This window comes from Ranitomeya variabilis, chromosome 4, assembly GCF_051348905.1.
Source record: "Ranitomeya variabilis isolate aRanVar5 chromosome 4, aRanVar5.hap1, whole genome shotgun sequence".
In the NCBI taxonomy this organism is placed as follows: Eukaryota; Metazoa; Chordata; class Amphibia; order Anura; family Dendrobatidae; genus Ranitomeya; species Ranitomeya variabilis.
Window position 1 is genome coordinate 664,018,769 of NC_135235.1, and position 72,089 is coordinate 664,090,857.

Consider the following 72,089-nt stretch of genomic DNA (forward strand, 5'->3'; position numbering starts at 1 on the left):
GGACTCCGCAAAGGCTGTAAGGGAAAACCACAACGTCTCGCAAATTCTAAGTCCATCAAATTTAAAGCGGCGCCTGAATCCACAAATGCCATGACAGAGAATGACGATAATGAGCATATCAGGGTCACAGATAACAGAAATTTAGGTTGTACAGTACTGATGGTAACGGAATTAGCGATTCTCTTGGCACGCTTAGGGCAATCAGAAATAACATGAGCAGAATCGCCACAGTAAAAGCACAACCTATTCTGACGTCTGAATCCTTGGCGTTCAGCTCTAGACACAATCCTATCACACTGCATTGGCTCAGGACTCCACTCGGAAGACAATGCCATAGTGTGCACAACTCTGCGCTCACGCAAGCGCCGATCAATTTGTATGGCCAGAGACATAGAATCACTCAGACCTGCAGGCGTGGGGAAGCCCACCATAACATCTTTAACAGATTCAGAAAGACCCTTTCTGAAAATTGCCGCCAAAGCATCCTCATTCCACTTAGTAAGCACAGACCATTTTCTAAATTTCTGGCAATATGATTCTGCCGCTTCTTGACCCTGACACAGGGCCAACAAGGTTTTCTCAGCATGATCCACAGAATTAGGTTCATCATACAATAACCCAAGCGCCTGAAAAAAGGTGTCTACATTAAGCAAGGCCGGATTCCCAGATTCCAGGGAAAATGCCCAATCCTGCGGGTCGCCACGCAACAGAGAAATGACAATTTATACCTGCTGGATGGGATCACCAGAGGAACGGGGCTTCAGAGCAAAAAACAGTTTACAGTTATTTTTAAAGCTCAAAAATTTGGACCTGTCCCCAAAAAACAGATCAGGGGTAGGAATTCTAGGCTCTAAAACAGGAGTCTGCACGATATAATCAGAAATACCCTGTACTCTAGCAGCAAGTTGATCCACCCGAGAAGCAAGTCCCTGAACATCCATGTTAGCGCCTAACTCTTGAGCCACCCAGAGGTGAAGAGGGAAAAAAAAAACACAACAGAGTACAGAAAAAAAAATGGCTCAGCACTTTCTTTCCCTTCTTTTGAGATGCGGTTAACTCATTGTTGGCCAGTTGTACTGTTATGATCTGGTGGCCTAGGAGCAGCATGGACGAGCTCTGGAGTAGGTGGCCTCTATACTGACCGCAGACCCTGAACTTAACACCGCAACTATAAGTAGCCGTGGGATGTTCCTGTCACTCCCTCGACACCTCGTCACAGCCGGAGGACTAATTACCCCTAAAGAAAGAAACAGGAAAACTATCTTGCCTCAGAGAAAATCCCCAAAGGAAAGACAGCCCCCCACAAATATTGACTGTGAGAGGAGAGGGAAATTACAAACGCAGACTGAAAACAGAATTTAGCAAAGGAGGCCACGCTACCTAGAAAGAAAAGACAGGACAGAGTACTGTGCGGTCAGTATTAAAATACTACAAAAATCCACCACAGACAATACAAAAATCTCCACACCTAACTAAAGGCATGGAGGGTAACTCTGCGACTCCAGAGCTTCCAGCTTGGCTGAATAAATAAAAAAATAATTACAATATCTACAATAAGTATTAATGTGATCTCTTGCTTAAAGGGAATCTGTCACCAGATTTGTGCCACCTAACCTGAGTGCACATAACCATCATATATAGTTACATAGTTATTAAGGTTGAAGGAAGACTTTAAGTCCATCTAGTTCAACCCATAGCCTAGCATGCCCTAACATGTTAAATACTTACACAGACAAAGCTGGACAAGAAAAAACATAGAAATTCACTGAACTATAAAGTCCACCGCATGTGGACTGCAAAAACAAAGCCAGGACTTATCTTTGATGATTTGGACAATCCAGCAGGAGAAACCAAGCAGAGATGTGAATCCCCCAGAAAAACAATGGACAACTGGCACTCACTAAAGGGTGAAGCCAGACTAAATAGTCCCGTCCAAAGTGGAAGCACCTGATGACTGCAGTGAAGGACAAACAGCAGCACTACCACTTATAACCACCGGAGGGAGCCCAAGAGCAGAACCCACAACAGAATTCACAACAAGACCCCCAAAGGATAGGCAGCCCCCCACGAATAATGACTGTGAGTAGGAGAAGAATAGACACACGCAGGTAGAAAACAGGATTTAGCAAAAGAGGCCACTCTAGCTAAATAGGAAAGGATAGGACAGATTACTAGGCGGTCAGTATTAAAACCCTTCCAAAAATATCCACAGCAGATAATACTAAAAGTTCCACAATCTAACTAAAGACATGGAATGTATATCTGCCACTCCAGAGAATCCAACAAGACTGAGAAAATACTGACACAATCTAAGCTGGACAAGAAAACACAAAGAATAGCACTGAATTGTGAAGCACACAACATGTGTGCCACAGGAAAAAAAAAAAACAGACACTTATCTTTGCTGATTTGGCAGAAAGGCAGGAGGAACCAGGCAGAGGTCCTACACCTCCCAACAGCAATTGACAACTGGCAAGGACTAATGAATCCTGCACGCCTAAATACCCCAGTCAGAACTGCAATCAGCAGATACACCTGACCAGGACTGCAACTCAGGGGCAACTGCATTACCACCTACAACCACCGGAGGGAGCCCAAAAGCAGAATTCACAACACACTCCTCACACTTTGGTAAAACTGGGGGTTGGATAGGAAGTTAGGGAGAAGCTGACTGGTTTTTGCCCAGGTAACATCTAGTGAGAGAGAGAGTTGATTGGGAAGACTCCGGGAGGTCCCTGTCAGGGGTGGGATCCTGACAGTGGCCTAGCGCGAGACAGATCGTTACGGAGCCGTGCCTGCACCTCATTACGGCTGCATCCTAAGAAAGGACAAGAAGCGAAGTGTATTGTGGAGAAGTGAGAAGCGAGATCACAGCACAAAGGAGATAGAACCAGGAGGAGTTGTACCCCAAGATCGGCAACATCCTTTTGAGGCGTGTAGCCGGCGGCCGGAACGCCGAGGAAGTAATAGGCTCTACGCATTACTTTGAACTATGGCAGGGCAGTTAACTCTAGGTTGGCTGTCTCACCTTTACACCTAATGAAGACAACGGAGGCAATTGTGGGAGAGGGGCGTCTCTAGGGTCCCTATAAAATAACTCCAGGCCTACCCCGTCATACGGGTGCATCCTATCCATATCATCTGGGGGACGGAGAGAGAGAACAGAAACATACACGACAGTTGTGAGGACTATCCCGTGGTGCTCAGCAGGGAAGTACTACAACACCCAGGCGCTAGTAGGAAGGCTACTGATTTCCACCTGCAAAGGGAACTCTGGATGTGCCTTCGGACCGGCCAGTCTCAGCCAGCCCTGTTAGCAGTGCTCTGGATTGTGGATGCCGAAGCCTTCAGTAAAAAGGTGAAGAGACTGCAACCCTGTGTCCTCGTCATTTACTGTGACCTACACCATCACCATCTACCCATCAAGGGAAGCCCTGGGGACATACTTCACCTGTGGGAAGTTACACCATCTAGCTGCCATTCCATCACCCCAGCGGACCCCTAGCAGCATCGGTCACCCTGACCGAATACCACAGGTGGCGTCACGAACACTTGACAAACTTTCACCATCACCTTTAATTGGGCCCCCTTAGCAGGGCCACGGACCGGGTCGGGCCACCGTGACATCCCCAGAACCGAGACCGAGGGACCCGGTGCCGAGTGTTGTGAATTCCGTTCTCGGGCTCCCTCCTGTGGTCATGAATGGTACTTTGGTGAGTTCTGTCCTTGGACACCCTCTGGTGGCTTTGAGTGGAACTGCTGATCATTGAGGTTGGCTTTCTCAGCTGCCCTCGTTTATTGCTTCTGCTTGCTTCCCTATTTAACTCTGCCCAGGTCATTAGTACATGCCAGCTGTCAATGTCTCAGTACTGGTTCAGATCTCTCTTTGGATTTCTCAGATGACCTGTCTACTCCAGCAGAAGCTAAGTCCTTGCTAGTCATTTTGCTGTTCATCGGTTTTTGAATATATTTTCAGTACATGCTATGTTTCAGTCCAGCCTGCTATTATGATATTTCCTTGCTAGCTGGAAGCTCTGGGGGTGCAGAGCGGCACCTCCACACCGTGAGTCGGTGTGGAGGTCTTTTTGCACACTCTGCTTGGTTTTTGTAGTTTTTAATACTGACCGCATAGTTCCCTTTCCTATCCTCTGTCTGTTTAGAGAAGATTCGGCCTCTTTTGCTAAAATCTGTTTCATTCCTGTGTTTGTTACTTCCCTCTTAACTCACAGTCAATATTTGTGGGGGGCTACCTTACTTTGGGGAATTTCTCTGAGGCAATGTAGGCTGCTATTTCTATCTTTAGGGGTAGTTAGCTCTTAGGCTGTGAAGAGGCGTCTAGGGAGAGTTAGGTACGCTCCACGGCTATTTCTAGTGTGTGTGATAGGATTAGGGATTGCGGTCAGTAGAGTTACCACTTCCTCAGAGCTTGTCCCAGGTTTTCCATTTTAACCATCAGGTCATTTCGGGTGCTCCTAACCACCAGGTCCATAACAGCCGAGTACCCCGCTGCCCTGCGTTTGGGGGCCGCTCCAAACTGTCCTCTATTTAAAATGGGCAAGGTGCCTGGCAAGGGACAGGGAACTGGATGTGATGGTGATGGTGCATGCAGAGGCCAAGGCCGTGGGCAAGCAGAAATTGTGCCACAACAAACAACCACATCTTCTCGCTCGACCTTCCTGTCCCAATTATTAGGGAACCTCAGCACACCACTATTGAATCCAGAGCAGTGTGAAAAGGTTGTTGGTTGGATAGCGGATAATGCTTCCAGTCACTTTGCTACCACCCTGTCTTCCACACGGACAAGTCTCAGTAGCCGTGAGTCTGGACCGCATATTCCTCACCCCGATTCTCCTTCCTATCATGCCGAGTGCCCAGAGACAAGTGATCCCACACTTGGACACTCCGAAGAGCTGTTCACTTTTCCATTTACAGATTTCGACCAGCATAGTGATTCTGATGATGGCATCATCAAACCTACCCATCTTATTAGCCATTTTTAAACTGTGCATAAGGGTGTAGAGGTCCTTCTTCTGTGCCCACTCCGCAAGCATGATTTGCATCAAGACCGTGCTGCTTTGGCACAGGCTATGCAAAAGGACATACTGCACGAGGGCTCATCGCTGCTGCCACAGTCACTGCAACATGTGCATAGTGGAATTCCACCATGTCGGAACTTCGCATAACAAACGGTTAACTTGTAGCCCGAAAAACCTCTGTAGCGATGCAAGTCGATGACCTGCAGGGTGCGGTCGGCGGAAGTGAGCACACAACTTTCTGCAGCATCGCATCCAGGCTGATATAGTGGAGAAATTGCTGTACCACCAGGTTGAGAACTTGAGCCATGCAAGGCACGTGTGTGAGATTGCCCCAGTGTAGGGCTGCCACTAGGTTTGCACCGTTATCGCACACGCCGTTCCCTGGCTGCGAGTTCAGTGGAGACAGCCTTTGCTCTAACTCTGCCTGGATAGCTGTCCAAAACTTTTGAGCTGTGTGACTGTGATCTCCAAGGCATATTAATTTGAACACCGTCTGATTGCGGCGAGCCATGGCTGCGCAGTACCAAGGTAGGGTTGATTATATCTGAACTGTTGGAATGCGTGTCCCATTAAGGGAGAGGTTGAGGGCAGAGGTGGAGGCCCTAGAGGAGGCGGAGGAGCCAGTAACAGTGGAGGAACTGTTAGATACAGAGGTTTGTCCCACAAGCCTTGGGGACTCAAAGACTTGTGGAGCAGCCCCTTGACCACCTGCCCCCACAGCGACCAGAGTCACCCCATGCCTAGTAAGAGAGATGTAACACCTCTGCCCTTGTTTGCTCATCCAGGTGGCAGTGGTGAAATGCTCCATGGCAGACAGGTTTTTTCTGGGTTGTGTTATCTGCGATATTCTGGTGTCACCCAGGCACAGCTTTCTTATAGAAATAATGGCGACTGGGCAACTGGTACTGGTGGACTGCGACGGCCATCAACTTTCTGAAATGGGCTGTATCCCACCAGGCGGAAAGGCAGTATTTCCTTTGCCAACAGATTGGAGATTGTGGAGTTCAAGCTATCAGCTTTGGCATGTGTAGGAGGAAACATTGTTTTACATGACAACTACGGATCTGAGGGCTGACTGTTGTGCTGAAAGAGGGTGGAGTACAGAGAACAGGACAAACTGTTGGACTGTGAGTGAGGTGCAGGCGGAGACTTTATGGTGGATTGAAAAAGATATGTTTGTGCTAGGTGACACAAAAACAGCAGTCATGTCCACTTCCCTAACAGCTGATGGACTGTCACTCACCCCGACTGTAGGGGGTAAACAAGTGGAGTTTCTGCGGCCTGTGTGAGAAGACACTTGGCATGGTGATGGAGGAAGAAGAAGCAGCAGATCGGGTTGATGGGATGGCCAGTGGTTGGCAAGGCCTGCTAGTTTTCATTTTAGCACAGTGAGATTCCCACACTAAGGCATGTTGATCATGCATGTGCCGGTTCATGCATGTAGTTGTCAAATTACTACAATTTTTGCCTCTACTGAGTTGTCTTTTTGCAAATTTGTCAGAAAATGTGTGTTGGGTCATCCTTTGCAATCTCAAAAAAGGTCCAGACCAGGCAACCCTTGCCACCCCTGCCAACTGCACTCATGACCGATGCTGACCACAGCCAGAGTTGGGATTGAGGATGCAGTGCTTGTCATGTGAGAAGCTGCAACGTAACCTCATCTTCCTCCTTCTCCACCAAGTGGTATCTAGAACCTCATCGTCATCCTCTCTTTTTCACACTCCTCACCCTGAGAGTCAGCCTCCTCCTCTACCTGCTCTGACACCACAGTACAGTCCGCATTATTCCTCTGGTATCTGAGTCTCATCAGGATTACCTCAACCCTTGGTGGTTAACGTCTGGTGACGAGGGTCTGGATTCTGCTCTGACCCTACTTCGTTCGATGCTTTCATCCTTTGGATTCTGTGATTCTTCGGAGCAGACCTCTGATACCCATAGAATAGAACGTGTGAACAGCTCTGCAGAATGACTCATCTGTGGTTCCCCACAGTCAGTTGGGCGTTTGGAAACTTTTGACCAGGGGGAAACAAGGGTGATGGGGTGCCACCTCAGAGGATTGTACTGTGTGTGATGTTAAAGGGAATCTGTCACCCAAAAATTTGCCTACAAACTGCGGCCACCGCCATCAGGGGCTTATCTACAGCATTCTGTAATACTGTAGATAAGCCCCGATGTAACCTGCAAGATAAGAAAAACAAGTTATATTATACTCACCCAAGGGCAGTCCCAGTTCAGTTCGGGTCCGATGGGTGTCGCTGTCCAGGTCTGGCACCTCCCATCTTCATACAATGACGCCCTCTTCTTTTCTTCCTGCTGGGCCACTCTGACCTTTCCCGGCGCCTGCGCACTGCAGTACATTGCTCTGCTCTCAACAGGGCAGGCAAAGTACGCCTGCACCGGAGCCACGACAGGAAGAAAATGAAGAGGGTTTGGCCTAGGTGTAGCATGCCATTTGGCCACACACGGTGAATATCATTTATCCACGTAATATGTATTTACAAGTTTCCGTTATTTAATTTCTGTGCGGTGCAATAGGTATTTTCAGGAACGCGGCTGTCACAGTGTGACTCATTGCATGATTCCAATATAGCTCTTAATATTGGTATGATAGCGTCATCTATCATGCTATAAGCTTGTTTTGTAATAGTGCTTATCTAGCGATATCTATTGTTAGGAAGGTGGCTGTCACAGGGTGACTCATTGTATGATTTAGGGTACTGTCACACAGTGGCAATTTTGTCGCTACGACGGTACGATCCGTGACGTTCCAGCGATATCCATACGATATCGCTGTGTCTGACACGCAGCAGCGATCAGGGACCCTGCTGAGAATCGTACGTCGTAGCAGATCGTTTGAAACTTTATTTCGTTGCTGGATCTCCCGCTGTCATCGTTGGATCGGTGTGTGTGACACCGATCCAACGATGCGTTCGCTTGTAACCAGGGTAAACATCGGGTTACTAAGTGCAGGGCCGCGCTTAGTAACCCGATGTTTACCCTGGTTACCATCGTAAAAGTAAAAAAAAACAAACACTACATACTCACATTCCGGTGTCCGTCAGGTCCCTTGCAGTCTGCTTCCCGCTCTGACTGACTGCCGGCCGGAATGTAAGAGCAGAGCACAGCGGTGACGTCACCGCTGTGATCTGCTTTCACTTTACGGCGGCACTCAGTCAGAGCGGGAAGCAGACTGCAAGGGACCTGACGGACACCGGAATGTGAGTATGTACTGTTTGTTTTTTTTTACTTTTACGATGGTAACCAGGGTAAACATCGGGTTACTAAGCGCGGCCCTGCGCTTAGTAACCCGATGTTTACCCTGGTTACCCGGGGCCTTCGGCATCGTTGGTCGCTGGAGAGCGGTCTGTGTGACAGCTCTCCAGCAACCACACAACGGCTTTCCAACAATCACGGCCAGGTCGTATCGCTGGTCGTGATCGTTGGGAAGTTGCAGAGTGTGACAGTACACTTAGACACAGCTACTAATGCTGCTACTATAGCTTTATTTACCACTTTACAGGCTTGATTAGTAACACTATTTATCTAGCTATATTCATTGTCAGGAACGTGGCTGCCACAGGGTGACTCATTGTACTATTTAGATATAGCTATTAAGGCTGCTATTATAGAGCTAATTACCATGCTACAAGCTTGTTTAGTAACATTGCTTATCTAGCCATATCTATTGTCAGGAACGTGGCTGTCACCGGGTGAGTAATTGTGTGGTTTACACATAGTTACTGATGCGGCTACTATAGTGTTAAGGCTGAGTCACACTTAACGATATCGTTAACGATATCGTTGCAACGTCACGCTTTTGGTGACGTAGCAACGATCCCGCTAACGATCTCGTTATGTGTGACAGCGACCAACGATCAGGCCCCTGCTGGGAGATCGTTGGTCAATGGGAATGATCAGGACCATTTTTTGGTCGCTGATCACCCGCTGTCATTGCTGGATCGGCATGTGTGATGCCGATCCAGCGATGTGTTCACTTGTATCCAGGGTAAATATCGGGTTACTAAGCGCAGGGCCGCACTTAGTAACCCAATATTTACCCATTGTAAAAGTTAAAAAAAACAGTACATACTCACATTCTGATGTCTGTCACGTCCCCCGGCGTCCACAGGGTTAAAACTGTGTCAGCGCCGGCCGTAAAGCAGAGCACAGCGGTGATGTCACCGCTGTTACTGCCAGCGCTGACACATTCAGTGCAGGGAAGCTCTCAGCAGCAGCGCGTGCATTAGCAGCGCTCTTGCCGAAAGCAGTTTTAACCCTGTGGATGCCGGCAGCGGACGTGACAGACATCAGAATGTGAGTATGCAGTGTTTTTTTTTTTTTTTACTTTTACAATAGTAACCAGGGTAAATATCGGGTTACTAAGCGCGGCCCTGCACTTAGTAACCCGATGTTTACCCTGGTTACCCGGGTGCTGCAGGGGGACTTCGGCATCGTTGAAGACAGTATCAACGATGCCGAAGTCGTTCCCCTGATCGTTGGTCGCTGGCAGGGCCGGCGTCAGCACCCGGCGTACCCGGGCAAGTGCCGGGGCCCTGGCGAGACGGGGGGGCCCACTCACGCTGTCTGAGATCAGGGCCGCCATCCATCAGGGCATTACTGCCCTGACTGGCGTATGGGGCCCGATGAGCAGAGGGGGCCCGCATCGGGCCCCCTCTGCTCATCGGGCCCCAGCGGCAGGATTCAGTTAAACACTACAGTAAAAGCTGAAGAAGGAACCCGGCGTTGGAAAGTGGTTTGGTCCTCATCACATCCTGTACATGCTGTGGTGTGGTCACATGGGCATCATGTGCTGACTGAGGTCACGCAGGTCCTACACTTGCTCTCAGGACGCTGCACTTACACACCGTGACCGGCTCACTGCGGACCACTGGAGCGAGGCACACGGAGTAGCTGTCACCAGCGGGACAGTGCGCCCATCCATCAGTCTTATCTAGACTGCAACATCTTCTTACTATGTCAGGAATACCATTTACAGAACACAGGGGATTTTGCTACAAAGACAAAGGTACTGCCCCTCTTCCAACTTTTTATTGCCTTGCTAATAGTGGTTAGAGATAACCCTGACCTCTTCTTTGCTGTATACAGCTATCTATTTTTTGGAGTCTGCACCAGTGCACTTTAGAAGTGGATCTCTCATGCTAATTGCACCATCTATGGGACACTAACCCTAATGTACTGTGGTCTGTGGCCGATTACTGCCTGCTACTAGCCATCTCTCTACCTGACCGCCAATCTAACCTACATTTTAATTTATTTAAGCTACTGACTGGTATCTGCCGTAACCTACATATGGTCTTATATGTTTTAACCCTATTTGCATTAAATCGTTTTAATTCCATAGGAGGATAAGCGCAAACACTCCTCATTGAATGGTTAAAAGCCGTCAGCCAATCAGCGGCTGGCAGGTGACGTCTGTGCGCACATCGCCAGTGTATGACATCATTGTCATCCGCCAGCAAGTACGCACTTGAATTGCGTGGAGGGATCATCGCCGCAGGAGCGCGGCCATGTAAGTAGACAGTTGTTTTTTTTTCATTGAAAGCAACAGGGGGCAGGATGGGAGACACAGGGGGAAGAATAGAGACACAAGGGGCAAGAATCCTGTATATATACACTGATGCAATGCAAGGCTCGCGCATCGCTCTCGCATAATTGGCATATAGGGGGTTCACTTATATAAAGCCCCTCTGCTGTATGATATTGTAGAATTTACAATAGCTATCACTCATGTAAGAGGTGAAATCTGGCATTGGACTATACCTATATTTCTCTGCTATATCTGTGCATCATGAATCGTGGTATGTGTTAAAGGGGCCCACTGGGATTCTTTCGCCCGGGGCCCTCAAAAACCTGGAGACGGCCCTGGTCGCTGGAGAGAGCTGTCTGCGTGACAGCTCCCCAGCGACCACACAACGACTTACCAACGATCACGGCCAGGTCGTATCGCTGGTCGTGATCGTTGGTAAGTCGTTTAGTGTAACTCCAGCTTTACTTACCGTGCTACAAGCTTGATTGGCAACATTGTTCATTTAGCTATATTCATTGTCAGGAACGTGGCTGCCACAAGGTGACTCATTGTGTGATTTAGATACAGCTATTAATGCTATTATAGCGCTATTTATTATGTTACAAGCTTGTTTAGTAACACTGCTTATTTAACGGCATTTAGGACTTCTTACAGCTTGACACTGTGATTTATTACCAGCCCGCCAACCTGCATATTGCTATGCCGGCTTTCGCTTGATTGTTATCTTAAGGTATTTTCACAGGCAGTATATATTTACAAGTTATTCAGTAGTTTAGAAACCCTTTCTATCGGATAATCTGAATTGTCAGTAGGGTTGCAGTCATATTGTGATTTATTGTGTTATTTAACTCTTTTATCTAATACGGCTATTATAGCGTTAAACACTGCTAATCCAGCGTGATTTATGATTTTTCCTTGATCTGTTGGTTGGGCTTCTTTGAAAAAGTTGGTTTACCATATAGCCATTCAAACCTGCATATTTTGATGCTTGTTTTTTTGCTTGTACATGGTCTTCAGATATTATTATTGATAAATCTAGCTGCCACCTTCATGCTTTAAGCTTTACACTAGCACTTTAACAATTATAGATAATATTTTTTTTATTTATTTACAAAGAATTGGAAACTGATACAATTTATTTTTTTCCCTGGATTTATGTATTCCTTACGCTTACCTATTAATACAGCATTTTAGCGGTTTTGAGGCACTATTTTAACTGTATGTTTTGTTTGTTGGCATATATGTTAATAAAATTGTAATTTAAAAAAAAAAACTACAACACTTTTTGATTTAACGCGGTTTAATAACATGATCGTTGGTCAGTATGTGTATGTATATATTTTGAGTGTTTCCCATCCCTAGTGTGTGGAAATGGGGCTGGGTTATATGTTTACACAAGAAATATAAATTGGCTGATTAAACAAAAGTTTTGGCACCTTTGGAGATGTGTGTGCTCAGATAACTTTGACCAAGGTTTCAGACCTTAATAAGCCTGATATGGTTATAGCTTGTTCACTATCATTAGGAAGGGTCAGGTGATGCAAATTTCCAAGCTTTATAAAAATTCAGCCTCCTCTAACCTTGTGCCAAAAAAACAGCAGCCATGGGTTCTTCTAAGCAGCTGCCTAGCACTCTGAAAATGAAAATGTTGGAAGCACAAAAAGCAGAAGGCTATAAGAAGATAGCAAAGTGTTTTCAAGTTTCCCTTTCCTCAGTTCGAAATGCAATTAAGAAATGACAGTTAACAGAAACAGGGGAGGTCAAGATAAGGTCTGGAAGACCAAATAAAATTTTAGTGAGAGCTGCTCATAGGATAGCAAGAGTGGCAAGTCAGAACCCATTTGACTGCAAAGGACCTTCAGAAAGATTTTAGCAGATGCTGGAGTTGTGGTACATTGTTTTACTATTCAGAGACACCTGCACCTGCCTGCATGGAAGAGTCATCAGTAGTGTTGAGCGATACCGTCCGATACTTGAAAGTATCGGTATCGGAAAGTATCGGCCGATACCGGCAAAGTATCGGATCCAATCCGATACCGATACCCGATACCAATACAAGTCAATGGGACTCAAGTATCGGACGGTATTCCTGATGGTTCCCAGGGTCTGAAGGAGAGGAAACTCTCCTTCAGGCCCTGGGAACCATATTAATGTGTAAAAGAAAGAATTAAAATAAAAAATATTGCTATACTCACCTCTCCGAGGGAACCGGCAGCGTTGTTTGCTTAAAATTCACGCTTTTCTTTCCTTACGTGAAGTCCCGGCTTTGTGATTGGTTGCGTCGCAGTCACATGGGCGACGCAACCAATCACAGCAAGCCGTGACGTAATTTCAGGCCCTTAAGGATTTTAAAATTACGTCCCGGCTTTGTGATTGGTTGCGTCGCAGTCACATGGGCGACGCAACCAATAACAAGCCGTGACGTCACGGGAGGCTGGACACGCGCGCATTTTAAAATGCGCGCTTGTCCAGCCTCCCGTGACGTCCCGGCTTGTGATTGGTTGCATCGCGGTCAACCAATCACAAGCCGGGAGGCTGGACACGCGCGCATTTTAAAATTTTAAAATGCGCGCGTGTCCAGCCTCCCGGCTTGTGATTGGTTGACCGCGATGCAACCAATCACAAGCCGGGACGTCACGGGAGGCTGGACAAGCGCGCATTTTAAAATGCGCGCGTGTCCAGCCTCCCGGCTTGTGATTGGTTGACCGCGATGCAACCAATCACAAGCCGGGACGTCACGGGAGGCTGGACAAGCGCGCATTTTAAAATGCGCGCGTGTCCAGCCTCCCGTGACGTCACGGCTTGTGATTGGTTGCGTCGCCCATGTGACTGCGACGCAACCAATCACAAAGCCGGGATGTAATTTTAAAATCCTTAAGGGCCTGAAATTACGTCACGGCTTGCTGTGATTGGTTGCGTCGCCCATGTGACTGCGACGCAACCAATCACAAAGCCGGGACGTAATTTTAAAATCCTTAAGGACCTGAAATTACGTCACGGCTTGCTGTGATTGGTTGCGTCGCCCATGTGACTGCGACGCAACCAATCACAAGCCGGGACTTCACGTAAAGGAAAGAAAAGCGCGAATTTTAAACAAAGAACGCTGCCGCTTCCCTCGGTAAGGTGCAGGCTGCGTCGGAGAGGTGAGTATAGCAATATTTTTTATTTTAATTCTTTCTTTTACACATTTTTACATTAATGTTGTTTCGATACCGATACCCGATACCACAAAAGTATCGGATCTCGGTATCGGAATTCCGATACCCGCAAGTATCGGCCGATACCCGATACTTGCGGTATCGGAATGCTCAACACTAGTCATCAGGAAAAAACATCTCCAGCATCCTCACCAAAAAATTCAGCATCAGAAGTATGCAAAATAACATCTAAACAAGTCTGATGGACCGATGAGGTTAAAATAGAACTCTTTGGCCACAAAGATCAATGGTAAGTGTGGAGAAAGAAAGGGCACAGAATTTCAGGAAAAGAACATCTTGGCAACCATTAAGCATGGGGCTCGATCAATCATGGTTTGGGGTTGTGTTGCAGCCAATAGCACAGGGAATATTTCACAGGTAAAGGGAAGAATGAATTCAATTACATTTCAACAACTTATTGATGCAAACATAACACCATCTGTAAAAAAGCTGAAGATGAAAAGAGGATGGCTTCTACAAATGGATAATGATGCTAAACACACATCAAGATTTACAATAGACTACCTCAAAAGGTGAAAGCTGAAGGTTTTACAATAACCCTCACAATCCCCTGATCTGAACATCATTGAAAATCTGTAATTAGACCTCAAAATAGCAGTGCATGCAAAACAACCCAAGAATCTCAGAGAACTGGAAGCATTTTTCAAAGAAAAATGGATAAAAATAACTCAAACAAGAATTGAAAGGCTACTAAAGCATTTAAAAGCTGTGATACTTTCACTAGGTATTTCTACTAGGTATTTGCCACGCGTGGTGCCTAGGGTCAGTTTTAGACTACGTGTGGCCCCGGGCAAAAGTTTAAAGTGGGGCCCCAACTGCTAACATGTTGCACCATCACACAGAAACATTTTGTTTGTATATACATGCGCTGAGCTGACAATATTGACGTTGTTCAACCCTCTTTACGCTGGCTGAGGAACAATGATCAGGACAGAACAATCACTAATACATCATTCTGTCCACATACATTATCATGATACCAGCAGCATATCTGCAGTTTTCACAGGGTGATGTGCTGCTGAGAACAATGATTTTTGTTCTGACATAAACAATCACTTGATGAATAGGCAGCATTTTGCTTGTTAGGTAAAATAAACCCCATAGTATAATACACTCCCCACAGTCCTCAATATAGTATAATGCATCTCATAGTCCTTCATATAGTATAATGCACCCCCCATAGAGTATAATGCAGCCCCCTCATAGAGAATAATGCAGCCCCCCAGAGAGTATAATGCAGCCCCATAGTCCTGCAGTAGTATGGCCACCACATACTCACTGATTTTATATATATATATATATATATATATATATATATATATATATATATATATATATATAAAAATTAAAAAAATACAATACCTCTCCCCATTCCCTCGCTGCTCCAGTATCTGCAGTGCGTCTTTTCAGAAGCTCCACTGCCCTGCATAGCATGGTGTGCGATTAAGTGACGTAATCGCACACGTCCACTGTGTGAGAGGCAGAATGATGAGAGAGGGAGAGTCATCTGATGCTTTCTTCTCCATCATTGCTTTCAACTGTATCGGCATCATGGGCCCCATAGTGGCCGTGTGGTGTGCTGCTATTAGCAGCACATAATTGGCTGGGGAGCCCCTGATGGAGATGAGGCACTAGTCTGCCTGCCCCTAATGCCGACTCTGGGGGAGGCCCAAATTTTTGCATCTGCTCATTTTCCTTTTTGTAATTTTTAAAATGTAAAATGAAATGTGTAATCTTTAACTTTAACCCTTTTAGATATAATTTCATATTCGACTTGCTTAACTGTGCATAATAACAGTAATTTTAACCAGGGGTGCCCAATCCTTTACCTGCCACTGTACATACACACAGCTCTGCTACATCTATACATTTACATACACATACACTTCTGATACATAGGCACATTTATATGTTCACTGACCTCTGCTACATATACACATTTGCATACACATACACTGTGCAGTACATTTTGCAGTTCTTTCAAGGTCATGTGAAAGGTCCTGGAGCTAGTCAGGTAGAAGGTTCTTCAGATGCTCATTCAGGAAGTGCAGCCTCTGTGCAGGTGCCGGTATCTTTCTCTCCTGCTCTGCACAGATCAGTGTGGGGCAAGAGGAGAGCAGTTCTCTCAGTGATCGGGAAGGACACTGTCTCAGCATTCTCCTCTGTCACAGGAAGCTGCTTCCAGACTATAAGAGGTACTCACTTATTAGCAAGATTTTTGGTGTTAAAAATGTATCTTGTAGTCCAAAAATACAGTAAGTTCTAAAGTAATTTCTATTTCTCGTTTAATGATGACGGTCTGTTATATAGATTTTGTACAATTTGTCAACAGCATATATAGTTTCTCCCTGTCTGCAATAGTTGTGATGGTCAGCAAAATATACATTTTCCAGTAATTCTTTTTCACATTTTAGGTATTATAATGACTTTTCCCCATGTGGTATTTTTGATGTTTAAGGAGGTACAATTTTTTGGTAAAACATTTCCCACATTCTGAACATGAAAAAGGCTTCTCTCCTGTGTGAGCTCTCTGGTGCTTAACAAGATATGATTTATACAAAAAACATTTCCCACATGCTGAACATGAATACGGATTCTCCCCTTTGTGGATTCTTTGATGCGCAACAAACAATGATTCATCTTTAAAACATTTCCCACATTCTGAACATGAAAACGGCTTCTCCATTGTGTGTGTTCTCTGGTGTTTAACAAGATATGAGTTATATAAAAAACATTTCCCACATACTGAACAGGAATATGGATAATCCCCTGTGTGAATTCTTTGATGTTCAACAAGAAATGATTTACGTGCAAAACATTTCCCACATTCTGAACATGAAAAAGGCTTCTCTCCTGTGTGAGTTATCTGGTGTCTAACAAGGTGCGACTTCTGTACAAAACATTTTCCACATTCTGAACATGAAAAATGCTTTTCCACTTTGTGAGTTCTCTGGTGTGTAACAAGACATGATTTATGTCCAAAACATTTTCCACATTCTGAACATGAATATGGCTTCTCCCCTGTGTGAGTTCTCTGGTGACTAACAAGCATCGATTTCCAGTTAAAACATTTTCCACATTCTGAACATGAATGTGGTTTCTCCCCTGTGTGAGTTCTCTGGTGAGTAATAAGCATTGATTTCCGTATAAAACATTTTCCACATTCTGAACATGAAAATGGCTTCTCCCCTATGTGAATTTTCTGGTGTGTAACAAGATATGATTTCTGGTTAAAATATTTTCCACAGTCTAAACAAGAAAAAGGCTTTTCCCCTGTGTGAATTCTCTGGTGTATAACAAGATATGATTTCTGGTTAAAACATTTCCCACATTCTGAACATGAAAAAGGCTTCTCCCCTGTGTGAATTCTCTGGTGACTAACAAGCATCGATTTTCGGGTAAAACATTTTCCACATTCTGAACATGAATGTGGCTTTTCCCCAGTGTGAATTCTCTCATGCCTATCCATATCTGATTTCCGTTTAAAACATCTCCCACAATTGGAACAAGTGAATTTCTTTTCTGTGTGAATATTTTGATGTTTGACAAAACATGTTTTTAGGGGAAAACTATTTTCATATTCTGAATGTGAAAATTCCTTCTTTGCTTTAACAGCAGTTTGTTTTTTAAAGCTTCTTTTGTGATTTTTATTTTTCTTAGTCTGTAGTGAATCCGAAAATAGGACCTCCTTCAGAGGATCAGGTGATTGATCTTTGCTGTGAAGGGATGATGGTATATCTAGAGTAATGACATTCACTTCAATTGTATCCTGTGTGATCTCAAGGTCATCTGATATAAAAATTGAAGATGTCAGTTGTCCCTCTGATCTCCTGGTACAGTCATCTGCCAAGAATTAAACCAATTATTATTTTTGAATAAAATATTCTTGAAATGTATATTTTTGAACATTTCTACACAAAATCTCTATAGAAATGGAAAGTTATGTAGTACAATTGAATTATTCACTAAGACAATGACAGATCACAGAATAATAGAAAACCTCATAGCATGAACCAGTGGAGCGTAGTGTTGAACAATTTGTTCATTTTGTCTCCAATATATTGGAATAAAAAGCTACCAAAAATTGTTATGTAAGCAAAAATTATGCCAAAAACTTTTAGTCATCCTGCAAAAAAAAGAAGCCCCCACTAATCTGGCAAAAAAATGCACTATTCCTATATATTCTCTGATGGTTATAATTTCCAAAATAGAGTCACTTTATGGGGTTTTCTTCTACTCTGGTTTCCTGCCATTTTGTAACATTAGGGCTTTTGTAAATGGTGTGTCACATCTCCTCTAGGATCTGTTCCTGCGACGTCTGCTTCTATCACCAGTCACCACCATCATTCATTATGCAAGCAGCATTGGTGATGGAGGAAACACTGTAACCAGAAGCTCTGGCAGTGAAGGCTCTGTCCAGCCACTAAAAATATGGTGGCTGGGACCTGTAGTACATCCAGTGTGGCAATATGGGTGTGTTTGCTGTCCAGCTAGAAAAATTGGCTCTTTGCTTCAGGTAATTGGAAAGCACCACACCCTACTAAATCTCAAAGCCTATTGCCGTAAGCTGCCAGATACAGCCTTGTTCTCCTTTTGTTCAGCCCTGTGTGCTCACCCCCTGCTCATGTATTTGATCCTGTTGTGATCATGGCTCATTTACTGACTTCTCTTGCGTCTCCTGATTTTGTATTTTCGATGCCTTCCTGGATTTATCTAAACTCTAGGCCCTTCAAAGTATTTTCAAATGTGATTTCTTAACCCAAACAAATAGGTTTTGCAAATTTAATTGAACAAATAAAAACTTGTTGATAACCTTGTAATCCCTCTATTATCCCGAAGAAAAAAAAAATGGTGAAAAAATAAAATGAGTTGTTGGAAAAATGCTGCTGACCTAAAGTAGAAATACGGTAAATGTTATTTAACTAGTTTGTCTCACGTCACTATCTGATTAAGGAGCATACAAATTTAAAGATTTAAAATTACAAATCTTTGTAAATTATTTGGTAGTTTTCAGGTGTTTTCAAAAATAAACACAAAATATATTAACCTAAAATTACCAGAAACAAAGTACAATGTGTCACAGAAAAAATATTTCAGAATCACTGGAATCAGATGAAGCATCCAAAGTTCTTACTAAATAAAGTGACACATGTCAGATTTAAAAAAAATGGGGCCAAGTTAGGTACACAAAACTGGCTGCAGGAAGTGGTCAATTCATAGTATTTTGGACACTAACTACCGTAGTCAGAAACTGTGAATATAGACAATAACACATATACTGAAACAATCAAACACAACGGTCTTCATCAGCAAAAAAAGTAATAACTAGTGGTGAAAACTCTTTGGTGTAATTAGAGCATGTGGCTCGGTAGCTCTTGGCAATCTAAACTATCTTAGAGCCAATATTTTCTGTCAGATAAGTTTCTTGAATAAATATTATACATTTAAAGGGAACCTGTCACCCCCCTCAGGTGTTTGTAACTAAAAGAGCCATCTTGTGCAGCACTAATGCTGCATTCTGACAAGGTGGCTTTTTAGTTACAAATGCCTGCGCACGCTGAAATAAACACATAAAATGTGCCCCCACATACCCTGAAATCGTCCCGGGGCGGGACTTTCCTTCCTAATTAGACGCAGCACAGCCGTCACTCCGGAGCTGTGTGCGCCGGGCGCCGCCTCCTCTTGCTGCATTATCGTCCCGGCGACTGCGCTGTAAGTACGTAGGTGTCAGGACTCTGAACATTTTTATTACCTTTTTGTGCATTACTGCCCTTTTCCAAGATGGCGTCTTTGGTTTCATGTGCCCTGTGCCTTCCTGCTATAAAACTCCACCCCAGCCTTCAGTCTGTGCTAGAGTATTCTGCCTTGCATCCAGCTCCTGACCTCTGGTGACTCCCTGGCTATATACCTGCTCCTGTGAACCTGTGGGGTTATCCTGCTACTCTGCTCTGAGTTCCTGCTGCATACACCAGTTTCCAGCAATCCTCCTTCATCTGCTGCTTGTGTTTACTTCCATCTGCATTTGCTGGACACGTAAGCTGTTGCTGCTCTGCATAAACCTGAGACTATTACCCAGGCCTCCCTGGTTGAGCTAAGATATTATTTGAACTGCCTTATAAGCATATCTATCTGTGTTTGGACTTAAACAAGGACTTATTCGTGTCAAGTATCCTCAAGAATAATTGTGCTTCGTAGACTTTCTGCGTGATTGCATTTTCCTCTGAAGTTCCCTATAGACTGTTAAGCTGCATTTAATATTTACACCAAGTGTTGTGGACTTGAGTTTCTCTCTGCACCTGTTTGAATCACCGTGTGATAATATAGACTAGGGTTGAGCGACCTTTAGTTTTTTAGGGTCGAGTCGGGTTTTGTGAAACCCGACTGTCTTAAAAGTCGAGTCGAGTGAAATCGGCCGACCACCGTGAAAAGTCGGGTTTCGGCCGAAGCACGAAACTCAATGAAGGAATTAAATTTTTTTTTTTTTTCTCTCTTCTCTTCTCTTTCTCTCTCTCTCCCCTCCGTCCCAGCACAGAAAATTTCGTATTGCACATTCCAAATCCCTACTGCGCACAAGCGATAACATGACGATAGGCGTTCACTCCCCTAAGACCTATGTCATCACTCTGCCCACACTCATTCATTGGCTGAAAAAATGGCGCTAAACGCGTCATACGAAACGCGACTTTGGCGCCAAGATCGCGTACCGCATGGCCGACCCCGCACAGGGATCGGGTCGGGTTTCATGAGACGCCGACTTTGCCAAAAGTCGGCGACTTATGAAAATGCACGACCCGTTTCGCTCAACCCTAATATAGACTTTACCACTTATAAAACTGTGTCCTGTAGTTGTCATGTTCCACGCAAAGAGTCTCCTGAGTTATACCCTATAATTATTACAGTAGGGCAGCGCAACTGCGCATGCCCGGAAAAAAACCTTACAGCGCAGGCGCCGGGGACGATAATGCAGCAAGAGGAGGCGGCGCCCGGCCCACACAGCTCCGGAGTGACGGCTGTACTGCGTCTAATTAGGTAGGAAAGTCCCGCCCCGGGATGATTTCAGGGTATGTGGGGGCACATTTTATAAGTGTTTATTTCAGCGTGTGCAGGCGTTTGTAACTAAAAAGCCACCTTGTCAGAATGCAGAATTAGTGCTGCACAAGGTGGCTCTTTTAGTTACAAACGCCTGAGGGGGGTGACAGGTTCCCTTTAAAGAAAACTTTTTAAAACAGTGCAAAGCTGAGGTGTTGTAAATTTAGTCAGTTTTAAAAGAAATTTAAATGTCAGGATAAAGGAAAACGGTTATTGTAGAAAAATTCATACTTGGCCCTCAATGAACATTTAATGTTGTCGACCATAAAAGCGAAGTTTGTTCAAAGACTGGACCTGGTCTTGCAGAGACCATATGAGCACATTCAGCAGCACAGAAGGGAGAGCAGGTAGATTCTTCAAATAAGAGATCAAGATTCTAGGAAGCCAACAGCATCATTACCCTCCCCTTTCTTGTAGAAGCCCATCATAATATTTTTCTTCAAGTGATTTTATACCTTGTCAGCACATTCTACATACGCTGTCATTTGGATTTGTAGTTTACAAATCTGGGAAGGTAAGGGTCAGCGGTTTCTAATTTCAGGAGGTATGGGGAACCTCCAGGTTGTAAGCTCTATAGAAGAAGGACATTCGATGCCCAAAGAACACTTTGTGTGAAGGAGAATGTTGACTTCAAGCGGCAAAATGGTGATCACGATTGTGATATGTCTGGTCTAAACCAAATACCTATACCGATTAAAGCACAGATCAACTGACTGAGAAGAATCTGTGACTTCTCTGTATTTAGTGGTTACTACTCACCTGGGTAGTCATACGTAGGAATCTCATATTTACACCCTTCATCACCCCTCACATATGTCTCTGTATCATTAATATGGGTCAGATCTTCACCCTGAAACAAATATTGTAAAAGTCACAAACAGATGGAAAAGTCACATATATGATCAGCTTTAATCCTGCCATCTCCACTGTTCTCATTACACAAGTATAAAACCTTCATAGCTGTCTCATGGGGAGATCTCATAACACCTCTCCATCTACCTGATGATCCTGAGGAACATCGGGATCTTCTTGTTTACAGTCCTGTGGAAGAAGAGCATGGAGACATCTCTCTGGTGCTGTCCTGTTACTGGATAGAACTGGAGGAAACATATTTAGGGACAACTGAATTAATTCTTTTCAGACAGATAATTATAAATGTGTGTATTTAGCCCTGTCTATTACCTGGTGATGTGAGGGGCTGGGGAACCTCCATCATGATGTCCTTGTACAGATCTTTGTGTATTTCTAAATAATCCCACTCCTCCATGGAGAAATAGATGGCAACATCCTGACACCTTATAGGAACCTGACACGACACATACAATAATACCATCATCCCCCGATCCCATCATAGTGTTACTGTATAAAGTCCCACCATTTCAAGCAGTGTCACCTCTCCAGTCAGCAGCTCAATTATCTTGTAGGTGAGTTCTAGGATTTTCTGGTCATTGATGTCCTCATGGATCAGGGGTTGAGGTGGAGGCCCCATGATTGGGCTCAGGGGTCTTCCCCATCCCTCAGACACAGGGTCCTGACAGCACTCACTAGAGGTCTTCTTCATTACAGTGTAATCCTGATTATGGAGAGACACATTAATAAATCTCACTACAGACATTTCCAGAGTCCTCACCCTTCCAGTTCTGTCTATCTGTGAATGCCATAGATAAGAATTATACAATTTGACGTCATCAGAATCTCTCACCTCTCCAGTAAGCTTGAAGAGGATGTCTAGGGTGAGATGTAATATCCTCTCCACCATCTTGTCTCTGTCCATATCCATCATGGCCGGATCAATTAGGAATATTCTATTTTATAGAAGATCTCCACTGAGAGGATCCGATATTGTACGAACCTGAACGGGAAGAAAATGAGCCAATGTAATATCATAAGGAATCCCATGTAATAATATATAAAGAGGAAGCATGTATGTATTCTCTATCTCGCATATACTGGAAAATAAGTTGAGTTGCTGTATAAGGCTACGTTCACATTTGCGTTGTGCGCCGCAGCGTCGGCGACGCAACGCACAACGCAAATGTAAACGCATGCACAACGCAGCGTTTTGTGACGCATGCGTCCACTTTTGCATGGTTTTGGGCGCAGAAAAAACTGCAACTTGCTGTGTCCTCTGCGCCCTGACGCATGCACCACAGTGACGCATGCGTCACAAAACGCAAGTGCAACGCATGTCCATGCGCCCCCATGTTAAATATAGGGGCGCATGACGCATGCAGCGACGCTGCGGCGCAGAACGCGAATGTAAACGTAGCCTAAGACACCTCCTCCAGGCTCCCAATCACTGGTTATGTCAGTCCCTGCTTCGGCTACAGATTGGCTGTAGTGATGACTTGTTCGTCGAGGCTGACCAGGGAATACAGAAACTGGAGGAGGACCAAAGAAGTGGTGTCATAGGAGTAGTGGAAAATTATTAAAGGGAACCTGTCACCCCCCCCCAGGCGTATGAAACTAAAAGAGCCACCTTGTGTAGCAGTAATGCTGCATTCTGACAAGGTGGCTCTTTTAGTTCTGGGTGCTGTAACTAGAGAAATAATCAGTTTTATAATTTGTCCAAAATACCTTGTCTTCAGACCTGGAGGCAGGGCTTTCCCCCCTGGTTTCCACGCCACACAGCTGTCACTCACATCTTCTTGGCGCCGTGCGCCGCCTCCTCACCGCTGTTTTGAAAATAGCCGGCGCCTGCGCTCTTTTCTCCTGCCTGCCGCAGGCGCAGTGAGCGCTGGCCGTCTGTCCTCTGTGCGTACGTAATGTATGTCACAAAGTATCAAGATATCCCTGGGCTAGGGGCTCCTTCTCCATGGCTAAAGATAGGAGCGCTCTAATTATCCCTGCTCCCCGGATTACTTCTGATGGTGAAAATGCTGGGGCCACGTGCCTTACTGAGCTCTTAAAGCAGCCCTCATCAGTCCCCTCCACCTCCCAATGATCTGGGGAGTTGTTGTGTTTGTAAATGAACAAACTAGACTATCAAGGGAAGAATTACAGGTATAAACTAAAATACCAATCATACAAAAAAGCACTCACAAACAACAGAGAGCAACACCTGGAAGTAAAGGGAAGAAAAAACAAATAGGAGAGGATCAGGGTATTCACACAGACAAATCACCAAGCAACAGTCTTCCAAAACACTGAACAGCTGAGACCATCAAAGCAGGAAAGCTCCAGGTCTCCAATGAACAGATTAATCCATGCACTGCTAGCAGAAACTTGCACTGTTTAATATGAAGGTAAAGTGCTTCTAATCAGTGAAGGAGTACAATAAATCAGATAGCATGGTCTTCTGGCTCCTCTCTGTAACGGTAACACCAGCAACAGCAGAAGCAGATTGAGTTGCTTACAGAGGCGGTTTGTGGAAAACCGGCAGCTCCTACCCCAAGTCCAGGTGACAACACGTACGTCCGGAAGGTGGCAGGGCTGGTTTTAGGCAAAGTGGGTCCCTAGGCAAAAGTTTAAAATGGGGCTCCAAATGCTAACATATTGCACATCACAAAGAAGCATTTCTGTTGTATTTACGTGGGCTGTGTTCAGGCTGCTAAAAGAGTGTGATCGACAATATTGAAGTCGTTTGCTTGTTTCCCGGACTCTTTACACCAACTGAGAAACAATGATGGGAACAGAACAATCACTATTAGATCAATCTATCCCCATACAGTATCATGTTATCAGCAGCACATATACAGTTTTACATTGGGCGATGTCCTGCGGAGAACAATGATTTTAGTTCCCGAATAAACAATCCAATCACTTGATGAATATGCAGCATTTTGCTTGTTTAGTATAATACACCCCATAGTCCTCCACATAGTATAATGTGCACCAAAGTCCTCCATATTGTAGAAACCACACCCCATAGCCCTCCATATAATAGAATACACTACCCATATTCCTCCATATAGTATAATACACTCCCCATAGTCCTCCATATAGTATAATACAGTTATGTGAAAAAGTTTGGGCACCCCTATTAATCTTAAGCTTAATGTTTTATAAAAATTGTTTTTTTTTGCAACAGCTATTTCAGTTTCATATATCTAATAACTGGTGGACACAGTAATGTTTCTGCCTTGAAATGAGGTTTATTGTACTAACAGAAAATGTGCAATCTGCATTCAAACAAAATTTGACAGGTGCATAAATATGGGCACCTCACCAGAAAAGTGACATTAATATTTAGTAGATCCTCCTTTTGCAAAAATAATAGCCTCTAGTCGCTTCCTGTAGCTTTTAATGAGTTCCTGGATCCTGGATGAAGGTATTTGTGACCATTCCTCTTTACAAAACAATTCCAGTTCAGTTAAGTTTGATGGTCGCCGAGCATGGACAGCCCTCTTCAAATGATCCCACAGATGTTCAATGTTATTCAGGTCTGGGGACTGGGATGGCCATTCCAGAACAGTGTAATTGTTCCTCTGCATGAATGCCTGAGTGGATTTGGACAGGTGTTTTGGATCATTGTCTTGCTGAAAGATCCATCCCCTGCGTAACTTCAACTTTGTCACTGATTCATGAACATTATTGTCAATAATCTGCTGATACTGAGAGGAATCCATGCGTCCCTCAACTTTAACAAGATTCCCGGTGCCGGCAATGGCCACACAGCCCCAAAGCATGATGGAACCTCCACCAAATTTTACTGTGTTTTTCTTGGAATGCTGTTTTTTTGCCGCCATACATAATGCCTTTTTGTATGACCAAACAACTCAATCTTGGTTTCATCAGTCCACAGGACCTTCTTGCAAAAAGAAATTGGATTCTCCAAATGTGCTTTTGCATACCTCAGCCGACTCTGTGGCGTGCTTGCAGAAACGGCTTCTTTCGCATCACTCTCCCATACAGCTTCTCCTTGTGCAAAGTGCGTTGTATAGTTGACCGATGCACAGTGACACCATCTGCAGCAAGTTGATGCTGCAGCTCTCTGGAGGTGGGCTGAGGATTGTCCTTGACTGATCTCATCATTCTTCTTCTCTGCCTTTCTGATGTTTTTCTTCATCTGCCACTTCTGGCCTTAACAAGAACTGTACCTGTGTTCTTCCATTTCCTTACTATGTTCCTCACAGTGGAAATTGACAGGATAAATCACTGAGACAGCTTTTTGTATCCTTCCCCTGAACAACTATGTTGAATAATCTTTGTTTTCAGATCATTTGACAGTTATTTTGAGGAGCCCATGATGGCACTCTTCAGAGGAGATTCAAACAGGAGAACAACTTGCAAGTGGCCACTTTAAGTAGCTTTTCTTATGTTTGCATACACCTGGCTATAAAGTTCAAAGCTCAATGAGGTTACAAAACAAAAAAAAAATGCTTTAGTAAGTCAGTAAAAAGTAGGTTGGAGTATTTAAAAGAAGAAAATGATAAGGATGCCTGTTATGATCCTAGTGGCTGAGGATCACAAAACGGACTAGCTAAGTTTATGAACATAGACACGAGCTCTAAGGAGGTGGTAATTGGACTGACCGCAAACCTGATCCTAACCAACACACTAAAGGAAGCCGGTGAACGTGCCTAAAATCCTGGACGTCTCGACGCAGCCTGAGAAACTATCTACTCCTGGAGGGAAAGTAAGACCTCACTTGCCTCAAGAGAAATCACCCCAAAGATATAGGAAGCCCCCAACAAATAATAACGGTGAGGTAAGGGGAAAACACAAACGTAGAAATGAAAACAGATTAAGCAAATGAGGCCCGCTAATACTAGATAGCAGAAGACAGATAGGGAACTGTGCGGTCAGTAAAAAACCCTATGCAAAATATCCACGCTGAGAATACAAGAACCCCCACACCAACTAACGGTGTGAGGGGAGAAACTCAGCCCCCCTAGAGCTACCAGCAAGCAAGGAAATCACATATTAGCAAGCTGGACAAAAATAAACCAAGAAACATGTGATCACTGATGGTCAAAAAATTAACCAAGCAAAACTTAGCTTCTCTTGAAGAGACTGATAACGAAGGACTGCAGGAGAGCTCCAAAATAGCACTGAAGACATTGACAGCAGGCAACAACTGAGAGTCCAGGTGAACTAAATAGGAAACCAGCTAAGAGATAACGAGACAGCTGATCCTGCCTCAGACCTGCAGAATGACACAAAGAACCACCAGAGGGAGCCCAAAGACAGCACTCACACAGTACCAGTTGTGACCACAAGAGGGAGCCCAAAAACAGAGTTCACAACAGTACCCCCCCCTTGAGGAGGGGTCACCGAACCCTTATCAAAACTCCCAGGGCGATCAGGATGAGCCACATGGAAGGCATGAACCAAATCGGCCGCATGAACATCAGAGGCGACAACCCAGGAATTATCCTCCTGACCATAGCCCTTCCACTTAACCAAATACTGAAGCCTCCGTCTAGAAATACGAGAATCCAAGATCTTCTCCACCACGTACTCCAATTCGCCCTCAACCAGCACCGGAGCAGGGGGTTCAACAGAAGGAACCACAGGCACCACATACCTCCGCAACAAAGACCTATGGAACACGTTATGAATGGCAAACGACGCTGGGAGGTCCAAACGAAATGACACCGGGTTAAGGATTACCAAAATCTTATCAGGACCGATGAAGCGAGGCTTGAATTTAGGAGAGGAAACCTTCATAGGAACATACCGAGAAGACAGCCATACCAAATCCCCAACAAGAAGTCGGGGACCCACACCGCGATGGCGGTTGGCAAAGCGCTGAGCCTTCTCCTGTGACAACTTCAAATTGTCCACCACATGGTTCCAAATCTGCTGCAACCTATCCACCACAGAATCCACCCCAGGACAGTCAGAAGGCTCAACCTGACCCGAGGAAAAACGAGGATGAAAACCAGAATTGCAGAAAAAAGGCGAAACCAAAGTAGCAGAACTAGTCCGATTATTAAGGGCAAACTCGGCCAATGGCAAAAAAGTCACCCAATCATCCTGATGAGCAGAAACAAAACATCTTAAATAAGTTTCCAAGGTCTGATTAGTTCGCTCGGTTTGACCATTCGTCTGAGGATGGAAGGCCGACGAAAAAGACAAATCAATGCCCATCTTAGCACAAAAGATCCGCCAAAATCTGGACACAAACTGGGATCCTCTGTCAGACATAATATTCTCAGGGATGCCATTCTGAAAAAATAGAGGAACCAAATCGGAGGAGGAAGGCAACTTAGGCAAGGGCACCAAATGGACCATTTTGGAAAAACGATCACACACCACCCAGATGACAGACATTCTCTGAGAGACTGGAAGATCTGAAATAAAATCCATGGAAATGTGCGTCCAAGGCCTCTTCGGGACAGGCACAAATCCCACAGGACTGCACAAAGGAACGCACATCCCGCGACAAGGAAGGCCACCAGAAGGACATAGCCTCCAAATATCTGGTACCAAAAATCCCAGGATGTCCTGCCAACACCGAAGAATGAACCTCGGAAATAACTCTGCTGGTCCATCTATCTGGGACAAACAGTCTCTCTGGTGGGCAACGGTCCGGTCTATCCTCCTGAAATTTCTACAGCACTCGTCGCAAATCTGGGGAAATGGCAGACAAAATCACTCCCTCTCTGAGGATACCAGCCGGCTCTGAAACTCCCGGAGAATCAGGCACAAAACTCCTAGAAAGAGCATCAGCTTTCATGTTCTTCGAACCAGGCAGGTACGAGACCACGAAATCGAAACGGGAGAAAAACAACGACCAACGAGCCTGTCTAGGATTCAGCCACTTGGCAGACTCGAGATAAATCAGATTTTTGTGATCAGTTAAGACCACTACACGATGCTTAGCTCCCTCAAGCCAATGTCGCCACTCCTCAAATGCCCACTTCATAGCCAACAACTCCCGATTACCAACATCATAATTTCGCTCGGCAGGCGAAAACTTTCTTGAAAAGAAAGCACAAGGCTTCATCACAGAGCAATCAGAGCTTCTCTGCGACAAAACAGCCCCTGCTCCAATCTCAGAAGCATCAACCTCGACCTGAAAAGGAAGAGAGACATCAGGCTGACACAAAACTGGAGCCGAAGAAAACCGGCGCTTCAGCTCCCGAAAGGCTTCCACGGCCGCAGGAGACCAATTAGTCACATCAGAACCCTTCTTGGTCAAATCCGTCAAGAGTTTAACCACGCCAGAAAAATTAGCAATGAAGCGACGGTAAAAATTAGCAAAACCCAAGAACTTCTGAAGACTCTTAACAGATGTAGGCTGAGTCCAGTCATGAATAGCCTGGACCTTGACTGGGTCCATCTCAATAGTAGAAGGAGAAAAAATAAAACCCAAAAAGGAAACCTTCTGTACTCCGAAGAGACATTTAGAGCCCTTCACAAATAAGGCATTAGCACGCAGGACCTGAAATACCATCCTGACCTGCTTCACATGGGACTCCCAGTCCTCAGAAAAGACCAAAATGTCATCCAGATACACAATCATAAATTTATCCAGATATTCTCGGAAGATGTCATGCATGAAGGACTGGAACACAGAAGGAGCATTAGAGAGTCCAAAAGGCATCACCAAGTACTCAAAATGGCCTTCGGGCGTATTAAATGCTGTTTTCCATTCATCCCCCTGCTTAATGCGCACAAGGTTATATGCACCACGAAGATCTATCTTGGTGAACCAACTGGACCCCTTAATCCGAGCAAACAGATCAGACAACAATGGCAAAGGATACTGAAATATGACCGTGATTTTATTTAGAAGACGATAATCTATACAAGGTCTCAGAGAACCATCCTTCTTGGCCACAAAAAAGAATCCTGCACTAAGAGGGGAGGAGGACGGGCGAATATGTCCCTTCTCTAAAGACTCCTTTATATAGCTCCGCATTGCGGCATGTTCTGGTACAGACAAATTAAAAAGTCGTCCCTTAGGGAACTTACTACCAGGAATCAAATTTATAGCACAATCACAATCCCTGTGAGGAGGCAAGGCACCGGATCTGGGCTCATCAAATACATCCTGGTAGTCCGACAAAAACTCAGGGACCTCAGATGGAGTGGAAGAAGCAATTGATACCAAAGGAGCATCGCCATGAATCCCCTGGCAACCCCAACTTGACACAGACATAGCTTTCCAATCCAGAACTGGATTATGGGCCTGCAGCCATGGCAGACCCAACACGACAACATCATGCAAATTATGCAGCACAAGAAAGTGAATCACCTCCTGATGTACAGGAGTCATGCACATGGTCACTTGAGTCCAATATTGAGGCTTATTCTCAGCCAATGGTGTAGCATCAATTCCCCTCAGTGGAATAGGGAATTCCAAAGGCTCCAGGACAAAACCACAGCGCCTGGCAAACGACAAATCCATCAGATTCAGGGCAGCACCTGAATCCACAAAAGCCATAACCGAGTAGGATGACAAAGAACAAATTAAAGTAACTGACAAAATGAATTTAGGCTGTATAGTACCAATGGTGACAGGTTTAGCGATTTTTTTAACGCGCTTAGAGCATGCTGAGATAACATGAGTTGAATCACCACAGTAAAAGCACAACCCATTTTGACGTCTATGATTTTGCCGCTCAATTCTGGTCAGAACTCGGTCACATTGCATAGACTCAGGTCTCTGTTCAGAAAACACCGCCAGATGGTGCGCAGATTTGCGCTCCCGCAAACGCCAATCAATCTGAATGGCCAAAGCCATTGAGTCATTCAGATTTGCAGGAGTGGGGAACCCCACCATAACATTCTTAATGGCTTCAGAAAGACCTTCTCTGAAATTTGCAGCCAGGGCACACTCATTCCATTGAGTAAGCACCGACCATTTCCGAAATTTTTGACAATACACCTCAGCTTCATCCTGGCCCTGAGAAAGAGCCAGCAAGGCCTTTTCTGCCTGGTTCTCAAGATTAGGTTCCTCATAAAGCAGTCCAAGCGCCAGAAAAAACGCATCCACATTCAGCAATGCTCCTGGCACCAGAGAGAAGGCCCAATCTTGAGGGTCGCCATGTAACAAGGAGATAACAATTTTAACTTGCTGAGCGGAATCACCAGAGGAACGAGGTCTCAAAGATAGAAATAATTTACAATTATTCTTAAAATTCAGAAACCTAGATCTATCTCCAGAAAACAACTCAGGAATAGGTATTTTTGGCTCTGACATAGGGCTATGAACAACAAAATCCTGAATGCTTTGCACCCTTGCAGCAAGATGATCCACACTAGAAGTCAGACTCTGAATATCCATGTCTGCAGCTGAACACAAAACCACCCAGAGATTAAGGGGATGAGAGAAGCTGGACAGACTGCAGCAAAGATAGAGAGGAAAAAAAAATTGTACTCAGGGCTTCTCTTATCCCACTTCTGCGATGCATTAAACACTTTTTTGGCCTGCTGTACTGTTATGATCCTAGTGGCTGAGGATCACAAAACGGACTAGCTAAGTTTATGAACATAGACACGAGCTCTAGGGAGGTGGTAACTGGACTGACCACAAACCTGATCCTAACCAACACACTAAAGGAAGCCGGTGAACGTGCCTAAAATCCTGGACGTCTCGACGCAGCCTGAGAAACTATCTACTCCTGGAGGGAAAGTAAGACCTCACTTGCCTCAAGAGAAATCACCCCAAAGATATAGGAAGCCCCCAACAAATAATAACGGTGAGGTAAGGGGAAAACACAAACGTAGAAATGAAAACAGATTAAGCAAATGAGGCCCGCTAATACTAGATAGCAGAAGACAGATAGGGAACTGTGCGGTCAGTAAAAAACCCTATGTAAAATATCCACGCTGAGAATACAAGAACCCCCACACCAACTAACGGTGTGAGGGGAGAAACTCAGCCCCCCTAGAGCTACCAGCAAGCAAGGAAATCACATATTAGCAAGCTGGACAAAAATAAACCAAGAAACATGTGACCACTGATGGTCAAAAAATGAACCAAGCAAAACTTAGCTTCTCTTGAAGAGACTGATAACGAAGGACTGCAGGAGAGCTCCAAAATAGCACTGAAGACATTGACAGCAGGCAACAACTGAGAGTCCAGGTGAACTAAATAGGAAACCAGCTAAGAGATAACGAGACAGCTGATCCTGCCTCAGACCTGCAGAATGACACAAAGAACCACCAGAGGGAGCCCAAAGACAGCACTCACACAGTACCAGTTGTGACCACAAGAGGGAGCCCAAAAACAGAGTTCACAACAGATGCCCATACTTTTGCACCTGTCAAATTTTGTTTGAATGCAGATTGCACATTTTCTGTTAGTACAATAAACCTCATTTCAAGGCAGAAACATTACTGTGTCCAACAGTTATTAGATATATGAAACTGAAATAGCTGTTGCAAAAAAAAACAATTTTTATAAAACATTAAGCTTAAGATTAATAGGGGTGCCCAAACTTTTTCATATAACTGTACACTCAAAATAGCCCTCCATATATTAAAATACACTCCTCAGTCCTCCAAATAGAATTATACACTTCCCATAGTCCTCCGTATAATACACTCCTCATAGTCTGTATATTAAAATACACTCCTCAGTCCTCCATACAGTATAACACACTCCTCACAGTCCTCCATATATTAACATACACTGCTCAGTCCTCCATATAGTATAATATACTCCTCATAGTGCTTCATATAGTATTATACAATCCCCATAGTCCTCCATATAGTATAATACACTCCTCAGTCCTCCATATAGTATAATACACTCCTCAGTCCTCCATATAGTATAATACCCTCCTCATAGTGTTCCATATAGTATAATGCACCTCCATAGTAATCTATGTAGTACAGTTCACTTCCCGTAGTATAATGCACCCCATAGTTCTTCATATAGTATAATGTGTTCCCCGTAGTCCTCGATACAGTATAATGCAGCCCACATATAGTATAATGCAGCCACCCCACAGAATATAATGTAGCCTCCTGATTATAATGCAGCCCCGACATACAATAATTTAACCCCCAATAGAAAATAATGGAGCCCCCTCATATATAGTAATGCAGCCCCTCCATAGAATATATGGTAGCCCCCTCAGAGTACAATGAAGTCCCCCATAGAATATAATGCAGCCCCCATAGAATAAAATGTAGCCCCTCCATACAATATATTGTAGCCCTCCTCATATAGTATAATGCAGCCCCTCATAGAATATAATGTAGCCTTCTCATAGAGTAGAATGAAGCCCCCATACAATATAATCTAGCCCCATAGAATATAATGCAGCCCCCCCATAAAATACAATGTAGCGCCCTCATAGAGTATGATGCAATCACCCCTCATAGAATATAATAAATTTAATACATAGAATAAATTTAATACATAGAATATAATGTAGCTACCCATAGAATATAATACAGCCCACCTCCCCATAGAATATAGTGTAGCCCCATAAAAGAGTATCATGCAGTCCTCCCTCATAGAATATAATACAGCCCCCCATAGAATAGAATGTAGCCCCCAGAGTATAATACAGCCCCCATAGAATATAATGTAGCCCCTCCCCCTGAGAATATAATACAGCCCACCTCCCCATAGAATATAATGTAGCCCCATAAAAGAGTATGATGCAATCCTCCCCCATAGAATATAATACAGCCCCCATAGAATATAATACAGCCCCCCCCATAGAATATAATGTAGGCCCCCATAGAATATAATACAGCTCTCCCCCATATAATATAATAGAGCCCTCCCCATAGAATATAATAATACAGCTCTCCCCCATAGAATATAATACAGCAGTTTGTAGAATATAATACAGCCCCCATAGAATATAATGTAGCCCCCCAGAGAGTATAATACAACCCACCCCCATAGAATATAATACAGCCCTCCCCAATAGAATATAATACAGACCTCCACCATAGAATCTAATACAGCCCTCACCCATAGAATATAATACAGTCCCCCATAGAATATAATATAGCCCTCCCCATAGAATATAATACAGCCCTCCACAGAATATAATACAGCCCTCCCCATAGGATCTAATACAGCCCTCCCCCATAGAATACAATGTAGCCTCCCTCCTCTCCCCTGGAGAATGGCCCCACAGTCTAGTAATCACTTATTGATATATTAAAAAAACACACACAATCCTCACCTCTCCTCGTGCCCTGCGCTGCTCCCGGCTCTGGTCTCAACGTCTGCAGTCTGCCCGGCACACAGCAAATGATGCCATCGCGCACCTGCAGTGTCAGAGGCAAAGGGGAATGATGGGAGAGGGAGCGTCAGCTGATGCTCTCTCCTCCATCATTGCTTTGAACTGTACCGGTGTCATAGGCGCCGGTATAGTTCAATGCGGTGACGACAGTTGGCGCTGGTGGGGGAAGTCGGCGCTGACAGCAGGCGACTGGCTGGGGGCCCCTGGGGGAGCAGGGGCCCTAGTCAGTTGCCTGGTCTGCCTGCCCCTAACGCCTGCTCTGGAAGGTGGTAAGAAGAGCGATGCAAAAAATGACCCCGGGTGATGATGTGGAGGCATTTTTGACTGTATTCAAGCAGGTAGCAGAGCGTGAGAAGCTACCACCAGAGCAGTGGCACCAATCAGACAAACAATAACACAGGTTTAAATGAAAAATTAACCCCTGTGCCCGTAAGGAGATGTTACAGCCAAAAACCGGTCCCGTACAAAAAATATGTATAAACCTATAAATAATGTGTACAAGAGCAGTGGGCAGAGGTGCTAGCCCCCCATTTGACTGGTGAGCCCAAGAAGGCCTATTATGATCTGACATTACAGAATGCGAGTATGTCAAGTTAAAAACTGAAATTTTGGCACGTGTGGGAATGACTATGTCAGTGAGAGCACAAAGGGATCACCACTGGACATATTGTGGGGATAAATGCAAAATGATTGATCCATAGCATCTGATGCAAAAATGGCTGCAGCCAGAATCCTCCACTACAGCCCAGATGGCTGCGCGGGTTGTCATGGACAGATTTGTGCACTCCTTTTCTAGGCCGGTGCAGACCTGGCTTGCCCAGGGACATCCCCGAAATGCGGACGAACTAGTGGGCGTTGTGGAACGGTTCCAGGTGACTGAAAGGTCCCTAATGAAACCAGGGGGTGGTACATCCCCATACTGAGGTTCCCAGCGAGAACCTGAGCCCCAAAAGAGGGGTAGTAGAGCCACCACTGAGGGGAGTTCTAGATCCAAAGGGGTTGCTGAGGGGTTGCCAAAGGCCACAGGGAGAGACTTGATTTGCTGGAGATGCCACGGTCCAGGACATAGAGCTGCCCATTGTCCCTTGACCCCCAAAATGGTGGACACCAGCCTAGGAAGGCGCTGCTCCGACTATGCATATCCCACCTGCAGTGTGAACTATCAGCCAGGAGTCATGTCTTGTGACTAGTGATGAGCGAGTATACTCGTTACTCGGGTTTCTCCGAGCATGCTCAGGTGGTCTCCGAGTATTTGGATGTGCTCGGAGATTTAGTTTTTGTCGCCGCAGCTGCATGATTTGCGACTGCTAGACAGCTTGAATACATGTGGGGGTTGCCTGTTTATTAGGGAATTCCCACATGTGTTCAAGCAGTCTAGCAGTCGCAAATCATGCAGCTGCCGCAACGAAAACTAAATCTCCGAGAACATCCACATACTTGGAGATCACCCGAGTATGCTCGGAGAAACCCGAGTGATAAGTATACTTGATCATCACTACTTGTAACCATAAATGGAGTGCTGGTCTCAGGACTGTTAGACTCAAGTGTCATGCTGCTGCAGTGCAGTACAGCACAACCTCCACCAGGGGGAGCTTGAGAGGGAAGTGAGACTGCACACACAGAGCAGCAGCACAGACACCACCAAGTGGCGAGAGGGTGGTCAGACAAGCCGAGTCAAAAAAACGTTACGTTTTTTAGTCGTGTTGTTTCTGTGTTTGGTCATTGGTTTTTGCGACTGTTCTCAGCCTTACGTCCTCAGCTATATTTATCACAGTACTATTATGATTGCATCTATTGTTAAAAACATCCTGTGATATTTTACTTCATGAAGTGTGTTGACAAAAAAACGTTACAAGCAGATGTAACAATAGTAGCAGCAGTATACGTGGTCAAGAACAAGCCAGGGGGTTTAACAATGGACAGAAGCGGATAAGACAAAGACAGAAGGCAGAAGCGACATTGGTATGTACACTTTCCACGTGGTCCAGTGGGGTTAGGACTTGCATCACCATATCTGATGTGCTGTCAGCATTTCTTTAAAGAAGGCAGAAGAGAGTCTCAATACGAGCCAAGTCCAAAACCAGAGAATCAAGCCAAAACACAGGGAAACACTGAGAAAAGGGCAGACAGAGGGAGTCAAGACACGGGGCAAGTCAGGGATTACAGCAGGACAGATCAAGAGCTACCAGAGTCAGGTTCACACGCCAAAGGCAGAACTATAGCTGACACTGCCAGCAGGATTCATGGGAGCTAAATAGCAAACCTGAACCCAGAATGAGGCAGAGCAAAGTTAACCCTTGATATGATCTGCCTGGAAAAAGGACAGACAGGATTAAACCCTGGAACGGATCATGACAGTACCCTCCTCTCAAGGGGGCCACCGGACCACCAGGTTTCCCAGGATAACATGCACGAAATGCCTGGACCAATCGATCAGCATGGACAGATCACGCCGGGACCCAAGATCGATCCTCGGGACCGTAACCCCTCCAATAGGCCAAATATTAAGAGGTGAACTATGGACCATGCGAGAATCCACAATCCGTTCCACTTCATATTTGGTCTGACCATCCACAGACACAGGAGGCGGAGGGGATGGAGGCCCAGCAGAGGATGGTACAAATGACTTAAGAAGGGACTTATGGAACACATTGGGGATCCGAAGCGACGGAGGAAGCCGTAAGCGAAAGGCAACTGGATTGACCACCTCAATGATCTCGTATGGACCAATAAACCTGGGACCTAGCTTAGCAGAAGGAACCTTAAGACGAATGTTCCTGGTAGACAACCACACTTTATCATCTACCAGGAATATAGGTCCTACAGACCGTCGCTTATCCGCAAAAGGTTTTTGTTTGCCCTGAGCCACCCCAATGTTCTTCTGGACCTCCCTCTACACCTCCCCAATCGTGGCACTGCCATATGAGCCCCTGGACATCATGAATCCAGCCTAGAAAATTTGCCAAAATAGGGGTGAAAACCATAGTTACAGAGGAATGGAGAGGTGCCCGTGGACTGGTTAATCCGAGTGTTAAATGCAAACTCAGCCACGGGCAATGAAGAACACCAATCATCCTGCTGAGACGGAGCAAGACACCTCAAAATCTGTTCAAGAGACTGATTGGTCCTCTCCATCTGACCGTTGGTCTCAGGATGGTAAGCAGAGAAGGTCAAACGAATACCCAATCTTTTACAAAATGCCCTCCAAAATTTGGACACAAATTGTACCCCTCTATCAGAAACCACATTCAAAGGTATGCCATGCAGCCGTACAACGTGCTCAAGAACCAGCTTAGATAATGTTTCAGTATTAGGCAATCCTGCCAGAGGTACAAAATGCACCTGTTTACTGAATCTGTCAACCACTACCCAAATTACAGTTTTGCCATTAGAAGGAGGGAGATCAACAGACAAGGGGCAAGTCAGGGATTACAGCAGGACAGATCAAGAGCTACCAGAGTCAGGTTCACATGCCAAAGGCAGAACTATAGCTGACACTTCCAGCAGGGTTCATGGGACCTAAATAGCAAACCTGAACCCAGAATGAGGCAGAGCAAACTTAACCCTTGACATGATCCGCCCGGCAAAAAGGGCAGACAGGATTAAACCCTGGAACGGATCATGACATGAGGGAGCTTGGTGACCTTGATAAGGGCCACACTCCCCCACCAGTTGGTACCAGGGAAAAATGTGGTACTGGATCCCTATAGGCACAGGGTATTAGACCTAGCCCATTCCCATATCTTGGGTGGACATCTGGGAATAGATAAAACGCAAGATCGAGTCATTAGAAGGTTCTACTGGCCTGGGTGTCACAGGGAGATTGTTAACCACTGTCTGTTCTGCCATATTTGTCAGCTTACAGCTCCCGTGTCCCATTTCCGAAGCCCCCTAGTGCCATTACCCATTATAGAGGTTCCATTTGACAGGATTGCCATGGTCCTTGTGGGGCCCCTGATTATGTCCGCCAGAGGGCACCAATACATTCTAGTGGTGATGGACTATGCAACACAGTACCCGGAGGTGGTACCCCTTAGAAACTCCTCCGGCAGGAGCATAGCCCGAGAGTTAGTCCATAGAGTTAGTCCGAAAGAGATCCTGAAGGACCAAGGCACACCGTTTATGTCTAAAGCGATGAGGAAGTTGTGTAAGGCTCTGCAGGTTACACAACTCTGCACGTCAGTGTACCATCCGCAGATAGACGGCCTGGTGGAGAGACTCAACAAGACGTTGAAGTCCATGCTTAAGAAGGTCGTGGAGAGAGATGGCCGAGAGGGAGATTGCCTAATGCCGTACCTGTTGTTCTCTATCAGGGAAGTTCCTCAGTCCTCTACTGGATTCTCACCGTTCGAGCTATTGTATGGACGACACCCCCGTGGACTTCTAGATGTTGCAAAGGAGACCTGGGAGGCAGAAGTTACACCCCACTGGAGCATTATTGAGCATGTAGCCCAAATGCAGGACCGGATCACAATGGTGATGGCGATTGTGAAGGAGAGTCTCCTTAAAGCACAAGAAGCCCATGTGAGGGTCTACAACCGAGCAGCAAAACGGAGACAGTTTAGCCCTGGAGACTGGGTGTTGGTATTGATTCCCACCATGGAAAGTAAATTCCTAGCCAAGTGGCAAGGGCAATACGAGGTGGTCGAGAGGTTGAGTGACGTCAACTACAAGGTTCACCAACCAGGGAGATGAAAGCCATACTAAGTGTACCATATCAACCTGCTCAAACTGTGGCGAGACCGGGAATCGGGGAAGGCTGCGTAACTTGGAGACAGTCCTGAAGCCAGGGTCAGAGACACTGTCACCGACCTAGAAACAGTGCCATAAGCTGCTTCAGCAGAACCTGGACTTGTTTTATGGAGCTACCAGGTTATACGCATGTTGTGGAGCGTGAGATCCTGACTGAACCACATGTGAAGGTGAATCAGAGGCCGTATCAGATTTTGAAAGCCCGCCACAAGGTGATCTCCAAGGAGGTGAGGAGAATGTTGAGCTTGGGCATCATTGAGGAGCCAAAGAGCGGTTGGCCTAGCCCTATTGTCCTTGTGACGAAGCCCTATTGAGAGTGGTGCTTCTGTAAGGATCACAGAAAGCTAAATGAGGTGTCCAAGTTTGATGCGTATCCGATGCCCCGGATTGATGAGCTCATTGAGAGGCTAGAGTCAGCCAGATACCACCCTGGACCTAATGAAAGGCTACTGGCAGATTCTCCTGTCCCCAAGTGCTAAGGAGAAAACGGCCTTCTCTACCCCTGATGCATGGTTCCATTATACCAGAATACCATTCGGTCTACAAGGAGCCCCAGCTACCTTCCAGAGGGCCATGGACAGGATTCTAGCCCCTCACAAGAAGTACGCCACCGCTTATTTGGACGACAGAAGGTCCAGTCAGTACTGGATACACTGAGGAAGGCAGGGTCAACCCAAAGAAGTGTGCTCTCGGGGAAGAAGAGGCAAAATATTTCAGCTACATCGTCGGAAGGGGCGAGAGCCGCAAGTAGACAAAGGGGAGGCAATCCAAAAGTGGCTGCAGCCATTCTTCAAGAAGCAGATTCAGGCATTTCTGGGAATTGTGGGATATTATCGGCGATTTATCTCAATTTTCGCCATGATAGCTGCTCCCCTGACTGACCTTCTCAAGGGCACAAAGTCATCGATGGTCAAATGGTCCTCTGAAGTGGAGATGGCATTCCATGAGTTGAAGCTCGTCCTGTACCGAGAGCCAATCTTGGTCACACCAGACTTCACATAGGAGTTTGTGCTCCAGACGGATCCCTCTGAAGTCGGTTTAGGAGCTGTGCTGTGTGGGCAATCAACACACTGAGATATTACCTTTTACGCAGAAGGTTCAGGCTAATATCTGATCATCTGATCATGCATCCCAGAGATGGATGAGGGGGAAGAATGCCTGGGTAACTAGGTGGTTTCTAGAGCTCTAGGACTTAACTTTCCATGTGGAGCACAGGTCAGGGAGGTTGCATGGGAACGCAGATGCCCTGTCCAGAGTCCCAGAGTCTCGTTCATAAAAAAACAGAGTAGTTTCCTCCAGCACACTACGTGTTGAGAGAATGAAATGAGAGCTATGTTATGGGCTGGGTTTAGTGGACCTCCATAGAGCAAGTGGGAGGGGGTCCACCTTATCTCCACATGCAGAGTCCTGACAGGACCTGTGTGATGTTAAGATCATGTGATCCGTCACATGATAGAGGAGTCACAAGGTGTGGGCTTAAATGGTTGAAGGTCAGATCTTTCAGTGTTCAGTGTGGGCCTGGAGAAGGAGCAATCCAGGAAAGTGTTGCATGGACTTGTGAAGCTAAACAGTGTGTGTTCTGCCAGCCGTGAGCGGCCGAGTGAGCCGATCTACCACACAGCCTATATGAATGTTTGATTCACACACAAAAGTTTGAGGCATTTTTCAAAGCTTTTTTGTTTGCAAAAATACAGAAGACATGAATGATATGACATCGACGTCTCAATGTACAGGGTTTTATGGTGTTTTAGGCTTCCCTGTATTAAAAAAAGGGACGAAAAAAGCAGATATTGAATTGTTTCAAAAGAAAATTGACACATAACATTCTTGTAAACACCATGTAAAAAGAGCAAGAGACACATTCTGTTCCTTTTTAACACATGAAACATTTTTTAAACATAAAAAGTATTTACTGCAGGGATGTCATGAGCGTGGCTGCAACAACGATCCAGGAAGTTTAATCACTTACTGCTGTCAAAAGCAAATATCGCATCTAAGAAGGTTTGACAGAGTTCGTCTCAACACCCTCCTCCCCCAACTACTCGATAGTATGGGTCTGCCTATCTAGTTACTATAATACCTAAATGTCTAATAATGGTCTCTGGGTGACTCTCTGATAGAGCTTGGCTGGAATGTTTGTGTGTATGGGGGAGTCAGGAGAGATAGCTGTCTGTAAAATGATCGTTCAGCCAACAGTTATCGAATGTGTATGGGGCCGTTAGTATTACACTAACCAGCAGGAATAATACCCTGCATTTCAGTAGTGCAGTGTATCACCGGTATTTTGTAGAATACAGGGCTGTGGAATCGGTAAGTCTAACTTCCGACTCACACTCCTAAACTGGTCACTACTAAACATGTGCATAAAGTGCAGCACAGATTCATCACAACTAAAAGCCGAGATCCTGAGATCAGGAACAGAACAGACATTTATAGGACATTTCATAACTTTCCAAAATTATTAAGAAAGCATTTACAGCTCATCCCGAATTGAACTACTGATCCCAATTTATTATACATTTTTTATGTCAGAGTCAGTCAATTTTATACCAACTCCACTAAAATGGACACTGACTGAATCCACAGCCATGGTAGGATCGCACTTATGAGTGCTGTGGAAAAAAGTTTTAAAAAAAGGTTTAAAGTGAAAAATAAATATAAGTTTTAGCAACAAGAAATATCAGTCACTATAGGGAAAAAAGACTCACTGCACAATGTTACCGTATTTTTCGGACTATAAGACGCACTTTTTTATGTTACACATATGTTGTATGTAACATTCCACTGTGTGTGTGGGGGGGATGGTGGTACCGTGGGGACATTACAGCACTGGCAAATATTTAGAGACCACCAAATCAAAACCCTGTCATGGGCAGCCCAATCTCCAGAGCTGAACCGCATTGAAAACCCCTGAAATGTAATCAGGAGGATGATGGATAGTCAAAAGCCATCAAACAAAGAAGAACTGCTTAAATTGTTGCGCCAGGAGCAGTGTGAAAGACTGGTGGAAAGCATGCCAAGACGCATGAAAGCTGTGATTAAAAATCATGGTTATTCCACAAAATATTGATTTCTGAACTCTTTTTGCCAGAGCTGTATAATGTGTATGGGGGATGGCAGTACTGTGGGAACATTATACTGTGTGTGGGGGGGTGGCGGTACTGTTGGAACATTATACTGTATATGGAGGATGACGGTATTGTGGGGACATTATACTGTACATGGGTGATGGCGGTACTGGGGGAACATTATACTGTGTGGGGGGATGGCGGTATTGGGGGAACATTATACTGTGTATGAGGGATGACGGTACTGTGGGAACATTATACTGTGTGTGGGGGATGGTGGTACTGTGGGAGCATTATACTGTGTATGAGGGATGACGGTACTGTGGGAACATTATAATGTGTGTGGGGGGATGGTGGTACTGTGGGAGCATTATACTGTGTATGAGGGATGACGGTACTGTGGGAACACTATATTGTGTGGGGGGATGGCGGTACTGGGGGAACATTATACTGTGTGGGGGGATGGCGGCAGTGGCGTAGGAAGGTGGGTGTGGGGGGGCGGGCCGCCCCAGGCGGCACAATGCGGGGGTGGGTCACCGGGCCGCGGCCGGCGCTGCAGGCTGCAGCTGTTTAACGCTATTGACGTGCGGGCCCGCGCCCGCACGTCAATAGTTAACAGCCGCCAGCCAATCTGAGGCTGGCAGCTGACGTCAGTCCCAGCGTGCATGTCGCCGGCGTCTGACGTCATTGTCAGTCGCCGGTGAGTGCACGCCCTCATGTGCAGCTCCGCCGCCTACTCCGCTCTCTGCCCGGAGAGGGACAGCAGCTCCTTGTCGTTGTAGCGCATCCTGAAAACATAGCCCGGGGCCGAGCGGGCACTCACCGGCCGTTACCGCTCATATTCACACTACACGCCGGGCACAGCCTGCAGCTGGAACTGTACGTTCTGCTCCGCGAAATAAAGTTATGTGAAGGTGATGTCATATCCGGGTAGTTCAGCCACACTCCCGGGGGAGAGCGAGGGAGCCACCAAAGTGGGGAGGTAAGAGAGTGATGGGGTGATACAGGCGGTATTACACTCTGTGTGTGTAGTGCCCAGTCCTGTGTGTGCCCTGCACTACAGATGTGCCAGCTATTTTTCGTAACCTTTGTGTGTATTGAGCCGGGGGGGGCGCCAAACTCGGGAACAGCCCCGGGCGGCAAAAGCTCTAGCTACGCCCCTGGATGGCGGTATTGGGGGAACATTATACTGTGTGTGGAGGAATGGCGGTTCTGTGGGAACATTATACTGTGTGTGGGGGATGGCGGTACTGTGGGATATTATAATGTGTGGGGGGATGGCAGTCCTGTGGGAACATTATAATGTGTGGAGGATGGCGGTACTGGGGAACATTATACTGTGTGGGGGGGAGATGGCAGTACTGGGTGAATATTATACTGTGTGTGGGGCGATGGTGGTACTGTGGGAACATTATACTGTGTGTGGGAGGATAGCAGTACTGTGGGAACATTATACTGTGTGTGGGGGGATGGTGGTACTGTGTAAACATTATACTGTGTGGGGGGATGGCGGTACTGAGGGAACATTATGTGTGGGGGATAGCGATACTGTGGGAACATTATACTGAATATGGGGGATGGCGGTACTTAGGGAACATTATACTGAATATGTGAAATAGCGGTACTGTGGGAACATTACACTGAATATGGGGGGATGGCGGTACTGAGGGAACATTATACTGAATATCTGAAATAGCGGTACTGTGGGAACATTATTCTAAATATGGGGGATGGCCAATGTGAACATGCGTTTATGTGCTGCATGTATGCATGTATACTAACTTATACCAAGCTCAATGTTTGTGTTTTTCTTTGTATTTTTGCATTTTGTGCATGCTGGGGTGTGGCTTCCCTGTCTCCTAAGGCTACTTTCACACATCAGGTTTTTGCGGTCAGGCACAATCCAGCGAGTTTTTTAAAAAACAGATTTTTTTTTTCATAGAGTTGTATTAGCGCCGGATTGCGCCTGATGGCCAAACGTTTCATCCGTTTTTTACCGGATCCGTCCAACATTTCTATTCTGGCGGATGGAGAAAACGTCCATAGGAACGTTTTTTCTGTCCGGTGAAAAAATGTCCAGCGAAGGTTCCAGCGATAAACAGATGAAACTGAGATGTGAAATGACGAATCCGGCATCCGAATCCAGTTTCCCTGGCATTTCCCATTGAAATCATGCACATTTTCCGCTCTAGGGTCTCTCTCTCTCTCGTCCCTGGAACAGGAAGTCCAAATTCTATGCCCGATAAACAAAAACGGATCCGGCACATCAGTTTTTCACACTTTGCACTGGATCTGTTTTTTGCAAAAATAGACGGATTATGCCTAAAGGCAAAAAACTGATGTGTGAAAGTAGCCTAAGCTGATAATTACATTTAAAGGCTTCCCCAGACTGGTGATCCACTGGTTGGGATCCGGTCCTTTTGTCTGCTAGTGTAGGACCGTCCCGATCAGAGTCACCTTGTCGATGGTGGGATGGCTTTTATGCTATTTTTGATCAAAAACAGTATTACTAAGAACCCTGAGTTACTTAAATGCACTTTTGCTTTTTACTTATTTAGTTACAGAAGGGTTTTTGCTCATTTTGTTTCTTGTAGGTTTTGTATATGGGGGATGGCGGTACTGGGGGAACATTAGAGTGTGTGGGGGCGAGGAAAGTGGCAATGTAATATGTGAGGAATATTAGTTTCCATGTTGTTGTCTTTCATAGTTGGGTCGTATGTATCTATCCAGCAACAGAAAAACAAAAAAATTGTCTCAGCACTGGAGGGGTTACTTCCCCCCCGCCCAGTAATGGGGAATCTTCAGCACCTACCTCCACCTGCAGAGCCGCACACCACATATATGGCTGTTCTGTGCGCACAGGACCTGGGATGAGGTCACAGGAGGGGAGGAGTCAGGGGTCACATGATCAGGGGCCTCAGTGTATGCAGGACTCTGCTGTGCTGGTTGTCATGGTGCTGGATGAGGGGAAGTTTATGTGTGGGGTCAGGAGGGGTTTACAGTGTGGATGTAGCAGAGCCGTGTGTGTACGAGGTGTACGGAGCGGAGCCATGTGTGTACGAGGTGTACGGAGCGGAGCCGTGTGTGTACGACGTGTACGAAGAGGAGCCGTGTGTGTACGAGGTGTACGGAGCGGAGCCGGGTGTGTATGAGGTGTACGGAGCAGAACCGCGTGTGTATGAGGTGTACGGAGCGGAGCCGTGTGTGTACGAGATGTACGGAGCAGGACCGGCGTGTGTACGAGGTGTACGGAGCAGAGCCGTGTGTGTATGAGGTGTACGGAGAGGAGCCATGTGTGTACAAGATGTACGGAGCAGAGCCGTGTGTGTACGAGGTGTACGGAGCGGAGCCGCGTGTCTGTACGAGGTGTACGGAGCAGAGCCCTGTGTGTACGAGGTGTACGGAGCGGAGCCGTGTGTGTACGAGATGTACGGAGCAGGACCGGCGTGTGTACGAGGTGTACCGAGCAGAGCCGTGTGTGTATGGGGTGTACGGAGAGGAGCCATGTGTGTACAAGATGTACGGAGCAGAGCCGTGTGTGTACGAGGTGTACGGAGCAGAGCCCTGTGTGTACGAGGTGTACGGAGCGGAGCCGCGTGTCTGTACGAGGTGTACGGAGCAGAGCCCTGTGTGTACGAGGTGTACGGAGCGGAGCCGCGTGTCTGTACGAGGTGTACGGAGCAGAGCCCTGTGTGTACGAGGTGTACGGAGCGGAGCCGCGTGTGTGTACGAGGTGTACGGAACGGAGCCATCTGTATACGACTTTTACAGTGCCTTGAGAAAGTGTTCATACCCTGTCAACTTTTCCGCTTTCTTCACATTATACCCACAAACTTAACTGTATTTTATGTGATACCAACACAAAATAGCAAGTATTTGTGAGGTGTAAGAGACAAAAGTATTCTCGGAGTGATACCTTTATTGGCTAACCAGAAAAATTATGTTTTCAGCTTTCAGAGCTCAGAACCTCTTTCTTCAGGCTGGTTGGTGTAAGGAAATGATACATTTTTTTTAAATACTTTAATAACATATAAATCTGAAAATTGTGAAATGCATGTGGTTGCAGCACTGTGGCTCAGTCGTTACGGAGTAGAGCTGTGTTTGTGTGGCACCCCAGGAGTCCGGATACCACAGTGGTATTGCCTTCCTCTCGGGGAGGGTGATGCCATGCCTGGAAACGAGGAGGATCCCTTTAACAGGTAGCACAATACATGAAACATGTTCTGACTCCAGGCCAGAAGAGGAGCTCTAGACCCAGTTTAAGGGGAACTTCCCTATATATGTTCTGGCTTGGAGGAGGAGTGAGATCAGTCTGTAGAGAGTGTGAAGGAGGAAGGAGCACAGGAGAAGTGGGGAGCTGGAGGGGAGCTGCGACTGGGCTCCCTCCACGCTGAAGCGCAGGAACAGGACACTGGGAGTCCGAGGCTGTGTGGGACTGAATGCCCCACAGCAGAAACCGGAGGGCAGGAGATTAAAAGTTGCTTGTCCACAACTACACCCGAAGGCACAACAGCTTACAGAGCCCGGAGTCGCCGCAACCAGAGACACCTGTAAATCAGCTCGAGTTGCCTGTCATGTGGGTACTGTCCTAGGACAGAAAGAGAGAGGACCTTGAAAGAAGCCTTAGGCAGCAAGGGACTATAACACAGAGCAGTGAGGAATGCTCCCAATCCCACCTGGCTAAGGGGATTCCTAATCGTTTCCAGGCTGCCCGGACCTCACTATCACCTGTGATCCGTACCCTGGATTGTGGCAGACTACACCAGTAAAAGGTAAAGAGACTGCAACTTTGTGTCCTCTGATTCTATCCGGCACCACACCAACTACCATCTTTACCCACTACACCGGGAGCCCTGGGGATCCAGCAGTGTCAGTGATCCCTGACCGAGTACCACAGGTGGCGTCACAAACATTCTTTATTCAACAACCCCTTTAAAGACCTTTCCTTTAACAGGGTCCTCACCCCTCTGTATCAGTCCGTTATTGTTAGTTTGTTTACTGTAAGTGATATCTGTAACTTGTATGTAACCCTTTCTCATGTACAGCACCATGGCATCAATGGTGCTATATAAATAAATAATAATAATAATAATAACTTGGACGCCCAGTGCCACGGACTGGGTCGCTGCCACCGTGACCACCCCTTTAATGACCCGACCCGAGTACCCCAGGTTCCTAGCAGGCGCTCCATTTGTACGACATGTACAGAGCAGAGCCGTGTGTATATTATTATGTTTTCCTCTTGACACATCCAGTTTGCCTCTTTTCTCTGACCTGACCTCAGTCCCGGGGGTCCGGCCCTCTCTGTTTTATAGATTTGGGGCATCTTGGTAGAAGTTTATTCCTGTCTCTTACTAAGGCCTCCTTCACACGTCATTGTTTCCGGTACGTGGGCAAAACATGCTGACATGTCCATTTTTTTTTAATCAACCATCCAGGCCTCAAAACGTCTCCTACACATATGCACGTTCATGACATCCGTGTGTCATCAGTGTGACAAGTACTGGTGCCTGGGAATCAGCGGTACTGTTCACGCTGATCCTCGGCACTGCTGCAGGCAGCTCTCATCATTTTCCCCTATTCTCACTGAGGTAAGCCCACTTGATTATGGGCCCACTCTCTCTGCATCAAATTATTCTCCCCTTGCTCTTCAGCATCAGCGGTCGCCTCAGGCCATCGCTCATGTTGAAGAGAAGGAGGAGAATGACTCGCAGAGAGTGGGACACCATGGATTCTTTCAACTTTGGACAGGTGAGCGATGTATATATTTTTTACAGGGGACAATCACTTTAAAGGATTAGGTGTTAAGGTGAGTATAATGTGTTTTTTTTTTATTTTATTCTTCATTTTACACTCGATGTAGACAGCGGGAGATGAATAAAACTCTCAACATTGTCGACTGCTGCTGTCGGATAGCAGAGCACCTGGTTGCCACACATATATCTTAGGTGATGGTTTTACCAGTACCAGAAATATCAGGACATGTGAAGGAGACCTTAGGGCTCGCACTCATCTACATAAAAATAGTCGCTAGGATGTTGTTCCTGAAAAGTAGGATGAGTGTCATGCAAGTACAATGCAATTTTTCTCAACTGGAATCTGTATGCAAGGTGTTTTTAACATCAACTTTTACATACTTTCATTCTCTGGGTCATTTAAAGCTAATTTTCTAAGTAATAAAGCAATCTTTTATATACAGATAGATCCTGTAGACAGAATAAATAGGATAGATGTCCTGCAGAAATTTAATGTCCCAAGCCCCCTACATGTAATAAACTAGCACCCTTTAGTGCCTTTCATGTGGCACTAAAGGATGTTCAGCTTTATTAAACCTATTACATAATGTAAAAAAAATGGCGTGGGATCCCACTTATTTTTAATAACCAGCTTAGGGAAAGACGACAGCTGGAGGCTTGCCACTGCACCAGGGCTATCGGGAAGAGCTGAAGCTAACCCCAGAATTGGCGCATCTAATGGTTGCACCATTTCTGGGCTGGCTGAGGGCATGTGTTATTAGTCTGTTAGTATTTTGTAAATCCACCTTTGGATTTCACCACTGCCTGAATCCTTCTGGGCATGCTCTCAATCAGATTCCAACATGTGTTGACCAAAATGTGACCTACGGTCTCTTCTACGCGTTCCCAAAGTTGGTTCACACTGGTCAATTCACTTGGGTGTGTATACAGTTTTGTTCTTTAATTCTACCTACAAGTGTTCGTTTGGGTTGAAGTGTGGGTACTTCAGTGTCATTGAACCATTTCCTCACCAATCTCGACATATGCTTCGTGCTGTTGTCCTGTTGGAACACTATGTCATCTTTTTCATTCCCATAGTACTTAAGTGTATGAAATAATGCATCTTGTAGGATGCTCACATATAGCTCAGCATTGAGACCACCATCGATCCTGGTTAAGTATCCAATGCCTTTGGCTGTAAAATAACCCCATGTCATCAGTCTTCCTCCACTGAACTTGACATTTCCCTCAATTTCCCAATCCGTTAGCCTTTTTCCTTGTTTCTTTCAGACCCATTTGCACCTATCAGAGCCTAGTCTATTGACTATTGTGTCATCGCTCCAAATCACCCATTTAAAATTTTTAAATGTTCACATTCGTACTTGTTTGCAAACTCGAACCGATGCTTCTTATGACAATGTTCGTGTACTCCCTTGCTTGATGCAAACTTGGGTTGCCCAGTGAGATCCCCATAACAGCGATGACTTGGCCTGGTTGAAAGGTACCAGAGTGTTGACAGTTCCTTGGGGAGGCAACCCACTCCATACTTTGAGGGGCAGAGGCTACAAAGGGTGTGGGAGTACAAAGTCCAAGAGGGCAACGGAGGGCATGTCAAGGGCTCATCAGGGATGTAATTTGCTGGAGATCTTACGGCCCAGGTAACATACAGTAACTGTTCCCTGTCGATTGATCTAATGGACTGTAGCGTAAGATGCCTGTGTCCATTCTATGCATATCCAGCTTGTAGTCTAGACTGTCCACCCGGCGATGGGCCCCAAGCGTGTCCTGTAAATGCAAATGGTCTAAAAATTACTGGACTACTAGACACAGGGAGTTTGGTGACCTTCGTGATGGCCACACCCCCTCTCCAATTCCTGGGAAGAAAATGAGCTTCAGCTCCATTCACAGGAATGCTAAAGACTATCCAGTGGTCAGCCCAAAGTACTGATTCCCATGAGGTCAGCGTGGTCCAGGATTTATTGCACAATATTATCATAGGCCAGGACTTTGTGTTGTTTTGGGTCTTGTGGGGGAATGGTGGAGACTTCGATTGCTCAGGTAAGACAAGTTGGTCCTAGGACACCTACCAGATAGGAGATAAACCTTGAGAAATGCTTTAGCACATTTAGGACTAAAAGGGGTTAATTGGCCATGACCATTTGATTGTGAGCAGCTAAATCCATATTTTCACCCCTGGGTGTGGTTTATTTTGTAAATTGAGACCTGTTTGTCTCACATATGGCTATGTGTAAGGAGGTGTGCAGATCTCCTGCGTTGAGTGTCTTTGCTAAAGGATTAAGAAGCTGGACTCTAAGCCAGGCGATCTAACCTGCACTATTGCATCGACTTTTTGTTTTATGTTTTACTTTGAATTGGAGATGGGCTGTGTTTAAGTTTCCTGTGATGTGGTTTATGAGGACTGCAATAAACCAGCAAGACTTTTAACTAGAAATGATTCCAGTGATACCTCATATCGCTCCCAAGTGAGCAGCATTGGTACAATACATACACCATATTTAATTCCAGTGCGTAATACAATCTGCGTATCCAATAGAGTCTGTAGATCTAATTTCATCCTCTTTGATATACTCTGGTCATAATCAAAGCAGAACCAGGTCCTCAGTTGATGAAAATAGGGTACAAATTTTTATTTGTCACCATTTTGCCAGTTTCCGATGGCAAAGGGCGGGAAATCAGTCTGCTCCATCTTCTTCTTAGGGTTTTTGCACTGTCTGGAGTAATGTCTGTTCTCCCCAAAATTCCAGCACTGTACTGTTGCTAGGCCATTTCTCCGTTTCCACTCTTTTCCTTGTACTTTGGCATACATGACTTGTCGTTTGGACTTTGTTCAACTCCCTTAGCCACATACAAAAGGTCCATGTTTCTCCATTCAGGTCTGTCTGTCTGTACTGCCACCTGTAAGCCCTTATTCATACCATCATTGAATGTATTCCTCAGTTTTTTTAAAATCAAGGGGGTTCCTGGGACTGTACCCCATATCTGCCCACTTCCACTGTAAGTAAATCTCTATATGTTTTGGCCTTTTTGTTTTGGCCCATCAGTCAGCAGTACAGACTACTCTGATTATTTCTGCATAGCCCATTCATGGTCCACATTTGATCCCTTGTCACATCTGTATGCGTCCTCATTATGTGTCCCTGTATGTCACTGGCCTTTGTAGTCTCCAAACTCTCTAGGTCTGCCCAAGTGCACTTATATATCCTCTGTATTATCTGTATTTGTCTGTAGAAGGGGACATGTTGGTCTCAATGTCAGGTAACTGTTGTGAAATTGGATTCTGGGCTCCCCCGGTGGCCACTTGTGGAATTGAACTTGTGTGCATCATCCCCTCTGTTCACCTGCTCCTATCAGGATGTGGGAGTCGCTATATAACCTTGCTCCTCTGTCAGTTTCTTGCCGGTCAACAATGTAATCAGAAGCCTTCTGTGCTTGTTCCTGCTACTAGACAACTCCCAGCTAAGTTGGACTTTTGTCCTTGTGTGTTTTTGCATTTTGTTCCTGTTCACAGCTGCTGTTTCGTTACTGTGTCTGGAAAGCTCTAGTGATCGGAAATTGCCAATCTGGTGTTATGAGTTAATGCTAGAGTCTTAAAGGAATTTCTGGATGGTGTTTTGATAGGGTTTTCTGCTGACCATGAAAGTGTCCTTTCTGTCTTCCTGCTATCTAGAAAGCGGACCTCGATTTTGCTAAACCTATTTTCATACTACGTTTGTCATTTCATCTAAAATCACCGCCAATATCTGTGGGGGCCTCTGTCTGCCTTTTGGGAAAATTTCTCTAGAGGTGAGCCAGGACTGTCTTTTCCTCTGCTAGGATTAGGTAGTTCTCCGGCTGGCGCTGGGCATCTAGGGTTAAAAAACGTAGGCATGCTACCCGGCTACTTCTAGTTGTGCGGCAGGTTTAGTTCATGGTCAGTATAGTTTCCATCTTCCAAGAGCTAGTTCTCATATATGCTGGGCTATGTTCTCTCGCCATTGAGAATCAAGACAGTTTGACCGGCCCAAAAAAGGGTTAAATTACTGGCTGAGAAAGGAGAGAAAAAAGAAGTCTGCTACAATTTTTTTTTTTTTTTTTTTTTTTTTCCCTCTAGTTCTGAGTGTGCTCTTAATTGAATCACTTGCTAGTCTGCCTATACTGCAGCCTTCCTCTCTTTCTCTCCTTCTAATCCTTGAATGGCTCTGTGTTCACCTGTTTCAAATGGATCTTCAGAGTGTAGCTACAGGTTTGAATAATCTCGCCACAAAGGTACAAAATTTGCAATATTTTGTTGTTCATGCACCTGTGTCTGAGCCTAGAATTCCTTTGCCTGAATTCTTCTCGGGGAATAGATCTCACTTTCAAAATTTTAAAAATAATTGCAAATTGTTTTTGTCCCTGAAGTCTCGCTCTGCCGGAGACCCTGCACAGCAGGTCAGGATTGTAATTTCCTTGCTCCGGGGCGACCCTCAAGACTGGGCTTTTGCATTGGAACCAGGGGATCCTGCGTTGCTCAATGTGGATGCGTTTTTTCTGGCCTTGGGGTTGCTTTATGAGGAACCTCATTTAGAGCTTCAGGCGGAAAAGGCCTTGATGTCCTTGTCTCAGGGGCAAGATGAAGCTGAAATATACTGCCAAAAATTCCGCAAATGGTCTGTGCTTACTCAGTGGAATGAGTGCGCCCTGGCGGCGATTTTCAGAGAAGGTCTCTCTGATGCCATTAAGGATGTTATGGTGGGGTTCCCTGTGCCTGCGAGTCTGAATGAGTCCATGACGATGGCTATTCAAATCGATAGGCGTCTGCGGGAGCGCAAACCTGTGCACCATTTGGCGGTGTCTACTGAGAAAACGCCAGAAAATATGCAATGTGATAGAATTCTGTCCAGAAGCGAGCGGCAGAATTTTAGACGAAAAAATGGGTTGTGCTTCTATTGTGGTGATTCAACTCATGTTATATCAGCATGCTTTAAGCGTACTAAGAAGCCTGACAAGTCTGTTTCAATTAGCACTTTACAGTCTAAGTTTATTCTATCTGTGACCCTGATTTGTTCTTTGTCATCTATTACCGCGGACGCCTATGTCGACTCTGGCGCTGCTTTGAGTCTTATGGATTGGTCCTTTGCCAAACGCTGTGGGTATGATTTGGAGCCACTGGAGGCTCCGATACCTCTGAAAGGGATTGACTCCACCCCATTGGCTAGTAATAAACCACAATACTGGACACAAGTGACTATGCGTGTTAATCCGGATCACCAGGAGGTTATTCGCTTTCTGGTGCTGTATAATCTACATGATGTTTTGGTGCTGGGATTGCCATGGCTGCAATCTCATAACCCAGTCCTCGACTGGAGAGCTATGTCTGTGTTAAGCTGGGGATGTAAAGGAACTCATGGGGACGTACCTTTGGTTTCCATTTCATCTTCTATTCCCTCTGAGATTCCTGAATTCTTGTCTGACTTTCGTGACGTTTTTGAAGAACCCAAGGTTGGTTCACTACCTCCGCACCGGGAGTGCGATTGTGCCATAGACTTGATTCCGGGTAGTAAATACCCTAAGGGTCGTTTATTTAATCTGTCTGTGCCTGAACACGCTGCTATGCGAGAATATATAAAGGAGTCCTTGGAAAAGGGACATATTCGTCCTTCGTCATCTCCCTTAGGAGCCGGTTTTTTCTTTGTGTCTAAGAAAGACGGCTCTTTGAGGCCGTGTATTGATTATCGACTTTTGAATAAAATCACGGTTAAATATCAATATCCGTTACCACTGCTTACTGATTTGTTTGCTCGTATAAAGGGGGCCAAGTGGTTCTCTAAGATTGATCTCCGTGGGGCGTATAATTTGGTGCGAATCAAGCAGGGGGATGAGTGGAAAACCGCATTTAATACGCCCGAGGGCCATTTTGAGTATTTGGTGATGCCTTTTGGTCTTTCAAATGCCCCTTCAGTCTTCCAGTCCTTTATGCATGACATTTTCCGCGATTATTTGGATAAATTTATGATTGTGTATCTGGATGATATTCTGATTTTTTCGGATGACTGGGACTCTCATGTCCAGCAGGTCAGGAGGGTTTTTCAGGTTTTGCGGTCTAATTCCTTGTGTGTGAAGGGTTCTAAGTGTGTTTTTGGGGTTCAAAAGATTTCTTTCTTGGGATACATTTTTTCCCCCTCTTCCATCGAGATGGATCCTGTCAAGGTTCAGGCTATTGGTGATTGGACGCAACCCTCTTCTCTTAAGAGTCTTCAGAAATTTTTGGGCTTTGCTAACTTTTATCGTCGATTTATTGCTGGTTTTTCTGATGTTGTAAAACCATTGACTGATTTGACTAAGAAGGGTGCTGATGTTGCTGATTGGTCCCCTGATGCTGTGGAGGCCTTTCGGGAGCTCAAGCGCCGCTTTTCTTCCACCCCAGTGTTGCGTCAGCCTGATGTTGCTCTTCCTTTTCAGGTTGAGGTCGACGCTTCTGAAATCGGAGCTGGGGCGGTGTTGTCGCAGAGAAGTTCCGACTGCTCCGTGATGAGACCTTGTGCTTTTTTTTCCCGTAAATTTTCGCCCGCCGAGCGGAATTATGATATTGGGAATCGGGAGCTTTTGGCCATGAAGTGGGCTTTTGAGGAGTGGCGTCACTGGCTTGAGGGGGCCAGACATCAGGTGGTGGTATTGACTGACCACAAAAATTTAATTTACCTTGAGTCTGCCAGGCGCCTGAATCCTAGACAGGCGCGCTGGTCGTTGTTTTTCTCTCGGTTTAATTTTGTGGTGTCGTACCTACCGGGTTCTAAGAATGTTAAGGTGGATGCCCTTTCTAGGAGTTTTGAGCCTGACTCCCCTGGTAATTCTGAGCCCACAGGTATCCTTAAAGATGGAGTGATATTGTCTGCCGTTTCTCCAGACCTGCGGCGGGCCTTGCAGGAGTTTCAGGCGGATAGACCTGATCGTTGCCCACCTGGTAGACTGTTTGTTCCTGATGATTGGACCAGTAGAGTCATCTCTGAGGTTCATTCTTCTGCGTTGGCAGGTCATCCTGGAATCTTTGGTACCAGGGATTTGGTGGCAAGGTCCTTCTGGTGGCCTTCCCTGTCACGAGATGTGCGAGGCTTTGTGCAGTCTTGTGACGTTTGTGCTCGGGCCAAGCCTTGTTGTTCTCGGGCTAGTGGATTGTTGTTGCCCTTGCCTATCCCGAAGAGGCCTTGGACGCACATCTCGATGGATTTTATTTCGGATCTGCCTGTTTCTCAGAAGATGTCTGTCATCTGGGTGGTGTGTGACCGTTTCTCTAAGATGGTCCATCTGGTTCCCTTGCCTAAGTTGCCTTCTTCTTCCGAGTTGGTTCCTCTGTTTTTTCAAAATGTTGTTCGTTTGCATGGTATTCCTGAGAATATCGTTTCTGACAGAGGGACCCAATTCGTGTCTAGATTTTGGCGGGCATTCTGTGCTAGGATGGGCATAGATTTGTCTTTTTCGTCTGCTTTCCATCCTCAGACTAATGGCCAGACCGAGCGGACTAATCAGACCTTGGAGACATATTTGAGGTGTTTTGTGTCTGCGGATCAGGATGATTGGGTTGCTTTTTTGCCTTTGGCGGAGTTCGCCCTCAATAATCGGGCCAGCTCTGCCACCTTGGTGTCCCCGTTTTTCTGTAATTTGGGGTTTCATCCTCGATTTTCCTCCGGTCAAGTGGAATCTTCGGATTGTCCTGGAGTGGATGCTGTGGTGGAGAGGTTGCATCAGATTTGGGGGCAGGTGGTGGACAATTTGAAGTTGTCCCAGGAGAAGACTCAGCTTTTTGCCAACCGCCGTCGTCGTGTTGGTCCTCGGCTTTGTGTTGGGGACTTGGTGTGGTTGTCTTCTCGTTTTGTCCCTATGAGGGTTTCTTCTCCTAAGTTTAAGCCTCGGTTCATCGGCCCGTACAAGATATTGGAGATTCTTAACCCTGTGTCCTTCCGTTTGGACCTCCCTGCATCCTTTTCGATTCATAATGTTTTTCATCGGTCATTGTTGCGCAGGTATGAGGTACCGGTTGTGCCTTCCGTTGAGCCTCCTGCTCCGGTGTTGGTTGAGGGTGAGTTGGAGTACGTTGTGGAAAAGATCTTAGACTCTCGTGTTTCCAGACGGAGACTCCAGTATCTGGTCAAATGGAAGGGATACGGTCAGGAGGATAATTCTTGGGTCACTGCCTCTGATGTTCATGCCTCCGATCTTGTCCGTGCCTTTCATAGGGCTCATCCTGATCGCCCTGGTGGTTCTGGTGAGGGTTCGGTGCCCCCTCCTTGAGGGGGGGGTACTGTTGTGAAATTGGATTCTGGGCTCCCCCGGTGGCCACTTGTGGAATTGAACTTGTGTGCATCATCCCCTCTGTTCACCTGCTCCTATCAGGATGTGGGAGTCGCTATATAACCTTGCTCCTCTGTCAGTTTCTTGCCGGTCAACAATGTAATCAGAAGCCTTCTGTGCTTGTTCCTGCTACTAGACAACTCCCAGCTAAGTTGGACTTTTGTCCTTGTGTGTTTTTGCATTTTGTTCCTGTTCACAGCTGCTGTTTCGTTACTGTGTCTGGAAAGCTCTAGTGATCGGAAATTGCCACTCTGGTGTTATGAGTTAATGCTAGAGTCTTAAAGGAATTTCTGGATGGTGTTTTGATAGGGTTTTCTGCTGACCATGAAAGTGTCCTTTCTGTCTTCCTGCTATCTAGAAAGCGGACCTCGATTTTGCTAAACCTATTTTCATACTACGTTTGTCATTTCATCTAAAATCACCGCCAATATCTGTGGGGGCCTCTGTCTGCCTTTTGGGAAAATTTCTCTAGAGGTGAGCCAGGACTGTCTTTTCCTCTGCTAGGATTAGGTAGTTCTCCGGCTGGCGCTGGGCATCTAGGGTTAAAAAACGTAGGCATGCTACCCGGCTACTTCTAGTTGTGCGGCAGGTTTAGTTCATGGTCAGTATAGTTTCCATCTTCCAAGAGCTAGTTCTCATATATGCTGGGCTATGTTCTCTCGCCATTGAGAATCATGACAGGTAACTGTTCCATCGTAGTTAGCTGATTAGGGATAATAGTCCTGTGTCTAACTCTAATCACCATTCAGAGTCCTCATGTAGCTGATTGTGTGATGGTGGAGGTGGCAGGATGTTCCACAGTACCCTCTGTCTCAGGGTTACGGTCACCTTCCTCCCTAAAAGTCAGAGCTCTTACTACTGTGTCAGCATCTTCTGTCACTACACGTGATCTAGTCCTACAGGATTTACTGTGGCTCGCTTAGGGCAGGTGCAGGGTCGGCGCCACCACCTGCCACACATAGGCAAGTGCTGGGGCCCACTCACTGTCGGGGACACCAGCACGCTATGGGGCCCATGAGTCGGGGGGAGGTTGCTGCCCCCGGCTTCCCCCATCGTGCTTTAAACTGTTTGAAATACTTACCGCTCCCTGTTCCTCCACTGCTCTGGTCTCTTCCACATCTTCTGACTCTGTGATGTCTCATAGCAGAGGGCGCAATGACGTCACTGCAGTGCGCCCTCTACTGAGCCTTACAGGGAGTCAGAAGAAGACACTGAGGAGATTGGAGCTGCAGCCAGCCAGGATCGAAGAGAGGTGAGTATTTGATTATTTATTTTTTATGCATGGAGCATTATATGGGACCCATTTTGTATAGAGTATTATATGAGACCCATTCTGTATGCATCATTATATGGGGTCCATTCTGTATGGAGCTTTATATGGAACCCATTATGTATGCATCATTATGTGGGGTCCATTCTGTATGGAGTATTATATAGGGCACTGGGGATCATTCTGTATAGAGCATTATATGGGTCCTATTCTGTATGGAGCAATATATGGAGACCATTTTGTATGAAGAATTAAATGGGGCCCATTATTCTGTATGGAGAATTAAATGGGGCCCATAATTTTTTATGGAGCATTATTTTGGGGCCCATTATTCTGTATGGAGCATTATACGTGGTCCATTACTGTATTCTGTATGGAGCATTATATGGGGTCCATTAATCTGTATGGAGCATTATATGGGGTCAATTATTCTGTATGGAGCATAATATGGGGTCATTTATTCTGTATAGAGCATTATATGGAGTCCACTATTCTGTATGGAGCATTGTAAGGGCTCATTATTCTGTATGGAGCATTATATGGAGCCCATTATTCTGTATGGAGCCATTATACTGTATGGAGCAATATGTAAGGTCCATTATTCTGTACGGAGCATTATATGGAGTCCATTATTCTGTATGGAACATTATATGGGGCCATTATTGTGTATTGAGCATTATATGGGGTGCATTATTGATCTACACCTAGGGGCAGGTGCAATGGTGATCCTTAAACCACTGGGCACAACCTTATGCTAGATATGATCTTTCATGAATTGCACCTCCCACCAAGATTTTCTGTTTGCTTTATATGCCTCAATCAGCTCGGAAAACATGGCCCACAAGGAGAGTTTTGCCGAGGAATGTCCACAGGTCCGTAAAGAAAGCTAGTCATAATCTTGCAGAAAAAAACAACATTTCACTGTCTCTGAATTCTCTGGATATTTCTGAAAAAGACTAAATAAACTTGGTTCAAGAAATGGCATCACCAGTGAGTTGTGTGAATTTATGCACAGTATGTTCGTATGAGAGTTGAATAATAGAGTAATAAGATAATCTGTATTATGTATATTATTTGTCTGTTTACTAACTGGTTAAGTAGTGCGGATTTGGGGCAATCGGGTGGGAACGCAGTCAGTAGGGCGTCCACCAGCATGCGCTGGTATTCCTGCATTTTCCATTCCCGCTCCAGGTAAGGAAGTAAGGATAGCATAACGTCATTGCAGCCGGGATCCAGCAGGGTGGCCACCCAGTAATCAGCATTGGTAACAACCTGGGCAAATCAGCGGTCATTGTGCAGGCAGAGCAGCAAGTATTGGTTCATGTGTGCCAGGCTGTCCATAGGCAACAACAATCTGTCCTTGGTGGGAGGTGTATTATCTGGGTCCTCTGTATGCCCCAGCCATGCTCCATTGATGATCATGAGCTGCATTTGTGAGCCACCCTGATGTATACTCCTCTTCATCCTCATACCCCCAAACTGTCCCCTGGCCGAACAGGTGTATATATGACTGCTGTTGGTACAGGAATCCACCCTCCAAGTCATGTGTGGACGACTGGCCTGATAATAGTGTTAATGGTCTCGGTTCTTTGTCCTCTTCTTTCTGTGCCACCACCACATCCATAATTTCCTGAAGCATTTTTTTTCAAGCATACATAGAAGTAGGGAATTGTTGAGTCCTCATCCGTCCCTGGCTTTCTGATGTAGAGAGATCCAAGTAATAACACACAGCACAAGAGATGTGTATTCATATGCAGGGATCGCCCAGGAGCGCATCTGGCCCCCCTGGTCTCTCACCCCTCTTTTTATATGGCAAAGAGATAAGCATTACAGACATGCGTACAAGCGCTCATATTCTCTAACAAAGAGTATCTATTCTACTAATAACGTTCAACTTCTGGAATGTAGGTTAAAGGTCACAATAACAAGAAGGAATGCGTCCATAAAAGGAAATGTCTACCTTGCTCAAGTTTCTTCATATAAAGCCAGACGTCTCTGAATAGGAAGACAAAATGGATTCTTCAATCTGATCTCTACAATTCCCCCCTTTGACATATTCCTTTTATGATTACCACAGGGCCAAAGACAAAGCCTTTATTTTTGGTATTACACATGTACACGCTTGTATTCAATAAGAGAATCAAATCTAGTATCAATTCTTCCGTTTAACTCTCACAACCTTTTCTTTGTTCTGCAATAAGTATACTAAAATATAAAAACAAAAATTAGTACGGTAATATTAATTAGAATCACTAGAGGATAACATAAGAATAAAGAAGAAAATTTATACTCTTGCATCTATTACACAAAATTTATCTGTGCATACTGAGATACTCTTGAGCACAATCTGGAATAGTACGTATATGACTACAATAATCATAACTATATGTATTATGCTCTACATGATCCCAGCAACCCACCCACCAATCCCTCTGAACCAGTTGGCTGGGTTGAGAAAAGAGAAAGTATCAGACCACCAGCTATCCTTATTCTGGTCATTGTCTTTATCATACTGATCTCTGAGTCGTTGTACGTCCTTTAATTTAAATGTCATGTACTAATTTTCTATGATGTTGCACGAATCTATTGTTCAAAGGGGTTAAAGAATTCAGTTTATCCCATGCCTCCGTTGAGGTTAATACTATTAACATCAATGTTATGAGTTTTATACTGCTCTTTTGCAATGGCTTGCATGTATCCATGATGCCTTTCCTTCGAGCTTGACTGATGTAGGTGTTGTCAACAGGACTTGGAAGGGTCCGTCAAATCTTGGTTCAAGAGCCTTTCTGGTGTGTCTTTTTACATAGACTTGATCACCTGGTTCCAACTTGTGACTTCCTTCAATGTTGTCAGGATCTGGAAGGGAAGTAAAAACTTGTGCATGCACCTTAGTTAATTGTTTCTGAAGATTTTGCACATAAGAAGTCAATGACTCAATATTTAACACAAGTTGTTGTGGAAAATAACATCCTAAATTGGCAGTCCTGCCAAACAAAATTTCATATGGAGACAGTTTAGTCTTACCCCTTGGGGTATTGCGTATTGAGTAAAGGGCCAGTGGAAGGCATTCTGTCCAAGGCTTTCCTGTTTCAGCCATGGCTTTCTGTATTTTTAATTTTAAAGTTCCATTCATGCGTTCCACCTTACCAGAACTTTGAGGATGGTACGGAGTGTGTAACTGACTTTCAACACCCAACATTTTCAGTACATTTTGAAATATTTCTCCAGTGAAATGAGTACCCCTATCTGACTCGATCACTTCAGGGAGACCGTAACGGGGTATCAGTTCGGCAACTAGCTTTACAGCAGTGTTTTTAGCTGAAGCCTTCCGAACTGGATAGGCCTCTGGCCACCCCGAGAACATGTCCACACATACCAACACATACTCATACCCATTACTTTTCGGCAGCTGGATAAAGTCTATTTGTAATCGCTGAAACGGATAGAGAGGTCGGACGTGATGCTTCATAGGGGTCTTTGTTGTCTGTCCGGGATTATGTGCCAGGCATATAGCGCATGTTGCACAATAGTCTCTTGCGTAGTTGCCAAAACCTGGAGCCAACCAGACTTGCTTTGCCAGTAGTGTCATTGCATTTGCAGACACATGAGTAGGGTGGTGCAGTCCACCAACTACAATCGGGTACCAGGCTCTAGGTAGACATATTAGTCCATCTTTCTTCCAAATTCCTGCTTGTTCTTCTGCCCCTTCCTTTTTCCACCTGTCCCTCTCCTCTTCTCCTGCATCTTCCTGTGCTTGTCTCAGTCTATCTTCAGTATTTTCTGTGGGGTTTACAGTATGAACCTGCTGTAAGGGTTTGACCGCTGCTGCCTTGGCTGCTTTATCAGCCCTATCATTTCCCCTAGATTCCCTAGTGTCGAGTCTCACATGTGCAGCTACCTTAATTACTGCTACTTCTTTTGTTTCTTGTGCAGCCTCTAAGATCTGTTTGATCAGAGAAGCATGTTTTACAGGTTGGCCTGACGCTGTCATGTAACCTCTAGCTCTCCAGATTACTCCAAAGTCAAACACAATACCATGTGCATACCTAGAATCAGTGTATATATTAGCTGTCTGATTCTCAGCTATTTTTAGCGCTTCAATCAATGCTGTTAGTTCTGCTTCTTGTGCAGACTGTTTCGGTGGAAGAGGTTCTGCTTTGAGAGTTTCAGATTCTGACACAACTGCATACCCTGTATGGAAGTTACCTGTGTCATCTGCAAACCTACTACCATCTATAAACAGCTCTAAATCTGGATTTTGAAGTGGTGTTTCGGATACATTGGGTAAGCCTACCGTTTCTTGTAAAATGAGCTCTGTACAATCATGTGTGTCTGTAGGGAAAAAATTTGCGTGTGGATCAGTGTCCTTATTCCCCCCTTCAGACTCGAGAGGTAGCAGTGTAGCTAAATTGAGAGTCTGAAGCCTAGCAAATGTGATAGTAGAGGGGAGCAGCAAAGAACACTGTAGCCGCAAATGTCTGGCCATGGAAATGTGTTTTGGCTGGACCTGGTTTAATATCCCATAAACATCATGCGTAGTTTGAACTGTGAGTGGATGCTCTAGGACAATTTCTGATGCTTTGTCCAACAATAGTGAGACAGCAACAACTACACGTACACAGGTTGGCGCTGCCCTAGCTACTGGATCTAACCTTGCTGAAAGATATGCAATTGGTCTTTGTTTCCCTGCATGCTTCTGGGTAAGAACTCCTGTAGCATGGGAATCAACTTCTGCAGCCATAAGCTGAAATGATTTGGTGTAGTCTGGTAGCCCTAACGCTGGAGCTGAAACAAGGGCATCTTTTAATTGTTGGAACGAAATCTGACCTTCTTTTGTCAACAAATAAGGTTCACTTTTTACACAGTCATACAGTGATTGCATTAGTTGACTGGCATGTATAATCCATTGTCTACAATGAGACACTATTCCTAAAAATGCTCGTAGCTGTTTATGATTTCTAGGCTCATTCATCTGTCTTATTGCTTCAGTTCTTTGAGGTGTAAGATGCTTTTTACCTTGAGAAATGCAATGACCTAGAAAGACCACTTTGATCTGACAAACTTGTAGCTTTTGTCTATTCACTTTACACCCTTCTTTTCCTAGAAAACATAGTAAACTCACAGTAGACCTTTCTGCGGTTTTTAGATCTGGGCAGCAAAGTAGTATGTCATCCACATACTGCAAAATTACTACCTGTGTTTCAGGTTCAAACCTTTGAAGAACTGTTTGTAGGGCATTTGAATAAAGAGTAGGGGAGTGTATCATTCCCTGTGGAAGGCGTGTCCACGCCAACTGTTTGCCCTTAAATGTAAATGCAAACAAATGCCAACTATCTTGGTGTAAAGGAACCGAGAAAAATGCATTTGAAAGATCTATTACAGTAAACACTTGAGAACTGGCTGGTATCTGTGATAGTAACGTATGAGGATTGGGTACAACTGGGGTGATTGGATCTAGAACTTTGTTTATTTCTCTTAGATCATGTACCATACGATATTTGGGCATAGAACTCTTATCAAGAGTTCTCTTTTTGACTGGATACAGAGGGGTGTTAGCAGGTGATTGTATCTCTACCAAAACTCCTTTCTCTCTGTATTCCTCTATCTGTTTTGTAATCGCTAGTTCCTGCTGGGCACTCACAGGGTATTGTCTGAGCTGTGGGAGAACAGTTCCTGGTTGCACAGATAATTTTACAGGAGAGATATGTAATAATCCCACATCAGTGTCACCCTGTGCCCACAGTGTTTCTGGGACCATTGAGAGATCTAGATCTGTGGTGTACTCTTTTTCTTCAGCATAATCCTCAAAAGCCTGAATTCTGACATATTGTTCTAATGTTTCTGCATCATCAGGGATAGTCAACATAACTGTGCCATCGTCCCTAAAATTGATGTTAGCTTCTAATTTCTTTAGGACATCAGTTCCTAACAAACATGTTGGGGCACCTCTGGCATGCAAAAATCTGGATGCAAAACATTTAGGTCCTAATGAGACCTCTAGGGGCACAGTATATGGCAGTGTTCGAATTACCCCATCATAACCCTCAGCAAAAGTTGTTTGTTCTGAAATATCTTCCGGATTCGGAAGAAAATCTTGATTCAAAATTGAGGAAGTTGCACCTGTATCTATCAAAAATGGAATCTCTCTCCCCCCCCACATTCACCTGTATCATAGGTCTCCTAGCTGGTAGGGAAGTTTGTAACACATCGAGTCAATCTGAATCTGGTATGGAACCATCTATGATGGTAGATTTCTGCTGGTTGTCCGTTTGGGGAGGGTTATTTCTGGGAACAAATTTGCCTGACTTTATATCTGCCAACTTCTTCCTGCACTCTCTTTGGAAATGACCTGGCTTTTTACAGTAGTGGCAAAGAAAATTGTGTCTCACTCTTCCTCCTGTATTAGCTTGTGCTATTCTAACAGGCTTACGATTCTCTCTTGTTGAGTCCTTATCAGTCCCCGGCTTACTGATGTAGAGAGATCCAAGTAATAACACACAGCACAAGAGATGTGTGATCATATGCAGGGATCGCCCAGGAGCGCATCTGACTCACTGGGCTCACCCCTCCTGTTTATATAGGAATGAGATAAGCATTTACAGACATGCGTACAAGGGCTCATATTCTCTAACAAAAGAGTATCTATTCTACTGATAACGTTCACTTCTGGAATGCAGGTTACAATATGGCAAAGGAATGCGTCCATAAAAGGAAATGTCTACCTTGCTCAAGTTTCTTCATATACGTCTCTGAGTAGAGGAAGACAAAATGGATTCTTCAATCTGATCTCTACAATTCCCCCCTTTGACATATTCCTTTTATAATCTATCACAAATCCCCCTTTAACATATCCATATTTTAGATTACCACAGGGCCAAAGACAAAGCCTTTATTTTTGGTATTACACATGTACACGCTTGTATTCAATAAGAGAATCAAATCTACTATCAATTCTTCCGTTTAACTCTCACAACCTTTTCTTTGTTCTGCAATAAGTATACTAAAATATAAAAACAAAAATTAGTACAGTAATATTAATTAGAATCACTAGAGGATAACATAAGAATGAAGAAGAAAATTTATACTCTTGCATCTATTACACAAAATTTATCTGTGCATACTGAGATACCCTTGAGCACAATCTGGAATAGTACGTATATGACTACAATAATCATAACTATATGTATTATGCTCTGCATAATCCCAGCAACCCACCCACCGATTCCTCTGAATCAGTTGGCTGGGTTGAGAAAAGAGAAAGTATCAGACCACCAGCTATCCTTATTCTGGTCATTGTCTTTATCATACTGATCTCTGAGTCATTGTACGTCCTTTAATTTAAATGTCATGTACTAATTTTCTATGATGTTGCACGAATCTATTATTCAAAGGGGTTAAAGAATTTAGTCTATCCCATGCCTCCGTTGAGGTTAATACTATTAACATCAATGTTATGAGTTTTATACTGCTCTTTTGCAATGGCTTGCATGTATCCATGATGCCTTTCCTTCGAGCTTGACTGATGTAGGTGTTGTCAACAGGACTTGGAAGGGTCCGTCAAATCTTGGTTCAAGAGCCTTTCTGGTGTGTCTTTTTACATAGACTTGATCACCTGGTTCCAACTTGTGACTTCCTTCAATGTTGTCAGGATCTGGAAGGGAAGCAAAAACTTGTGCATGCACCTTAGTTAATTGTTTCTGAAGATTTTGCACATAAGAAGTCAATGACTCAATATTTAATACAAGTTGCTGTGGAAAATAACATCCTAAATTGGCAGTCCTGCCAAACAAAATTTCATATGGAGACAGTTTAGTCTTACCCCTTGGGGTATTGCGTATTGAGTAAAGGGCCAGTGGAAGGCATTCTGTCCAAGGCTTTCCTGTTTCAGCCATGGCTTTCTGTATTTTTAATTTTAAAGTTCCATTCATGCGTTCCACCTTACCAGAACTTTGAGGATGGTACGGAGTGTGTAACTGACTTTCAACACCCAACATTTTCAGTACATTTTGAAATATTTCTCCAGTGAAATGAGTACCCCTATCTGACTCGATCACTTCAGGGAGACCGTAACGGGGTATCAGTTCGGCAACTAGCTTTACAGCAGTGTTTTTAGCTGAAGCCTTCCGAACTGGATAGGCCTCTGGCCACCCCGAGAACATGTCCACACATACCAACACATACTCATACCCATTACTTTTCGGCAGCTGGATAAAGTCTATTTGTAATCGCTGAAACGGATAGAGAGGTCGGACGTGATACTTCATAGGGGTCTTTGTTGTCTGTCCAGGATTATGTGCCAGGCATATAGCGCATGTTGCACAATAGTCTCTTGCGTAGTTGCCAAAACCTGGAGCCAACCAGACTTGCTTTGCCAGTAGTGTCATTGCATTTGCAGACACATGAGTAGGGTGGTGCAGTCCACCAACTACAATCGGGTACCAGGCTCTAGGTAGACATATTAGTCCATCTTTCTTCCAAATTCCTGCTTGTTCTTCTGCCCCTTCCTTTTTCCACCTGTCCCTCTCCTCTTCTCCTGCATCTTCCTGTGCTTGTCTCAGTCTATCTTCAGTATTTTCTGTGGGGTTTACAGTATGAACCTGCTGTAAGGGTTTGACCGCTGCTGCCTTGGCTGCTTTATCAGCCCTATCATTTCCCCTAGATTCCCTAGTGTCGAGTCTCACATGTGCAGCTACCTTAATTACTGCTACTTCTTTTGTTTCTAGTGCAGCCTCTAAGATCTGTTTGATCAAAGAAGCATGTTTTACAGGTTGTCCTGATGCTGTCATGTAACCTCTAGCTCTCCAGATTACTCCAAAATCAAACACAATACCATGTGCATACCTAGAATCAGTGTATATATTAGCTGTCTGATTCTCAGCTATTTTTAGCGCTTCAATCAATGCTGTTAGTTCTGCTTCTTGTGCAGACTGTTTCGGTGGAAGAGGTTCTGCTTTGAGAGTTTCAGATTCTGACACAACTGCATACCTTGTATGAAAGTTACCTGTGTCATCTGCAAACCTACTACCGTCTATAAACAGCTCTAAATCTGGATTTTGAAGTGGTGTTTCGGATACATTGGGTAAGCCTGCCGTTTCTTGTAAAATGAGCTCTGTACAATCATGTGTGTCTGTAGGGAAAAAATTTGCGTGTGGATCAGTGTCCTTATTCCCCCCTTCAGACTCGAGAGGTAGCAGTGTAGCTAAATTGAGAGTCTGAAACCTTGCAAATGTGATAGTAGAGGGGAGCAGCAAAGAACACTGTAGCCGCAAATGTCTGGCCATGGAAATGTGTTTTGGTTGGACCTGGTTTAATATCCCATAAACATCATGTGTGGTTTGAACTGTGAGTGGATGCTCTAGGACAATTTCTGATGCTTTGTCCAACAATAGTGAGACAGCAACAACTACACGTACACAGGTTGGCGCTGCCCTAGCTACTGGATCTAACCTTGCTGAAAGATATGCAATTGGTCTTTGTTTCCCTGCATGCTTCTGGGTAAGAACTCCTGTAGCATGGGAATCAACTTCTGCAGCCATAAGCTGAAATGGTTTAGTGTAGTCTGGTAGCCCTAACGCTGGAGCTGAAACAAGGGCATCTTTTAATTGTTGGAACGAAATTTGACCTTCTTTTGTCAACAAATAAGGTTCACTTTTTACACAGTCATACAGTGATTGCATTAGTTGACTGGCATGTATAATCCATTGTCTACAATGAGACACTATTCCTAAAAATGCTCGTAGCTGTTTATGATTTCTAGGCTCATTCATCTGTCTTATTGCTTCAGTTCTTTGAGGTGTAAGATGCTTTTTACCTTGAGAAATGCAATGACCTAGAAAGACCACTTTGATCTGACAAACTTGTAGCTTTTGTCTATTCACTTTACACCCTTCTTTTCCTAGAAAACATAGTAAACTCACAGTGGACCTTTCTGCAGTTTCTAGATCTGGGCAGCAAAGTAGTAGGTCATCCACATACTGCAAAATTACTACCTGTGATTCAGGTTCAAACCTTTGAAGAACTGTTTGTAGGGCATTTGAATAAAGAGTAGGGGAGTGTATCATTCCCTGTGGAAGGCGTGTCCACGCCAACTGTTTGCCCTTAAATGTAAATGCAAACAAATGCCAACTATCTTGGTGTAAAGGAACCGAGAAAAATGCATTTGAAAGATCTATTACAGTAAACACTTGAGAACTGGCTGGTATCTGTGATAGTAACGTATGAGGATTGGGTACAACTGGGGTGATTGGATCTAGAACTTTGTTTATTTCTCTTAGATCATGTACCATACGATATTTGGGCATAGAACTCTTATCAAGAGTTCTCTTCTTGACTGGATACAGAGGAGTGTTAGCAGGTGATTGTATCTCTACCAAAACTCCTTTCTCTCTATATCCCTCTATCTGTTTTGTAATTGCTAATTCCTGCTGGGCACTCACAGGGTATTGTCTGAGCTGTGGGAGAACAGTTCCTGGTTGCACAGATAATTTTACAGGAGAGATATGCAATAATCCCACATCAGTGTCACCCTGTGCCCACAGTGTTTCTGGGACCATTGAGAGATCTAGATCTGTGGTGTACTCTTTTTCTTCAGCATAATCCTCAAAAGCCTGAATTCTGACATATTGTTCTAATGATTCTGCATCATCAGGGATAGTCAACATAACTGTGCCATCTTCCCTAAAATTGATGTTAGCTTCTAATTTCTTTAGTACATTAGTTCCTAACAGACATGTTGGGGCACCTCTGGCATACAAAAATCTGGATGCAAAACATTTAGGTCCTAATGAGACCTCTAGGGGCACAGTATATGGCAGTGTTCGAATTACCCCATCATAACCCTCAGCAAAAGTTGTTTGTTCTGAAATATCTTCCGGATTTGGAAGAAAATCTTGATTCAAAATTGAGGAAGTTGCACCTGTATCTATCAAAAATGGAATCTCTCTCCCCCCCACATTCACCTGTATCATAGGTCTCCTAGCTGGTAGGGAAGTTTGTAACACATCGAGTCAATCTGAATCTGGTATGGAACCATCTATGATGGTAGATTTCTGCTGGTTGTCCGTTTGGGGAGGGTTATTTCTGGGAACAAATTTGCCTGACTTTATATCTGCCAACTTCTTCCTGCACTCTCTTTGGAAATGACCTGGCTTTTTACAGTAGTGGCAAAGAAAATTGTGTCTCATTCTTCCTCCTGTATTAGCTTGTGCTATTCTAACAGGCTTACGATTCTCTCTCATATCCATGGCTATTCCTAAACATCGTTGTTTCACAATATTTGGTTGTTCAATTGTTCTCCAATCTGGAGTAGAGGATTTAAATTTTTCTCTGATTTTCGGATCTAACCCCTCTATTAATTGTTTTGTAAAAAGTCTCCTTACTGAAGCATCAGTCATATCCAATCCTTCATCCCTAAAGCTATTTTCTAGTTCTTGACTATATTCTTCAATACTTTGCCCAAATTTCTGCATAATCACACCCGTAGATCCCCTTTCCCTCTGTTTTCCTCCTTCTGTTCTTCCAGATGGTACAAATGATTGGGCTTTTGGATCTAGGTAAGGTGGTGGGATTATATTACAACTTTTTCCCTTTCCCATGATCCATTTGGAAGTGTCTGGATCATACTTCCAATTCTCCTCTTTAGCTGTTTTTGAGACCTCTATCATACAGTGTATGATTTCTTCCCACCCATTGTCTTTAATAATTCCACCTCGTTCTTTACTCAGTCTTTCCCATTCTGTACTGAACATAAGTGCTTCTGAAATTCCCAATTTTTCTCTCACTCTTCTAATCTGTCTTCTGACTATCTTTCCACATCTTTCCTGTATGATATCTGCTACTTCCACTTGTCCTAAGACAGTTTTGGTCTGTTTATTTCTCATTTTAGCTATTTCTACCCCAGGTGACGTTTGGACAATCACTGTGGTGATGTCTCGTTGCCTTCTCTCCTAGGGAGCTAAAATATCCTTTCAATATTTGCTATTTCTACCCCAGGTGACGTTTGGACAACCACTTCCTCTGTTGGTGGCGTCTCGTTGCCTTCTCTCCTAGGGAGCTAAAATATTGAAGGGCTTGTCTGCTCTGTTTCTTCTAATATGCAGGACGTACTTAAGTGCTATTATGCACACAGACCCAGCAACACCATACAGATCACAAAACTTTCTGTGTCAGTTAGCATACTTGTCCCAGGCTCATGAAAACCGCGTCCTGGGCTCATTCTATCACACCTTATCCAGGGAATGTAGAAACAAGTTCTATAGGAGAGTCAAGCATGGGCGGAGGTCTCCCAGAAGGACGCTACCTCATAACCCAGTTAGGCTGACTTCACCAATAACCTTGTTCTAACAATCGTGGCTTATTGTTCTACGTACTTCTATTCTTCTTTCACAACATGTCACAACCTTCACACTGCTCACACACTGTTCACACACTGTTCACACACTGTTCACACACTGTTCACACACTGCCAGGGACTAGACTCATAAATCTATACAATATGGTAACCCGAGTTTTATAGGTATCTACTCACTACTAGACTAACCCAGCGTGACACGGCTCATAGAGATCTTTCGGATAATACAGGGCAGATAAAAGAGAACTAATAATGTCTCTTACCTGGCCAGGTTTTTCAGTTCATTTGCCGTCCATTATCCGAGATCTCCGTTGTCCGTATCCGCAGGTAAATCTCGAGCAAACACTCTCTCCTCAGGTCCCTGTTCAGGCGCCAGAATTGTTGAGTCCTTATCAGTCCCCGGCTTACTGATGTAGAGAGATCCAAGTAATAACACACAGCACAAGAGATGTGTGATCATATGCAGGGATCGCCCAGGAGCGCATCTGACTCACTGGGCTCACCCCTCCTGTTTATATAGGAATGAGATAAGCATTTACAGACATGCGTACAAGGGCTCATATTCTCTAACAAAAGAGTATCTATTCTACTGATAACGTTCACTTCTGGAATGCAGGTTACAATATGGCAAAGGAATGCGTCCATAAAAGGAAATGTCTACCTTGCTCAAGTTTCTTCATATACGTCTCTGAGTAGAGGAAGACAAAATGGATTCTTCAATCTGATCTCTACACTCTCATATCCATGGCTATTCCTAAACATCGCTGTTTCACAATATTTGGTTGTTCAATTGTTCTCCAATCTGGAGTAGAGGATTTAAATTTTTCTCTGATTTTCGGATCTAACCCTTCTATTAATTGTTTTGCAAAAAGTCTCCTTACTGAAGCATCAGTCAAATCCAATCCTTCATCCCTAAAGCTATTTTCTAGTTCCTGACTATATTCTTCAATATTTTGCCCAAATTTCTGCATAATCACACCTGTAGATCCCCTTTCCCTCTGTTTTCCTCCTTCTGTTCTTCCAGATGGTACAAATGATTGGGCTTTTGGATCTAGGTAAGGTGGTGGGATTATATTACAACTTTTTCCCTTTCCCATGATCCATTTGGAAGTGTCTGGATCATACTTCCAATTCTCCTCTTTAGCTGTTTTTGAGACCTCTATCATACAGTGTATGATTTCTTCCCACCCATTGTCTTTAATAATTCCACCTCGTTCTTTACTCAGTCTATCCCATTCTGTACTGAACATAAGTGCTTCTGAAATTCCCAATTTTTCTCTTACTCTTCTAATCTGACTTCTGACTGCCTTTCCACATCTTTCCTGTATGATATCTGCTGCTTCCACTTGTCCTAAAACAGTTTTGGTCTGTTTATTTCTCATTTTAGCTATTTCTACCCCAGGTGACGTTTGGACAATCACTGTGGTGATGTCTCGTTGCCTTCTCTCCTAGGGAGCTAAAATATCCTTTCAATATTTGCTATTTCTACCCCAGGTGACGTTTGGACAACCACTTCCTCTGTTGGTGGCGTCTCGTTGCCTTCTCTCCTAGGGAGCTAAAATATTGAAGGGCTTGTCTGCTCTGTTTCTTCTAATATGCAGGACGTACTTAAGTGCTATTATGCACACAGACCCAGCAACACCATACAGATCACAAAACTTTCTGTGTCAGTTAGCATACTTGTCCCAGGCTCATGAAAACCGCGTCCTGGGCTCATTCTATCACACCTTATCCAGGGAATGTAGAAACAAGTTCTATAGGAGAGTCAAGCATGGGCGGAGGTCTCCCAGAAGGACGCTACCTCATAACCCAGTTAGGCTGACTTCACCAATAACCTTGTTCTAACAATCGTGGCTTATTGTTCTACGTACTTCTATTCTTCTTTCACAACATGTCACAACCTTCACACTGTTCACACACTGTTCACACACTGTTCACACACTGCCAGGGACTAGACTCATAAATCTATACAATATGGTAACCCGAGTTTTATAGGTATCTACTCACTACTAGACTAACCCAGCGTGACACGGCTCATAGAGATCTTTCGGATAATACAGGGCAGATAAAAGAGAACTAATAATGTCTCTTACCTGGCCAGGTTTTTCAGTTCATTTGCCGTCCATTATCCGAGATCTCCGTTGTCCGTATCCGCAGGTAAATCTCGAGCAAACACTCTCTCCTCAGGTCCCTGTTCGGGCGCCAGAATTGTTGAGTCCTCATCCGTCCCTGGCTTTCTGATGTAGAGAGATCCAAGTAATAACACACAGCACAAGAGATGTGTATTCATATGCAGGGATCGCCCAGGAGCGCATCTGGCCCCCCTGGTCTCTCACCCCTCTTTTTATATGGCAAAGAGATAAGCATTACAGACATGCGTACAAGCGCTCATATTCTCTAACAAAGAGTATCTATTCTACTAATAACGTTCAACTTCTGGAATGTAGGTTAAAGGTCACAATAACAAGAAGGAATGCGTCCATAAAAGGAAATGTCTACCTTGCTCAAGTTTCTTCATATAAAGCCAGACGTCTCTGAATAGGAAGACAAAATGGATTCTTCAATCTGATCTCTACAATTGTAACAC

At 44.8% G+C, this 72,089-nt stretch overlaps 1 protein-coding gene across 2 annotated transcripts; it reads right to left on the bottom strand.

Moving 5' to 3' along the window:
- Positions 1–16,067: 16,067 nt before the first annotated feature.
- On the bottom strand, positions 16,068–44,695 carry LOC143766220 (uncharacterized). Of its 2 annotated transcripts, XM_077253727.1 has the most exons (7): positions 44,633–44,695; positions 22,594–22,743; positions 22,285–22,464; positions 22,074–22,197; positions 21,891–21,988; positions 21,651–21,741; positions 16,068–17,645 (listed from the first exon to the last, which is right to left on the bottom strand). In XM_077253727.1, exons 2-7 carry the CDS (start codon positions 22,672–22,674, stop codon positions 16,213–16,215), a joined length of 2,007 nt encoding a protein of 668 aa, XP_077109842.1. In that variant the 5' UTR covers positions 22,675–22,743; positions 44,633–44,695; the 3' UTR covers positions 16,068–16,212. The 2 variants fall into 2 exon arrangements, with proteins under 2 accessions (XP_077109842.1, XP_077109841.1); XM_077253726.1 differs by lacking the exon at positions 44,633–44,695 and having other exon boundaries at positions 16,082–17,645; positions 22,594–23,088.
- Between the last annotated feature and the right edge of the window lie 27,394 nt (positions 44,696–72,089).

Coding starts and splice junctions, on each gene's coding strand:
- LOC143766220 (XM_077253727.1), bottom strand. CDS start 22,674: ATGATGGATATGGACAGAGACAAGATGGTGGAGAGGATATTACATCTC. Junction 22,465..22,593: donor TCTTCAAGCTTACTGGAGAG/GTGAGAGATTCT, acceptor CTCCATAATCAG/GATTACACTGTAATGAAGAA. Junction 22,198..22,284: donor TTGAGCTGCTGACTGGAGAG/GTGACACTGCTT, acceptor GTGTCGTGTCAG/GTTCCTATAAGGTGTCAGGA.